We start from the raw sequence: 72,089 nt of genomic DNA, 5'->3' as shown, positions 1-72,089 counted from the left end.
AATGTGTTTTTCCCTCTCACTCATTTACATAAAATACCTCATAATGACAAAGTGAAAACTTTTGCAAATGTATTGAAAATTAAATACATAAATATCTCATTTACATGTGTGTTGATATATGTTAGAATGACATTTGGCAGCGATTACAGCTGTCTCTAAGAGCTTTGCACACTTGGAGTGTTCAATATTTGCACATTAATCTGTGAACTCCGGAGAATGAAGTTGAAGAAAGCCCAGTGCCCTGAGGAGAGGCAGAAGTGGAATAAAACAGACGAGTACATTAGGCTACATACAGTGATGCCTAAGTCCAGTTTTTTGTCAATTGAAACAATATTCCCCCTATGTGTAGGAGGGTGGGAGAAGGTGGGTGTGCGGAGGTGTGGGGTTTAAGTTGTGTGTGAATGGATGAGTGGGTGGGTGGATATATAGAGGGGTGTAAATGTATCTTTGAAGAGGGGAGGGAGGAAAAGACAGAGGTTGGGATAAACTGGCCTGGGTGGGTAAGGGAGGGCATGGAGGGGAGGTGGTGATAAGCTTGGCTTGGGGAGCAAAAGTGGGTAAGGATGGGAGGGTGGGACAAGCTTGGCATAGGTGGGAAAGGGGGAGTAAAGCTGGGAGGTGGGGTTAAGTTTGGCTTGGGTGGGGTAAAGAGGGGAGAACAGGGAAGGGGTGGTGGAGAGGGATGGATTAGGTTTTGAGCATTCGTGGTTTAGAGCATTAGTGAGGTCGGGCACTGATGTTTGGCGATTAGGTCTGGCTCGCAGTTGGCATTCAAATTCATCCCAAACGTGGTCAATGGGGTTGAAGTCAGGGCTCTGTACAGGCCAGTCAAGTTCTTCCGCACCGATATCGACGAGCCTTTTCTGTTTATATCTTGCTTTGTGCACAGGGCATTCTCATGCTGAAACAGGAAAGTGCCTACCCCAAACTTTTGCCACAAGTTGGAAGCACAGAATCGCCTAGAATGTCATTGTATACTGTAGCGTTTAGATTTTCCTTCACTGGAACTAAGGGGCCTAACCCGAACCATGAAAAACAGTGTTAGGTGGAGGGGAACAGGTGAAGCCAAGAGCAGACTCAGACAAGGATGAAGTAACCAAGGTATTTATTGGAACACAGGGGGAAGATGGAGTGCAGGCCAGGGGAAGCTCTGGCAGGTTGCTGGAGACCAGGTGCGGAGGCTGAGGCTGGAGCGAGAGGGGTTGGGACTGGGTAAGCAGGTCTGGAGGGGAATCCAAGGGAGTAGTAGAGTGGGGAATCCAGGACAGAGTAGCAGGATGACGAGACGTGGGACAGGAGACAGGGACCAGAGTCAGAGCGGGCAGAACTGTAGCGGAGAGACAAACAGCGTCAGGCAGGGTAACAGGCACAGCAGGGTAACACGCACAGTAGACTGACAGAGCAGAGATTACGATCTGGCAGTGTGGAAGTGGCAGGACTGAGTATTTGCAGAGGTCTTGATTATGGAACGGGTTGCAGCTGGTGGGGATCTGCTCTGACTCTAGCACACCTGTCTCCGCCCACACAATCACACACACACACAGAGAGAGAGGGAAGGGGACACAGGATTAGCAGTAGAGGGCGTTGCGGGAGCAGATATGACACCCAGATCACATTATTCCACCTCCACCAAACAGTGGCACTATGCTTTGGGGCAGGTAGTGTTCTCCTGGTATCTGCTTGTGTGCGGCTGCTCGGCCATGGAAACCCATTTCATTTCATGAAGCTCCTGCCGAAAAGTTATTGTGTTGACGTTGCTTCCAGAGGCAGTTTGGAAGTCGGTAGTGAGTGTGGCAACCCAGGAAAGATGATTTTTACGTTCTAAGCACTTCAGCACTCAGCGATCCCGTTCTGTGAGCTTGTGTGGCCTACCACTTTGCAGCTGAGCTGTTGTTGCTCCTAGACATTTACACTTCACAACAACAGCACTTAGAGTTGACCGGGGCAGCTCTAGCTGGGCAGAAATTTGACAAACGAACTTGTTGTAAAGATAGCATCCTATGACGGTGCCACGTTGAAAGTCACTGAGCTCTTGAGTAAGGCCATTCTACTGCCAATGTTTGTCAATGGAGATTGCATGGCTGTGTGATTGATTTTACACACCTATCAGCAGAGTGTGTGGCTGAAATTGCTACATCCACTAATTTGAAGGGGTGTACACATACATTTGGATATATCTTCTGATATAACTGACCAATATTGAAACCTTTTTGCCCTCTTTGCTAAAGATATTTTCAGAATACTCAGAAATCTCAGGATATAAAATGAATGTGGAAAAAAATGAGGTCTTGCCATAGAAGTCAAAACTGTAGTACCAGTGTAGATTTGGATTTGTTATTGTCCTGCTGAAGGTGAATTAATCTCCCAGTGTCTGGTGGAAAGCAGATTGAAACAGGTTTTCCTCTGGGACTTTGCCTGTGCTTGGCTCTATTCTGTTTATTTTTATCCTACAAACCTCCCTAGTCCTTGCCGATGATAAGCATATCCATAATATCATGCAGCCACCAGCATGCTTCAAATATATGAAGAGTGGCACTCAGTGATGTGTTGTGTTACATTTGTCCCAAACATAACGCTTTGTATTCAGGACAAAGTTTATTTATTTTTCTTTCTTTCTTTTTTGCAGTTTTACTTTAGTGCATTATTGCAAACAGGATGTATGTTTTATAAGATTTTTATTCTGTACAGGGTTCCTTTCTTTCACTCTGTCATTTAGGTTATTATTGTGGCTTAACTACAATGTTGTTGATCCAACCTCAGTTTTCTCTTATCACAGCCATTAAACTCTGTAACTGTTTTACAGTCACCATTGGCATCATGGTGAAATCCCTGAGTAGTTTTCTTCCTCTCTGGCAACTGAGTTAGGAAGGACGCCTGTATCTTTGTAGTGACTGGGTTTATTGATACACCATCCAAAGTGTAATTAATAACTTTACCTTGCTGAAAGGGAAATTCAATGTCTGCTTTTTTTACCCATCTACCAATAGGTGCCCTGCTTTGCGAGGCATTGGAAAGCCTTCCTGGTCTTTGTGGTTGAATCTGTGTTTGACATTCAGTGCTCGACTGAGGGACCTTGCAGATAATTGTATTTGTGGGGTACAGAGATGAGGTAGTCATTCAAAAATCATGTTAAACACTATTATTGCACACAGAGGCCATGCAACTTATTATGTGTCTTGTTAAGCACATTTTTACTCTTGAATTTAGGTAAGCTTGTGTCATGACGTTGGCCTGTTGGTGAGGTTTATGGGGTTTACCCCCATAAATACTTTTCCCTCTTGTTACGGTTTTCTTCCGTCGAAGGAGAGTCGGACCAAAATGCAGCATGGTAATTTTCATACATGTTTAATAATGATGAAAAAACGAACAATACAAAAACAACAAACGGAACGTGAAAACCTATACAGCCTATCTGGTGACAACTAACACAGAGACATGAACAATCACCCACGAAACACTCAAAGAATATGGCTGCCTAAATATGGTTCCCAATCAGAGACAACGAGAATCACCTGCCTCTGATTGAGAACCGCCTCAAGCAACCATAGACTATGCTAGAAAACCCCCATACACAAACACACCACAAAATAAACCCATGTCACACCCTGGCCTGACCAAATAAAGAAAGAAAACACAAAATACTAAGACCAGGGCGTGACAGAACCTCCCCCCCAAGGTGAGGACTCCCGGCTGCACACTAAAACCCATAGGGGAGGGTCTGGGTGGGCGTCTGTCCACGGTGGCGGCTCCGGCTCGGGACGTGGACCCCACTCCAACCAAGTCTTAGTCCCCCTGTAACGCATCCTTTGATTGGCGACCCTCGCCGCCGACCCTCGCCGCCGACCTAGGCCTAATAGCCCAGTGGGGTCCTTGGTGAGGGTTAAGGGGCAGGTAGATCTTCCAGATCCACCAGTCAGCCAGGATCCGCCAGTCAGCCATGATCTTCCAGATCCGCCAGTCAGCCAGGATCCGCCAGTCAGCCAGGATCTTCCAGATCTGCCAGTCAGCCAGGATCTGCCAGAGCCAACTACCTGCCTGAGCTTCCTCTCAGTACTGGGCTTCCTCTCAGTACTGGGCTTCCCCTCAGTGCTGAGCTTCCCCTCAGTGCTGAGCTTCCCCTCAGTGCTGAGCTTCCCCTCAGTGCTGAGCTTCCCCTCAGTGCTGAGCTTCCCCTCAGTCCCGAGCTTCCCCTCAGTCCCGAGCTTCTACCTCAGTCCCGAACTACGCCAAATCAACTGCTCTCTCTCTTCACTCTCCCCCAATTCTATTAACACTACTGAGGTAGAAGCTCGGGACTGAGGGGAAGCTCGGGACTGAGGGGAAGCTCAGCACTGAGGGGAAGCTCAGCACTGGGATATGCTTAACACCCCGCCAGTCCTACAATCTAAGCTAGATGCCCTCAATCTCACACAAATCATCAAGGAACCCACCAGGTACAACCCTAACTCTGTAAACAAGGGCACCCTCATAGACGTCATCCTGACCAACTGGCCCTCCAAATACACCTCCGCTGTCTTCAACCAGGATCTCAGCGATCACTGCCTCATTGCCTGTATCCGCTACGGAGCCGCAGTCAAACGACCACCCCTCATCACTGTCAAACGCTCCCTAAAACACTTCTGTGAGCAGGCCTTTCTAATCGACCTGGCCCGGGTATCCTGGAAGGACATTGACCTCATCCCGTCAGTTGAGGATGCCTGGTCATTCTTTAAAAGTAACTTCCTCACCATTTTAGATAAGCATGCTCCGTTCAAAAAATGCAGAACTAAGAACAGATACAGCCCTTGGTTCACCCCAGACCTGACTGCCCTCGACCAGCACAAAAACATCCTGTGGCGGACTGCAATAGCATCGAATAGTCCCCGTGATATGCAACTGTTCAGGGAAGTCCGGAACCAATACACGCAGTCAGTCAGGAAAGCTAAGGCCAGCTTCTTCAGGCAGAAGTTTGCATCCTGTAGCTCCAACTCCAAAAAGTTCTGGGACACTGTGAAGTCCATGGAGAACAAGAGCACCTCCTCCCAGCTGCCCACTGCACTGAGGCTAGGTAACACGGTCACCACTGATAAATCCATGATTATCGAAAACTTCAATAAGCATTTCTCAACGGCTGGCCATGCCTTCCGCCTGGCTACTTCAACCTCGGCCAACAGCTCCGCCCCCCCCGCAGCTCCTCGCCCAAGCCTCTCCAGGTTCTCCTTTACCCAAATCCAGATAGCAGATGTTCTGAAAGAGCTGCAAAACCTGGACCCGTACAAATCAGCTGGGCTTGACAACCTGGACCCTCTATTTCTGAAACTATCTGCCACCATTGTCGCAACCCCTATTACCAGCCTGTTCAACCTCTCTTTCATCTCGTCTGAGATCCCCAAGGATTGGAATGCTGCCGCAGTCATCCCCCTCTTCAAAGGGGGAGACACCCTGGACCCAAACTGTTACAGACCTATATCCATCCTGCCCTGCCTATCTAAGGTCTTCGAAAGCCAAGTCAACAAACAGGTCACTGACCTCGAATCCCACCGTACCTTCTCCGCTGTGCAATCTGGTTTCCGAGCCGGTCATGGGTGCACCTCAGCCACACTCAAGGTACTAAACGACATCATAACCGCCATCGATAAAAGACAGTACTGTGCAGCCGTCTTCATCGACCTTGCCAAGGCTTTCGACTCTGTCAATCACCATATTCTTATCGGCAGACTCAGTAGCCTCGGTTTTTCGGATGACTGCCTTGCCTGGTTCACCAATTACTTTGCAGACAGAGTTCAGTGTGTCAAATCGGAGGGCATGCTGTCCGGTCCTCTGGCAGTCTCTATGGGGGTGCCACAGGGTTCAATTCTCGGGCCGACTCTTTTCTCTGTGTATATCAATGATGTTGCTCTTGCTGCGGGCGATTCCCTGATCCACCTCTACGCAGACGACACCATTCTATATACTTTCGGCCCGTCTTTGGACACTGTGCTATCTAACCTCCAAACAAGCTTCAATGCCATACAACACTCCTTCCGTGGCCTCCAACTGCTCTTAAACGCTAGTAAAACCAAATGCATGCTTTTCAACCGGTCGCTGCCTGCACCTGCATGCCCGACTAGCATCACCACCCTGGATGGTTCCGACCTAGAATATGTGGACGTCTATAAGTACCTAGGTGTCTGGCTAGACTGCAAACTCTCCTTCCAGACTCATATCAAACATCTCCAATCGAAAATCAAATCAAGAGTCGGCTTTCTATTCCGCAACAAAGCCTCCTTCACTCAAGCCGCCAAGCTTACCCTAGTAAAACTGACTATCCTACCGATCCTCGACTTCGGCGATGTCATCTACAAAATGGCTTCCAACACTCTACTCAGCAAACTGGATGCAGTCTATCACAGTGCCATCCGTTTTGTCACTAAAGCACCTTATACAAACCCACCACTGCGACTTGTATGCTCTAGTCGGCTGGCCCTCGCTACATATTCGTCGCCAGACCCACTGGCTCCAGGTCATCTACAAGTCTATGCTAGGTAAAGCTCCGCCTTATCTCAGCTCATTGGTCACGATGGCAACACCCATCCGTAGCACGCGCTCCAGCAGGTGTATCTCACTGATCATCCCTAAAGCCAACACCTCATTTGGCCGCCTTTCGTTCCAGTACTCTGCTGCCTGTGACTGGAACGAATTGCAAAAATCGCTGAAGTTGGAGACTTTTATCTCCCTCACCAACTTCAAACATCAGCTATCTGAGCAGCTAACCGATCGCTGCAGCTGTACATAGTCTATTGGTAAATAGCCCACCCTTTTCACCTACCTCATCCCCATACTGTTTTTATTTATTTACTTTTCTGCTCTTCTGCACACCAATATCTCTACCTGTACATGACCATCTGATCTTTTATCACTCCAGTGTTAATCTGCAAAATTGTAATTATTTGCCTACCTCCTCATGCCTTTTGCACACATTGTATATAGACCCCCCCTTTGTTTTCTACTGTGTTATTGACTTGTTAATTGTTTACTCCATGTGTAACTCTTTGTTGTATGCTCACACTGCTATGCTTTATCTTGGCCAGGTCGCAGTTGCAAATGAGAACTTGTTCTCAACTAGCCTACCTGGTTAAATAAAGGTGAAATAAAAAATAAATAAAATAAAAAACTGAGGGGAAGCTCAGCACTGAGGGGAAGCTCAGGCAGGTAGTTGGCTCTGGCAGATCATGGCTGACTGGCGGATCCTGGCTGACTGGTGGATCTGGAAGATCATGGCTGACTGGAAAATCTCTGGCTGCTCCATGCAGACTGACAGCTCTGGCTGCTCCATGCAGACTGGCGGCTCTGGCTGCTCCATGCAGACTGGCAGCTCTGGATGCTCCATGCAGACTGGCAGCTCTGGCTGCTCCATGTAGACTGACAGCTCTGGCTGCTCCATGCAGACTGGCAGCTCTGGTTGCTCCATGCAGACTGGCAGCTCTGGTTGCTCCATGCAGACTGGCAGCTCTGGCTGCTCCATACAGACTGGCAGCTCTGGCTGCTCCATGCAGACTGGCAGCTCTGGCTGCTCCATGCAGACTGGCAGCTCTGGCTGCTCCATGTAGACTGGCAGCACTGGCTGCTCCATGCAGACTGGCAGCTCTGGCTGCTCCATGCAGACTGGCGGCACTGGCGGCGCTGGGCAGACTGGCGGCGCTGGGCAGACGGGTGGTTCAGGCGGCACTGGGCAGACTAGCGACTCTGATGGCGCTGGGCAGACTGGCGACTCTGATGGCGCTGGGCAGATGGGAAGCTCCGGCAATGCTGGAGAGGAAAGCTCTGGCAGCGCTGGACTGAGGAGCTCTGGCGCCTCTGGAATGAAGGGCTCTGGCGCCTCTGGAATGAAGGGCTCTGGCGCCTCTGGAATGAAGGGCTCTGGCGCCTCTGGACTGAGTGGCGCTGGCGCCTCTGGACTGAGTGGCGCTGGCGCCTCTGGACTGAGGAGCACTGGTGCCTCTGAACTGAGGGGCGGAAACTCTGGTAGCGCCGGACAGGCGGGAGCACCTGTGTTGATGGGACGGAGAGACAGCCTGGTGCGGGGTGCCGGCACTGGTGGTACCGGGCTGGGGACACGCACCTCAGGGCGAATGCCTTGCATACTACGCCAAATCAACTGCTCTCTCTCTTCACTCTCCCCCAATTCTATTAACACCTCCTCGAGTGTCTCCTCATCTCCCATCCGTTCACACTCCTCCATTCTGTCCAATAATTCCTCGACCCTCTCAGACTCAGCCCTCAGCTTCGCCGATAGCTCCGATAACATCCATGGCTCCTTACGGTAAACAGGGGGAGTTGGCTCAGGTCTGAACCCTGACTCTGCCACACTCTCCCTGAGCCCCCCCCCAATAACTTTTTGGGGCTGACTCTCGGACCTCCTTCCGCGCCGCCGTGCTTGTCTCTCCAACTCCATTCTCCTATAACCCTCTTCGCACTGCTCCAGCGAATCCCAGGCGGGCTCCGGCACTCTCTCTGAGTCGACCGCCCACCTGTCTATTTCCTCCCAAGTCGTATATTCCAAACTTTGTTTCTCCTGTTGCCGCTGCCTGTCACCACGCTGCTTGGTCCTGTTGTGGTGGGTGATTCTGTTACTGTTTTCTTCCGTCGAAAGAGAGTCGGACCATAATGCAGCATGGTAATTTTCATTATGTTTAATGATGAAAAAACGAACAATACAAAAACAACAAACGGAACGTGAAAACCTATACAGCCCATTTGGTGACAATTAACACAGAGACATGAACAATCACCCACGAAACACTCAAAGAATATGGCTGCCTAAATATGGTTCCCAATCAGAGACAACGAGAATCACCTGCCTCTGATTGAGAACCGCCTCAGGCAACCATAAACTATGCTAGAAAACTCCACTAAGCCACAATCCCAAAACCTACGAAAAAACCCCATACACAAACACACCACAAAATAAACCCATGTCACAACCTGGCCTGACCAAATAAATAAAGAAAACACAAAATACTAAGACCAGGGCGTGACACCTCTTTTCTCTCTATTCTACAGAGTGACTCTTTTAAAGCCCTTTGTTAACGTAGAGAGAGAGTCTGGTAACATCAAAAGGTGGGGAACAGAATCATATTTTGGTAATCCAACCAGTTGCAAATATCCATTGGTACTTAAAGAATATGATTGTCAGATCAGTTGTCGTCTGAGACATCATTACTGATGATAGGATGACATAAACTGTATCTTGGAAAGTCACATGGAATTGTTGTGCAATTTAAATGTTTAAATATGAAACTATTTGTGAAAAGATTCAATGAAATTTTAGCTTCTAAATGAGAGAATTGTTTTCATAGAGTTAAAACTCTGTGGCCCCGCCCATGTGAACAGACATTGGTTGTAAACTATGAAACATGCCCTTCTCTCCCCTACTACTTAAGCCCCTTTACGAAAATGTAACTTTGTGTTCCCGAGGACGTGAGGACGACGGTCCATACGTTAAAAGTGCTAATATCAAACTACAGAACTAAGCCAACTTTAGCGTGAGCTTAAAGTATGGCAACTTGGTATGAACTTTGAACTTGTGTTCACTAAAGAAGTGATACCTCCTAGCCGTTGAGTGAGCAGCAGCAGTTGTAAACGTGGGCTAGGAAAGGATGGACAAAGTATCTCTTCTACCAATCACATGACAGTACGACAACATATCCGTTCTACCACAAGACATATTCTTCAAAGGACAAGGGAGATCTCTGTTGGGCAACACGGCCTTCCATCCACACCCACCTATTGAAGCACCACTCAGAGTAAATTTTTCTTGCATTTTCCTTTTCCAAATGGGCAATTATTTAGAGTTCATAAAATTCTGTATTTACGATAGCATAGCTTTACAAGGTCCGATTAGAGACCCCTTTCTTTGTGTAACCAGCCGTCATATCTGTTCCGGCCGCTAGGGACGTTTTCTTTTATGACATAATTAGTATTCAATGTATGACCCATCCTGTGTATGTGTAATTCTGTGTGATTGTTTAGGTATTTAGTAAATAAATAATTCAACCAAATCTTGTATTGCTGATTCAAAGTGTTAGCCACGGTTCGTGAAGATAACCAATAATTCTACAACTTCAGATGAGACTGAATAAGGTGATGATTAAGAATTGACCGCTATTGATGTAAAAGATTAAACATTCTTTCGTGGTGCCCCGACTTTCTAGTTAATTACATTTACATGATTAGTTCAATCATGTAAAAAGTCCGGAACCAATACACGCAGTCAGTCAGGAAAGCTAAGGCCAGCTTCTTCAGGCAGAAGTTTGCATCCTGTAGCTCCAACTCCAAAAAGTTCTGGGACACTGTGAAGTCCATGGAGAACAAGAGCACCTCCTCCCAGCTGCCCACTGCACTGAGGCTAGGTAACACGGTCACCACTGATAAATCCATGATTATCGAAAACTTCAATAAGCATTTCTCAACGGCTGGCCATGCCTTCCGCCTGGCTACTTCAACCTCGGCCAACAGCTCCGCCCCCCCCGCAGCTCCTCGCCCAAGCCTCTCCAGGTTCTCCTTTACCCAAATCCAGATAGCAGATGTTCTGAAAGAGCTGCAAAACCTGGACCCGTACAAATCAGCTGGGCTTGACAATCTGGACCCTCTATTTCTGAAACTATCTGCCACCATTGTCGCAACCCCTATTACCAGCCTGTTCAACCTCTCTTTCATCTCGTCTGAGATCCCCAAGGATTGGAAAGCTGCCGCAGTCATCCCCCTCTTCAAAGGGGGAGACACCCTGGACCCAAACTGTTACAGACCTATATCCATCCTGCCCTGCCTATCTAAGGTCTTCGAAAGCCAAGTCAACAAACAGGTCACTGACCATCTCGAATCCCACCGTACCTTCTCCGCTGTGCAATCTGGTTTCCGAGCCGGTCATGGGTGCACCTCAGCCACACTCAAGGTACTAAACGACATCATAACCGCCATCGATAAAAGACAGTACTGTGCAGCCGTCTTCATCGACCTCGCCAAGGCTTTCGACTCTGTCAATCACCATATTCTTATCGGCAGACTCAGTAGCCTCGGTTTTTCGGATGACTGCCTTGCCTGGTTCACCAATTACTTTGCAGACAGAGTTCAGTGTGTCAAATCGGAGGGCATGCTGTCCGGTCCTCTGGCAGTCTCTATGGGGGTGCCACAGGGTTCAATTCTCGGGCCGACTCTTTTCTCTGTGTATATCAATGATGTTGCTCTTGCTGCGGGCGATTCCCTGATCCACCTCTACGCAGACGACACCATTCTATATACTTTCGGCCCGTCTTTGGACACTGTGCTATCTAACCTCCAAACAAGCTTCAATGCCATACAACACTCCTTCCGTGGCCTCCAACTGCTCTTAAACGCTAGTAAAACCAAATGCATGCTTTTCAACCGGTCGCTGCCTGCACCTGCATGCCCGACTAGCATCACCACCCTGGATGGTTCCGACCTAGAATATGTGGACGTCTATAAGTACCTAGGTGTCTGGCTAGACTGCAAACTCTCCTTCCAGACTCATATCAAACATCTCCAATCGAAAATCAAATCAAGAGTCGGCTTTCTATTCCGCAACAAAGCCTCCTTCACTCAAGCCGCCAAGCTTACCCTAGTAAAACTGACTATCCTACCGATCCTCGACTTCGGCGATGTCATCTACAAAATGGCTTCCAACACTCTACTCAGCAAACTGGATGCAGTCTATCACAGTGCCATCCGTTTTGTCACTAAAGCACCTTATACTACCCACCACTGCGACTTGTATGCTATAGTCGGCTGGCCCTCGCTACATATTCGTCGCCAGACCCACTGGCTCCAGGTTATCTACAAGTCTATGCTAGGTAAAGCTCCGCCTTATCTCAGCTCACTGGTCACGATGGCAACACCCATCCGTAGCACGCGCTCCAGCAGGTGTATCTCACTGATCATCCCTAAAGCCAACACCTCATTTGGCCGCCTTTCGTTCCAGTACTCTGCTGCCTGTGACTGGAACGAATTGCAAAAATCGCTGAAGTTGGAGACTTTTATCTCCCTCACCAACTTCAAACATCAGCTATCTGAGCAGCTAACCGATCGCTGCAGCTGTACATAGTCTATTGGTAAATAGCCCACCCTTTTCACCTACCTCATCCCCGTACTGTTTCTATTTATTTACTTTTCTGCTCTTCTGCACACCAATATCTCTACCTGTACATGACCATCTGATCTTTTATCACTCCAGTGTTAATCTGCAAAATTGTAATTATTTGCCTACCTCATGCCTTTTGCACACATTGTATATAGACCCCCCCTTCGTTTTCTACTGTGTTATTGACTTGTTAATTGTTTACTCCATGTGTAACTCTTTGTTGTATGCTCACACTGCTATGCTTTATCTTGGCCAGGTCGCAGTTGCAAATGAGAACTTGTTCTCAACTAGCCTACCTGGTTAAATAAAGGTGAAATTAAAAAAAAAAATAAATAAATCAGGTAATATTAATTACAGAGAACTTATTTTATATAATGGCATGTCATATCACTTAATGCGGCATAGCAAAGACACGACACTTGCCATAAAAAGTCGTTGAATACCTATTGACACAAGACATTTTATTTGTTAATATAAAAAATGTATCTACAACATAATTCCACTTTGATATTATGCGGTATTTTGTGTAGGCCAGTGACACAAAATCTCAATTTAATCCATTTTAAATTCAGGCTGTAACACAACAAAATGTGGGGAAAGTCAAGGGGTGTTGTAAGGGTTGTGGAACTGGTGGCAGTGAAGTCAGACGCAGGAGAGCAGAGATCGGTAATAGCCGGAGCAGTTTAATTACAAAACCCACGGCATTACAAAAAGGAACCGACCTGGGTACAAAACCCAATGCGCACCAGTAACATAGAGTACACGCACTTACAAACAAACACCGTGGGAACAAGGAGAGGAAACCACTTCGGTGGAAGTCGTGACAGGTGTGAATACTTTCTGAAGGCACTGTTCATGGTAGAGTCCTATTTGCCTATGATAGATTGGCAGATAAAATAAGGGATACTCCTCCTGGTCCGAGTTGCAGCACACTGAACTAAATGTGACAACTGTATGTCATAGCAAAATTGATGGATGTATTTGGTTATTCAAAGCTCGTTGACAGAACAGGGTCTTCATGAAAGTTTCCTGGTTTAGAAGCAGAAGTATCACTTCAACTTTGACACGATGGACTTGTAATTCCTTCTGGTTCCTATGATGTGACTTTTTTTGAGTATAGTGAAGGTATGACAGTTGTTCTGACAGGCCTTATTTTTGTATTGAGCAAATGAGAATTATCTTTTCAATTTCCCCACTCCTCATGTTCCTCCCCAATTGAGTAACTGTCAAACCCTCCCCATTCAGTCTATGTGAACTGAGAGAGATCAAAGTCCTGTCTCTGTGCATGCCTGTCTACATACATACACACACACACACACACACATTCTAGGGATGCTGGGACACATAATCACAGTGCAATTGCCTTGGTAAACATGCAGAGCAGCTCCATACAGGGCTCTCTCTACACACACACACACACACACACACACACACACACACACACACACACACACACACACACACAGGGAGAGAGAGCGAGATACTTTACAGACGGATGGTGCCTATTTGAGTAAAAAAACAATTAACTGTGGAGACGGAGAGAGCGGGGCCAAAATCTGCTCTGGAATTGTTTCTTTATTTGAAAATTGTGTTAATGCTGGTTTAATGTGTGTGTTTTGGGGGGGTGGGGGGGGGGGTGAAATAGAACATGGAGAGCTAAATGGAAAAACATAGAGTAAAAAAAAAGAAAGAGAGAGAGAGAGAGAGAGAACAGGGTAGAATAGTTCAAAGAAGAGTCCTCGTCCCTTCTGTTTCCCTCGTCGTCTCACCCCCTTTAACCTTGACCTACCTACCTGTCCTGTCTGCTCCTGTGGCAGCTGCTCACACAGTCATGAAACACACACACACATACACACGTACACACACACATGTACATGAACACACACTGGGATGATGAAATCTGTTTGAAGAGGCCATTTGTAATTACACACACTGCAGGACAGTGGAAATGGATTGTGACTCCACACACACACACGCACACACACATACACACATACAGTGTATACAGGACGTGTCTGGGATCCATCTCCCAGGAGAGAGCAGCTGTGTGGTACACGGTTATCAGTCCGGATGCATTCAACCTATACATATCCATCGTTTACTATGGCATATATATCTGTATAGGGATAGAAGACACAGTAGTCTTATATAGGACACACACTGATTTCTACAGTAATACTGTACTTTGTACATTATTTTTGCTCTAGCTCTAGTGTGCAAGTTTGTGTAAGGCTAAATGTGACATCTTTGCTAACTCAGGTTTTGCACAGTGAGAAAGCCACCCTGCGATAGCCTGGAGAGAGCTTGGGGCTAACCCTGAACACCAGATTACAGAACATTTTTTCTTTCCTCTCTCTGCATCTGTTTTCTTCTATTCCATGTTTTGCTAATACAGGAAAACTAAAACTCCTTTTTAGTACATATTGAATAATCAGTCCTTGTTCAAGGTACAGCAATCATTCACTACATTGATCCTTTGTTCTAATTTCAAGAGGAATTGGATTGTACTTTCTCTATTGAAACGTGACATTTGGTAGCTACACAGTACAACTACACTCCTTCCAATATCCAAAGTCCTCTTACCTTTTCTCTTCATAACAACTTCATCCCCTGCATGATCCTAGAGTATTTAGCATCCTTGCAGCTGTGATTTGATCACTGTACCAGGTCAGTCAGAAATGGGAAATCATCCTTTAGTTCCAGTGGATACATCCAAGGATGGCACCCAGTGGCAACAAAGACCACTACACAAACACAACATTTAATTATCTTTCTCACATTCTACCCAAATACATGCCTGCCTTTGCTCTATACAATTCAATTCAACAGTTGATTCAACAGCATACCACCCTGCATCCCACTGCTAGTTTGCTTCTGAAGCTAAGCAGGGTTGGCCCTGGTCAGTCCCTGGATGGGAGACCAGATGCTGCTGGAAGTGGTGTTGGAGGGCCAGTAGGGGGCACCCTTTGCTCTGGTTAAATAAATATCCCAGGGCAGTGATTGGGGACATTGCCCTGTGTAGGGGGATGTTAATGGGTGTCCTGACTCTCAGTGGTCACTAAAGATCCCATGGCACTTATTGTAAGAGTAGGGGTGGTAACCCTGGTGTCCTGGCTACATTCCCAATCTGGCCTTAATGCCACCTAATCATCCCCAGTTTACAATCAGCTTATTCATCCCTGTACCTATTCCCCAAGTTGTTGCTGTAAATGAGAATGTGTTCTCAGTTAACTTACCTATTAAAATAAGGGTTAAATAAAAAACAAGCCTTTCTGGAGGGGTGAATATTAGACATTTAGAGAAACAAGATGAACATATCAACCATGCTCCCCCCCCCCCCCGCCCCAAGGAACATCAGACTGCTGTAGCACTGTTTGTTTACTTAACATAATTAATGTTCATCTGAATCCTTCATGTATCAAAGCTATATAGTTGAGGGATCGTCCTCCCTCTCTCCCCCTTCTTCCTCTGTGTTCTGTTTTTACTAAGATTATACTTGTGTGGTTGTTTCATGCCATTCTGTTAAAGTTTCCAAATAACGAGCAGTTGAAATGGAGTTCAGTGTTTTATCCCAAATCTCCACACTTCCATAAGGACCTGGGTTAGCTTCCCGCTGTCATGAATCAGGATCAGTCAGAACGTTCAACAACAGACAGCTACATGTGGTTGGTTCTCCTGTAGGGGTTAAAGGAACAGGTTTATAGAGGCTGCAGCTCCTCTTCAGTACACATTTGCTGCTGGGTTTGTATCTGTGTCAGAGAGCCACCATGTCCTCTCGTTCACCCCAAAAACAGACACACTCACTCTCTTTCCCCTGTCTCTCTCTTTCATTATTTCTCTCTCCCTCCACCCCCGCCCCTCTTTGATCCATGCCTGCAGACACACAGGGAAGATGACAGCTCCTCAACAAGCGTGGAATGAGGGAGAAGAGAGGAGAGGGGGAGAGGTGGAGAAAAGTGGAGAGGGGGAAAGAGAGATGCTGAGGTGCTCATCATGAGGTGAGACATGGACTCAAACAGCCCTGGAGCTGGGTTAAATGCAACACATCCTGCAAGGTACACATACGCACCCACGTACACAGACAGACAGACAGGACAAACCATGTCTCTACAAGCTCAGGAATAGATGGAGAGAACTTTTCTCCTAGGCTCCTCGTTCAGATGGTCAGATGTTCCTAACAAACTGTCCAGCAGCCTACAATCCCCCATGTAATCAGGAGAAGGATTAGACCAGCCGTGAGTGTGTCTCTGGGACCATGTTGACTAGCACGCGGCATATGGGTTAGAGATTGGAGAGGTGTACAAACCAGACACACACACTCGAACACATATACCCAAACAAATGCTACAAACACACACTTACTCTAACCATCAGCAACAGAACCATGATAATTTTTTGCTAAATCTCGCCCATCCATGGATTGGGCATAGGAGGTGACTATTGCAGGCACAGTGGCAGAAATACAGTGTGACTGGCTGGTGAATGCACTGTACGTGTGTGTGTGTGTGTGTGTGTGTGTGTGTGTGTGTGTGTGTGTGTGTGTGTGTGTGTGTGTGTGTGTGTGTGTGTGTGTGTGTGTGTGTGTGTGTGTGTGTGTTTGAGTAAACAGGATAAATGCCTGGGTTTAGCAAGAAGTTGGCAGCGACAGGGATTTCTGTGTCAGTCAGGTTTTCAACAACAAGGGTTCGGAGTCCGGAGACACACACACACACACACACGCAAGTGGACATACAAGTAAAAGATGCCCGAGCCTTATGCGTTATGAGTCCAATATGCCGTGTCTCAGGCACTGCACCTAACCTAGCAAAACAACAGCTCACACTTCCTCATACACCCAGTGAAATACTGAAAAAAGCAAGACAAATATGAATTGAAACAATGGCAGTGCACTCAGTTTTATCGACTGTCCCGCATCTGAACCCCTGATTCTGCAATTCACACTGTACCATGGGGAGTCTGATCAAATACACTCCAATTCCCTACTGCTCCCTCTCTCTGTACACAAACACATACACAGGCTTGAATATTAATAGTGGACTTATTTGCAATTCAAGCCAAAGGACTGTAAGCAAATCTGTTCTCTGAGAGAGTGGGGATTTGTGGGGGAAACACGTGCAGTCCCTAGAGTCAATTCAACCTCTTCACTGAAGGCATTGTGTTAGAATATTCTTATATCAATGAAAACAATAGTACTTAAATGAACAGAATTCATCTAGGCTTAGGTTGCATCCTTGTTTGTAGAAATGCTGTGTTCAGATGTTTGTGTTAGAGTTTAACATAGTAAAAACAGTCAGAATTCACTTTAAACACAGTTTTGCTTGTCAAAATGGACTTCCTTTTCAGAGACGGTGCATGGCAGGTCCCGTCACTTCCGCTGGCTTTTACAAACTCACTCTCTTTAAGCCTATAGTTGTTGTTCCTCTGAAACTTTGCAAATGAAGCAAAGTGAAGATGGAACATCTATCAAAGTGCAAAACAAAGCAAATAATGGGAACTGAATTTGAATCAACCAATGAGCAAATGAACTCAAAGCAGCAGCGAGTAAACATTCACCCGGAGGTATCCATCTAGCTTCTAGATAGGCATCCATCAGCCATCAGAGGCAGCTTCTTATTGGACAGAAATAAACTCAGCATCATTACCAAATCTCCCAAAACAGCCAATCAATTACAGGGAGCTCTTATCCAATCAGCTAATGGGATGACAAATGACTCATCAAATCATGGGCAGAGTATTGATCAGTCAGGAGGGAGGATGTGGTCATCAAATGAAGCCCTAAAAGGTGACCTGTAGAGCTACAAGGGGAGCTGGGTTGTGTGTGTGTGTGTGTGTGTGTGTGTGTGTGTGTGTGTGTGTGTGTGTGTGTGTGTGTGTGTGTGTGTGTGTGTGTGTGTGTGTGTGTGTGTGTGTGTGTGTGTGTGTGTGTGTGTGTGTGTGTGTGTGTGTGCGTGCGTGCGTGCGTGCGTGCGTGCGTGCTTGCAGGTGTCAGGCTGGTGTTTCCCATGTCTTAATGAGACATCTGAAGTCATCAATGGTCTGATTAGGCCACTCCAGCTCACTCACTTATCAAAACCTAGAGAGCCACGACACCTGCCAGATCTGTGTCCACTCGAGACTGTTACATTTGTGTGTGTGCATAATGGACTGTTATGATTAGTTCCATCTCAAACGTACCTCAAATTGATTTTGACTAATCAATGACATTTAGTTAGATTCCTTTTAGGATTGCAGTTATGGCACTAACTCATACATCAAGTATTAATGAAGATCATATAGAGATCAAACTACTGCAGTTAAAAAGGGATTTGGCTGAGCAAGGTCAGTAGTTGATTAAATATGCACAGAGCAACAGAGTACTTAAACCACCAAAATGAAAACTTTCATAGGTATATTATCATTTTGTTGTCAAGATGATGAGGTGGATGAATCTCTGAATAAGTGCTTCAATAGAATGAACTCTTTACTTCATTATATACAGAATTGGAATAGGCCTCATTCTCGTATGGGTTCTAACTCACACAGTCATTCATTAGAATATAATTTATTTAAATGTTCAACAAAGAAAATCACATGCTATTATTGGTACAAGAATTAGAATGGAAGGGTTAAATGGAGAGCTGGTGACATGACGAGAATAGCAATCCCTGTCATAACACTAGCTAGCGGAACGCAGCAAACTGCAGAGTTCTCTGTGGGACAAATACAAACACACAGAACTCGATCACTCTCTTTCTCTCTCTGGCTCTCCCTCGCTACCCCTCTCACTCCTAAACTAGGGTCCACTCCTCCACTGAACCGCCCAGAGCAACTCATGTAGAGGGAGTACAGAGAAAGCAAGGGATAAAAAAAACTTCTCTGCCAGAAGGTATGTGGTAAGTCTTTAAATAGGAAATTCATTCATGGAAATGAATTTAGCCCTGAGTATTTTCTTTCTTTATCTCTCTCTCTTTCTCTCAGTCTTAAGAGCACCAAAAGGACAAACACATAAGTTGTTGAAGGACAAGTTGAAGCTCATCAACAGGGAACCCAGAATTCTCTCAGGTCGGCAAACAATTGAATCAGACTTCCCGAATCAAAGTTTGAATTTGGCCTGCTCAAATTTGCTAATTTGAGGATAGATCATAGTAGGCTACGGGATGGGAGAACTTGATTATGCTGTTTTGCCAATGGCAGTCTTGCACTGCCACTGAGTGGTTTAATAGTGAAGTGAATTCAACTTGAAAAAAATTATATTAACAAACAAGATCAGACAGTTATATGGATGGAGTGTAGTATATTTTTTCAACCACTAAGTGACAGTACAACACAGGGAAAGATGTATTACTGATCCAGCAGCTCTACTGTGACTTTGGCCTGGTTCTATTCCAGTCCTTAGCCACTTTACTTAGCTCTTAGCTCAGGCATAGGAAATTCCTTAGAAACTGGCTTTCATCCATTCACGTCAGAGATTGCTCTGATTTCCCAGACCTAAATCTGTTACTGATTTTAGGATCAAGGGAATTGAGAGTGTTCTTGAAATGGAGTACCTGTTCATGGCAGCTCAAGAACCCATAGAGGCTGATAAGATATGTAAAATATCTAGGGGCCTCCTGAGTGGCGCAACGGTCTAAGGCACTACAGTGCTTGAGGCGTCACTACAGGACCGGGTTTGATCCCAGGCTGTGTCACAACCGGCTGTGATCAAGAGACCCGTAGGGTGACACACATTTCTCCCAGCGTCATCCGGGTTAGGGGAGGGTTTGGCCATGGGGGCTTTACTTGGCTCATCGTGAGCTAGCAACTCCTTGTGGCAGGCCAGGCACCTGCGGGCTGACTTTGGTCGTCAGTTGAAAGGTGTTTCCTCTGACACATTGGTGCGGCTGGCTTCCGGTTTAAGCGGGCGGTTGTTAAGAAGTGCTGTTTGGAGGGTCATGTTTCAGAGGACTCATGACTCGACTTTCGCCTCCCGAGCCTGTTGGGGAGTTGCAGCGATGAGAGAAGGTCAAAAAAGGGGGTAATGTCACGACTCCTACCGAAGGTGGCTCCTCTTCCTGTTCGGGCAGCGCTCGGCGGTCGTCGTCACCGGTCTCCTAGCTGCCACCGATCCCTTTTCTGTTGGTTTTGTCTTATTGGTTTACCTGTTTCTTGTTTAGATTTTACAACATACAGAAGTGAGCTGGGGCCGGATTCACAAAGGTTACTTGTGAAAAAATTTAAGAAGTTTCTTAAGGAAAAAAATAGGAAGTTCATAAGATAGTTGTAAATGCAATTCCTCAAAATGTTTTTAGGAATTCGTAGTTTTCTTAGGACTTTGTAAACTTTGTAAATATCTTTCTTAAAAACTTCTTATTTAGCATTGACATTAGTGACGTGCTTGAAACCAATAAATAAACCCCTATGTGATCGGATTTGGTTATTTAGCTATTTTCCATACATTATAGCCATCAGACTAGCTATATCAAAATCAAAAATGGATAACCAAGAAAAGAGATTGAAGTGATGGTAGAGTAAATAGCAGCCAGGAAAAGCTTGCTGTTGGGGAGACTTGATAACTGCGGGGTAACTGCAGAGACCAAAAAGAAAGGATGGGCAAGTGGCCAAGTCTGTCTCTGCCATCGGGGGTATGGCAAGGGACAGTGATGCAGTAAAAAATAAGTGGTCCAACATCAAGTCTGCTACTAAGAAGGGAGCAGAGAGACCATGTGGACCAGCTGGAGGCGAAGGTGTCGTCCATCATAGAGAAGGTGGTAGAGGGACTGTGCGACTGGAAATTTAGTTCGCTACGTTAGCTAGCCCCCTATTACAGGGGCTGAGTCACTGGCTTGCTGGGGCTCTCTCATGCCGTCCCTGGAGGGGGTGCGTCACCTGAGTGGGTTGATTCACTGTTGTGGTCATCCTGTCTGGGTTGGCGCCCCCCCCCCTTGGGTTGTGCCGTGGCGGAGAACTTTGTGGGCTATACTCAGCCTTGTCTCAGGATGGTAAGTTGGTGGTTGAAGATATCCCTCTAGTGGTGTGGGGGCTGTGCTTTGGCAAAGTGGGTGGGGTTATATCCTTCCTGTTTGGCCCTGTCCGGGGGTGTCCTCGGATGGGGCCACAGTGTCTCCTGACCCCTCCTGTCTCAGCCTCCAGTATTTATGCTGCAGTAGTTTATGTGTCGGGGGGCTGGGGTCAGTTTGTTATATCTGGAGTACTTCTCCTGTCCTATTCGGTGTCCTGTGTGAATCTAAGTGTGCGTTCTCTAATTCTCTCCTTCTCTCTTTCTTTCTCTCTCTCGGAGGACCTGAGCCCTAGGACCATGCCCCAGGACTACCTGACATGATGACTCCTTGCTGTCCCCAGTCCACCTGGCCATGCTGCTGTTCCAGTTTCAACTGACCTGAGCCCTAGGACCATGCCCCAGGACTACCTGACATGATAACTCCTTGCTGTCCCCAGTCCACCTGGCCATGCTGCTGCTCCAGTTTCAACTTCCACCTGACTGTGCTGCTGCTCCAGTTTCAACTGTTCTGCCTTATTATTATTCGACCATGCTGGTCATTTATGAACATTTGAACATGTTGGCCATGTTCTGTTATAATCTCCACCCGGCACAGCCAGAAGAGGACTGGCCACCCCACATAGCCTGGTTCCTCTCTAGGTTTCTTCCTAGGTATTGGCCTTTCTAGGGAGTTTTTCCTAGCCACCGTGCTTCTACACCTGCATTGCTTGCTGTTTGGGGTTTTAGGCTGGGTTTCTGTACAGCACTTTGAGATATCAGCTGATGTACGAAGGGCTATATAAATAAATTTGATTTTGATTTTTTTTTTAGTTAACGTGTAAAGACATTATAGCCAAAATAGCTAACGTTAGCTAAGTTAGCCAAGTTCTTCTTTGCAAATTGACAAGATATTGCTAGCTATTTAACACTTCCAGAATATTTTAATATATTGTTAATTACTAGCTAGCTAGATAATGCGTGTTTAATTTCTATTCTTACTTTATTTAAATATCCGGTAGCCAACTGTGTCTGTGGCGCAAGAAAACGTTCATGGTTACAGAAGTATCCATTCGTCTCAAGACAAAGGTTTACCTAAAGTTAAGTACATTTCCAAGAAATCCTAAAGCATTATTTTCAATCCCATTTCTTCTTAACTTTTTTTCTCAGGAAACTTAGGAAAAACCTTAAGAACTTTTCCAATAACTTTATTGAGGAATAGCAACTTTGCTTAACTTCCTTCTTAAATCTATAGTTTAGGAAAAAAATTAATTTCTTCTTAAGAATGTTTTCTGAATCTGGCCCCTGGGCAAAGTATTGACATATTTTTTTTAATTGAGAGAAGAGCTTAAAGTTTTCTTTAATGACCATGATTTTCACTTGTCTGACCGCTTGCATGATGTCGAGATTCTCACATGGCTGGCCTATCTGGGTGATGTTTTTTCTTGCCTGAATGATCTGAATCTAGGTTTACAGGGACTCACCGCAAAAAAATACTCAGTGTGCAGGATGAAATTAATGCTATGATTAAGAAGTTGGAGCTCTTCTCTGTCTGCATTAAGAAGCACAACACACAGGTCTTTCCATCATTGTATGATATTTAGTGTGCAAATGAACTCAAGCTTACGGACAATGTCAAATGTGGGTGCGCAATTAGGCATGTACTTTCCCGAAATGAATGACACAAACAACTGGATTTGTTATCCCTTTCATGTCCTGGCTCCATGTCACTTCGATATCTGAACAAGAGAGCCTCACTTCGAAATTGCAATAAGCGTTTCTGTGAAAATGTCATTTAATCAGAAACCACTGCCAGATTCTTGGATTGGGATGTGCTCAGAGTATCCTACCTTGGAATATCTCGCTGTTAAGACACTGACGCCCTTTGCAACCACGTACCTACAGTTGAAGTCTACATAAAAGTTCCACTCCACAAATTTCTTGTTAACAAACTATAGTTTTGGCAAGTTGGTTAGGCCATCTACTTTGTGCATGACAAAAGTAATTTTCCAACAATTGTTTACAGAGAGATTATTTCACTTCATTGTATCACAATTCCAGTGGGTCAGAAGTTAACATACACTAAGTTGACTGTGCCTTTAAACAGCTTGGAAAATTCCAGAAAATTATGTCACGGCTTTAGAAGCTTCTGATGGGCTAATTGACATCATTTGAGTCAATTGGAGGTGTAGCTGTGGATGTATTTCAAGGCCTATCTTCAAACTCTGTGCCTCTTTGCTTGACATCATGGGAAAAACAAACAAAATCAGCCTAGACCTCACCCAAAAAATGTAGACCTCCACAAGTCTGGTTCATCCCTGGGAGCAATTTCCAAATCCCTGAAGGTACCATGTTCATCTGTACAAACAATAGTACGCAAGTATAAACACCATGGGACCACACAGCTGTCATAATGCTCAGGAAGGAGATGAGTTCTTTCTCCTAGAGATTATTGTACTTTGGTGCAAAAAGTGCAAATCAATCCCAGAACAACAGCAAAGGACCTTGTGAAGATGCTGGAGGAAACTGGTACAAAAGTATCTATATCCACAGTAAAGCGAGTCCTATATCGACATAACCTGAAAGGCCGCTCAGCAAGGAAGAAGCCACTGCTCCAAAACCGCCATAAAAAAAGCCAGACTATGGTTTGAACTGCACATGGGGACAAAGATCATACTTTTTGGAGAAATGTCCTCTGGTCTGATGATACAAAAATAGAACTGTTTGGCCACAATGACCATCATTATGTTTGGAGGAAAAAGGGGGAGGCTTGCAAGCCGAAGAACACCATCCCAACCGTGAAGCACAGGGGTGGCAGCATCATGTTGTGGGGGTGCTTTGCTGCAAGAGGGACTGGTGCACTTCACAAAATAGATGGCATCATGAGGGAGGAAAATTATGTGATGTCTTGAGATGTTGCTTCAATATATCCAGTCAGGAAGTTAAAGCTTAGTCGCAAATGGGTCTTCCAAATGGACAATGACCCCAATCATACTTCCAAATATGTGGAAAAATGGCTTAAGGACAACAAAGTCAAGGTATTGAAGTGGCCATCACAAAGCCCTAAAATTTGTGGGCAGAACTGAAAAAGCATGTGCGAGCAAGGAGGCCTCAAACCTGATTCAGTTGCACCAGCTCTGTCATGAGGAATGGCCCAAAATGTCCCCAACTTATTGTGAGAGGCTTGTGGAAGGCTACCCGAAACATTTGACCCAAGTTAAACAATTTAAAGGCATTGCTACCAAATACTAATTGAGTGTATGTAAACTTTTGACCCACTGGGAATGTGATAAAAGAAATTAAAGCTGAAATAAATAATTATCTCTTCTATTATTCTGACATTTCACATTCTTAAAATAAAGTGGTGATCCTAACTGACTAAGTGGCTAACTAAGGTGGCTAAATAATATTATTGATTAATATTATTTGTGCCCTGGTCCTATAACAGCTCTTTGTCACTTCCCACAAGCCGGGTTGTGACGACAACTCACACTCATTCTCATGTTTAATAAATATATCGTATAGCAGGCTTACAATGATGGCAAAAAACAACATTTGAGAGTGTGCTGACCCTGGTGCTAGAGAGGGTACGCAGCTAGAGGTTGAATGTTTGAAGGGGTACAGGACTATAAAAAGATTGGAAACCCCTGCTCTAAACAACCTTGGCTACATTGAACATCGAAACCAATATTGAGAAAGAAAGCAGAAGAAGGGGATGTAGAGGGGAGAAACTCTCTCACCTGGTTACCATAGAAACGTCTCTTCTCCTTACTCCAGTATCAGCCCTGAGCAGACAGCCAGAGCACAGTCTGATCTCACACAGAACACTCGAGAAGACAGACAGCATGCATTTTTAAAACTGCCTCACCTCATACATTTACAATCCACAGGTCTCATGTACACACCTTCCGTACACACCACACAATGCCTCTGACTGTAACACACCTCACAATGTTTGTCATGTATCAGTGAATTCATTTTTTATTCAATACTACACTTAAAATGTCAATGTTGCATTGCTCACCTGTATTGCTCACAATGTTATTTTATACATGTACACAGTATCATAATCATGGATCTCTATGCAGTTATGCTCACTACATAGTTATAATAACATCTATCAACACTGCAGCAATTTAGTCCAATTCTCAGCTCTGCATGACTTCAAACCATAACTGAAAACATTTCACATGCACACACGTGCGCACGCCCACACACACACAGCTCTTTGACAACACTTCCCTCTCCAAGCCAGCACTGAACACAGCCTACAATTTGAGCAAAGCCTACTCTTAGTTACCGCACGTGTGGGGGCAGACTTTAAATTACACCAGCCTAAAAAACTAAGGTTTTTGTTAAGATCCTGTGTTACTTCTAGTTTTTGTCAAGCTCCAGTGTTACATCTAGCTGTGTGTAATTCATCTCTATTTGACATAATTAACTGTCTATCTCAGATTCGTCCATGACTGGTGCACATAAATGATTGACACTAGAGGTTAGAGGAATGAAAGGAGAAAGAGCAGGGGTCCTCTCAGATGGTCTGATATGAATGTCTTATAATGGTATGACTTTACAACAGCCTTCTATATTTCCACTGGATCCAGGGGATGTTACTCTACTGGCATGTTTTGTGCTCAACAATTGGGCTTATTCATTTAAGCACACAAACCAAAATTAACTAAATCTGGCAAGGGACAAATCTAACAGAAAAACTGGGTCTGTAGTCAGTGATGTGAAACGTGAATGGTGCAGATAGAAACAGAATGAATAAATCTGACATGATTCCATATTCTATGACAAATACCCCTATCTGTTCTACATGAAACATTTGCAGTACCAGTCAAAAGTTTGGACACGTCTACTCATTCAAGGGTTTTTCTTTATTTTCAATATTTTCTACATTGTAGAATGCTATTGAAGACATCAAAACTATGAAATAACACATATGGAATCATGTAGTAACCAATAAAGTGTTAAACAAATCAAAACATATGTTATATTTTATATTCTTCAAAGTAGCCACCCTTTGCCTTGTTGACAGCTTTGCACACGCTTGGCATTCTCTCAACCAGCTTCACCTGGAATGCTTTTCCAACAGTCTTGAAGGAGTTCCAACATATGCTGATCCGTTTTAGGCTGCTTTTCCTTCCCTCTGCGGTCCAACTCATCCCAAACCATCTCGATTGGGTTGAGGTCGGGTAATTGTGAAGGCCAGGTCATCTGATGCACCACTACATCACTCTCCTTATTGGTCAAATAGCCCTTACACAGCCTGGAGGTGTGTTGGGTCATTGTCCTGTTGAAAAACAAATGATAGTCCCACAAGCGCAAATCAGATGGGATGGCGTATCGCTGCAGAATGCTGTGGCAGCCATGATGGTTAAGTGTGCCTTGATTTCCAAATAAATCACAGACAGTGTCACCAGAAAAGCACCCCCACACCATCACACCTCCTCCTTCATGCTTCACGCTGGGAACCACACATGTGGAGATAATCCGTTCACCAACTCTGCATCTCACAAAGACACGGCGGTTGGAACCAAAAATCTCAAATTCGTGCTCATCAGACTAAAGGACAGATTTCCACCGGTCTAATGTTCATTGCTTGTGTTTCTTGGCCCAAGCAAGTCTCTTCTTCTCATTGGTGTCCTTTAGTAGTGGTTTCTTTGAAGCAATTCGACCATGAAGGCCTGATTCACGCAGTCTCCTCTGAACAGTTGATGTTGAGATGTGTCTGTTACTAAGCATTTACTTGGGCTGCAATTTCTGAGGCTGGTAACTACAATTAACTTATCCTCTGCAGCAGAGGTAACTCTAGTTCTTCCTTTCCTTTGGCGTTCCTCATGAGAACCAGTTTAATCATAGCCCTTGATGGTTTTTGCGACTCCACTTGAAGAAACTTTCAAAGTTCTTGAAATGTTCCAGATTGACTGACCTTCATGTCTTAAAGTAATGATGGACTGTCGTTTATTTTTGCTTATTTGATGTGTTCTTGACATAATATGGACTTGGTCTTTTACCAAATTGGGCTATCTTCTGTATACCACCCCTACCTTGTCACAACACAACTGATTGACTCATTAACGCATTAAGAAGGAAAGAAATTCCACAAATATAATTTTAACAAGGCACACCTGTTAATTGAAATGCACTCCAGGTGACTACCTCATGAAGCTCGTTGAGAGAAGGCTACTTTGAAGAATCTAAAATCTAAAATATACTTTGATTTGTTTTTGGTTACTACATGATTCCATATATGTTATGTCATAGTTTTGATGTCTTCACTATCAATATACAATGTAGGAAATAGTAAAAATAAAGAAAAACCCTGGAATTAGTAGGTGTGTCCAAACTTTTGACTGGTACTGTATATCTAAACATAGTGTTATGTTGCATCCTGAACAGGCCACTTGACCCTGAGTTATGGAAACCTCTACTACACAACCCTTTGGATCGTTAGTGATGGACATCAGTTATTTATAATCCCTTTTCCCCTGAAAAAAACTCTGTCCATTCTACTCATGCAGCCTCTGTGGAGTAGGCCTACTCTTTATTCATATTCTAATCAAATCAAATCAAAGTTTATTTGTCACGTGTGCCCGAATACAACAGGTGTAAACCTTACAGTGAAATGCTAACTTACAGGCTTTAACCAACAGTGCAATTTTTAAGTTAAAAAAAGGTATTAGGTGAACAATAGATAAGTAAAGACATAAAAACAACAGTAAAAAAAGACAGTGAAAAAATACAGTTACGGGGCTATAACAGTAGTGAGGCTATAACAGTAGTGAGGCTATAACAGTAGTGAGGCTATAACAGTAGTGAGGCTATAACAGTAGTGAGGCTATATACAGACACCGGTTAGTCGGGCTGATTGAGGTAGTATGTACATGTAGGTATGGTTAAAGTGACTAGTCATATATGACAAACAGAGAGTAGCAGTAGCGTAAAAGAGGGGTTGGCGGGTGGTGGGTGGCGGGACACAATGCAGATAGTCCGGATAGCAAATCTGCGGGGGCACAGGTTAGTCGGGCTAATTGAGGTAGTACGTAAATTAATGTATAGTTAAAGTGACTATGCATATATGACAAACAGAGAGTAGCAGATAGTCCGGGAATCCATTTGATTACCTGTTCAGGAGTCTTCTGGCTTGGGGGTAAAAACTGTTGATAAGCCTTTTGGTCCTGGAATTGGCGCTCCGGTACAGCTTGCCATGCTGTAGTAAAGAGAACAGTCTATGACTGGGGTGGCTGGGGTCTTTGACAATTTTTAGGGCCTTCCTCTGACACCACCTGGTATAGAGGTCCTGGATGGCAGGCAGCTTAGCGCCAGTGATGTACTGGCCGCACGCACTACCATCTGTAGTGCCTTGCAGTCGGAGGTTGAGCAGTTTCGGAGGTTGAGCAGTTTCCGTACCAGGCAGTGATGCAACCATGCTCTCAATGTTGCAGCTGTAGAACTTTTTGAGGATCTGAGGACCCATGCCAAATCTCTTTAGTTTCCTGAGGGGGAATAGACTTTGTCGTGCCCTCTTCACGGCTGTCTTGGTGTGTTTGGACCATGTTAGTTTGTTGGTGATGTGGACACCAAGGAACTTGAAGCTCTTAACCTGCTCCACTACAGCCCCATCAATGAGAATAGGGGCATGCTCGGTTCTCCTTTTCCTGTAGTCTATAATCATCTTCTTAGTCTTGATTACGTTGAGGAATAGGTTGTTATTCTGGCACCACTCAGCGAATTCTCTAACCTCCTCCCTGTAGGCTGTCTCGTTGTTGTCGGTGATCAGGCCTACCACTGTTGTGTTGTTTGCAAAGTTAATGATGGTGTCGGAGTCGTGCCTGGCCACGCAGTCGTGGGTGAACAGGGAGTGCAGGAGCGGACTGAGGATGCACCCGAGGGGCTCCAGTGTTGAGGATCAGTGTGGCTGATGTGTTGCTACCTACCCTCACCACCTGGGGTGGCCCGTCAGGAAGTCCAGGATCCAGTTGCAGAGGGAGGTGTTTAGTCCCAGGATCCTTAGCTGAATGATGAGCTTTGAGGGTACTATGGTGTTGAACACTGAGCTGTAGTCAATGAATAGCATTCTCACATAAGTGTTCCTTTTGTCCAGGTGGGAAAGGGCAGTGTGGAGTGCAATAGAGATTGCATCATCTGTGGATCTGTTAGGGCGGTATGCAAATTGGAATGGGTCTAGGGTTTCTGGGATAATGGTGTTGATGTTTATAAGCCTTTATAAGCCTTTAAAAGCACTTCATGGCTACCGACGTGAATACTACGGGTCTGTAGTCATTTAAGCAGGTTGCCTTAGTGTTCTTATTTTCCACCATTTTCCACCATAATTTGCAAATCAATTCATTAAAAATCCTACAATGTGATTTTCTGGAGAATTTCTTTTCTCATTTTGTCTGTCATAGTTGAAGTGTACCTATGATGAAAATTACAGGCCTCTCTCATCTTTTTAAGTGGGAGAACTTGCACAATTGGTGGCTGACTAAATACTTTTTTGCCCCACTGTACATATTCGAATAGGTTAATCAAACAGTCTCAGCACAATCCTCTCATTCATCATAAGACCATCTCTTCAAATTTTGAGGATTTTTGTCAACAAAGAAAAGCATATGACTAAACAGCAGGAATTTGTTTTAAATAAAGATTGTTTTTGAATAGCACACCCTTCATAGTACTATTGTCTTGTCATCAATACAGCATGAAGGTATTTAGTGTAAGAATAGCCCATGTTCATCAGCTCAGTATATAGGCCAAGAATGTACTGAGGACCTTATGTGTTATGTTCAGAGGTAAATTGGCTCTGGCAGAGAAAACAGCCAAATACTTCATCTAAACGTAAATCGATTCTCAATTATGATACAGTTCTAGAAACTTAAAGCCCTGTAATTTCATATCACATATAAATAATTTCATACATAGAAAATATAAATTTACTGCACAATGTTTTAACCGTTTTAATTGTTTCAGTGTTTTAATTTTAACACAGGTGCAGCCGACAATATTTTAAAGTTACAACACGTTTCTGGCATCCTTCTGTTACACACAGGTATTCGGAGAAGCTATAGATACAGTGCCTTCAGAAAGTAATATTACCCATTGACTTATTTGACATTTTGTTGTGTTACAGCCTGAATTAAAAATGGATTAAATGGATACATTTTTCTCACCCATCTACACGCAATACCCCATAACGACAAAGTGAAAACATGTTTTTTTGCAAATAAATATTGAATTTACATAAGTATTCACACTCCTCAGTCAATGCTTTGTAGAAGCACCTTTGGCAGCGATTACAGCTGTGAGTCTTATGTCGTAAGTCTCTAACAGCTTTGAACACCTGGATTTTACAATAATTGCACATCATTCTTTTTAGAATTCTTCAAGCTCTGCCAAGTTGGTTGTTGATCATTGCTAGACATTCCTTTTCAAGTCTTGCCATAGATTTTCAAGACAATTTAAGTCAAAACTGTAACTAGGCCACTCAGGAACATTCAATGTGGTCTTGGTAAGCATCTCCAGTCTATATTTGGTCTTGTGTTTTAGGTTATTGTCCTGCTGAAGGTGAATTTGTATCCCAGTGTCTGTTGGAAAGCAGACTGAACCAGGTTAGCCTCTAGGATTTAGCCTGTGCTTAGCTCTATTTCGTTTATTTTTATCCTACAAAATTCCATAGTCCTTGCTGATGGTGGCTGCATCCATAACAGGATGCAGCCAACACCATATTTGAAAATATTTAGAGTGGCACTCAGTGATGTGTTGTGTTGGATTTGTCCCAAACATAATGCTTTGTATTCAGGACATAAAGTTCATTTCGTTGCCACATTTTTCACAGTTTTACTTTAGTGCCTTATTGCAAACAGGATACATGTTTTGGAATATTTTTATTCTGTGCAGTCTTCCTTCTTTTCACCACATGAGTGTTGTAAAGTAATACAATGTTGTTAATCCATCCTCTGTTTTCTCTTATCACAGCCATTAAACTCTGTAACTGTTTTAAAGTCACCATTAGTCTCATGATGAAATCCCTGAGCGGTTTCCTTCATCTCTGGCAACTGAGTTAGGAAGGATGCCTGTATCTTTGTAGTGACTGGGTATATTGATACACCATCCAAAGTGTAATTAATAACTTCATCATGCTTAAAGGGATATTCAATGTCTGCATTTTTTTTTTTTACCAATCCACAACTAGGTGCCCAATGCGAGGCATTGGAAACCTCCCCTGTCTTTGTAGTTGAATCTGAGTTTGAAATTATCTGCTCGACTGAGGGACCTTACAGATAATTGTACGTGTGGGGTACAGAGATGAAGTCATGAAGTCATTCAAAAATCATGTTAAACATTATTATTGCACACAGTGTCCATTCAATGTATTATGTGACTTTTTAAGCACATTTTTACTCCTGAACTTATTCAGGCTTGCCATAACAAAGGTGTAGTGTAGGCCAGTGACACAAAATGTCAATTTAATCCATTTCAAATTTACACTGTAAAACAACTACATTTTGAAAAAGTCAAGGGGTGTGAATACGTTCTGAAGGCACTGTAAGCTAATTAAATTAGGTGGTCGCATTCGTCTTCCATACACAAACATATAAAAAAAAAAAAAAATGGATTTCCCCTTTATTTAACCAGGTAGGCCAGCTGAGAACAAGTTCTCATTTACAACTGCGACCTGGCCAAGATAAAGCTAAGCAGTGCGACAACAACAACAACACAGAGTTACACATAAACAAACGTACAGTCAATAACACAAAAGAAAAGAAACATAGAAAAAATCTAGGTACGGTACATGGCCTTGTGGGAACCCTAGCCCTTTAACGATGTGTAGTAGTTCAACATTATTTTGTATTATTATTTCTCGTCGATATGAAAGTTAAGTTCCAAATGTTTCCAAAACTGTTCTGCCTAAAAGTATTTACGTTTAGACAGGGCTTATTGGCAGTGTCTATGCATTTGCAGTATATGGTATGTTTAGCATTAGCGTCTATGAAAAGGCTACTCGGTATATTGACAGGGAGAAACTATAATGTAAAACCTGACAAATTTTTCTGTTTAAATATTCTTTGATTTTCACATTGTTTGGACATCATGATATTGGTGGAGGTTATGAATGTTCACTTTTTCAGACTGTAGAACCACATTTATACCTGACTCTGTCTTCTGTGCAATTCAGGTTGAAACTTAGATCTACCAGATAGGCCTATTCTGGTGCCTGGGAATGGCTGCATGGTGGTGCCTGAGGATACATACAGTGTCAGGACCACAAGCCCCCGTCAGTGGAAAATATATTACAAATTCATATCCATTGCCCACTACAGCCATTCATGTAGCTACTATGCTGGCCTGCCGCGCATCTTTCCCAATAAAAAAAAAGTTACATTGCGGTCATTTCGGACACAAACTCCGGCAACTTACATCCACACTGAGGGCCTCTTTTTGTTTTCTTAGTAGTGCTGTCTCAACCTATCGTTGAAAGGGGGAGGGTAAAAGGGTTGAACAACTGAGTTTGATGAGCAACTAGAAGATCCAACCAAAAAGGAAATCATCATTCAAACTACCCAATAGAAGCTTTTGAGTGTTGATGCTATCCTTTCAGCAGCAACGATGGGCGGTCCTCTGTGCCAAGAGCCCGCCCTAGGGCCAATCAGTTAGGTTGCGCACATGCTGCAGTTTCAGTTTGTTTTATTCACCATTTTGAGTAGCTCAAGGTAAAATTTTAACTAAAATCGCGTTTGGAAAAGAAATTCGTTCCCGTATATTTCGTTTTACGCAGTAGCTCGGGCGTTGGAACGTTTCGTTGCGCCCATTGGAGTTGCAGAGCGGGACGATTTCATTTTTATTTTCCTGGATTTAATTTCCCTTTTCTTACATTCTTAACCTCTACAGTATTTCTGCAAAATGTCAAGACCAGTGAGGTACGTTTTTCTAATGTCCTTCGCTGAGACAGTGTGGCGTGCACGCTGCCTTTACAGGAGACACGTACGTCTCTACCATGTTGTGTTTTTGGCTACAGTTCCGTTTATTTGATGAAACATTTATGTAAATGTATTTTTTTTCCTTGTGCACGCACTTACTAGCATGGATCATTGCAATGTGGACTGTTCGTTCGCCATGGCGGGGTGAAAATGCCTGTATTGCGCGCCCCTTGGCGAGAGTGCGTGCATCTGGTGTGAATCATGTCTACAAAAACCGATCCTATTCGAATATCATTTGGTGCGATACCCTTATGTTTCAGTTCTATTTACCTTGGTTTTATGTGTTCCTAGAATGTGATATGTCATGATATTTTGTGTGAGATGGGAGGTAGATCAGACTGGGGAATATGGCTACCCATTCATCCACGAGAGCCTCTGAAACGTTAATAAAAAACAGGACTGGAGGTGGACATCGGTTCATGGGGTGTGATCTTATTAACACGCAGCCTAGCGACGTCTGTACTAGTTCCAAGTAGGCTATCCACCATTGAAACGCAATTGTTTTATTCTATGGTCTTATTAGGGAACAATGAAATGTGAATGGGGCGACGGCAGCCTGTTGGTTTTGAGTGAAAACGCGGTACGAGAAAGGGAGAGCTGAGGAGCTACATTTTCACTGATAGCAGGGGGGCGGAGTGGCTTTAGAAGTCCCCCCCCACGCCTAGCTCTTCGCTGCCTGAAAAGACCGAGAGGGTCGCATTTGAGCGAAGAAAATAACCTATTTCGCAAGAAAAACACACATGGACGTTGCTAATTAATTAAATATAGCGGAAGCGAATCAAGCAACAATGTAACCGATATTGCACACGAATATGCAACAAAGTAGCAATGTGGCGTCGATGGTTGCCCCTCCCCTTGCTCCCGTTTTTTCCCCCAGGTAATGCGTGGGTCCCTCTTTTAAAAAAAAAAACACTTTTTGGTGGGGGGGGGGGGTTCGTTTGAGCTCATGGCGATTGCTTTTCTAGTGGTGGTCAGGGCTTTGTCTTTCGGCCTGTGTGTCTGAGGTCTTCACGGTGGCGACAGGGCCTGCGCTTGTAAAAGCGTTTGCCTTGACCTCCCTTGCCCCCGCTAGCACATTTAACCATATGAGGTACCTTGGAAGCCTATAGTTACTATTACAGACAATGTTTCCAATCACTTTGGTGTGTGTTAGGACGTCAGGGGGGTGGGAAAATAGAAGGGTGTGTGTTCGAGATCAAGACCACTGTATGTAGGTTATGTATGCCTCATGCCTGTGTGTGTATATTATGGCACGGCTCTGAAGGTGTGTATTACATTGAGCACCTGCCTGTGGTCAGCTGTGTCACCTACAGCACTGGTCTTCTGTAGTGTGTGTTAACCCATTCCACTCATCCACTTTCCCAAATGAGCCCTTGAAACTGGAGAAGTGAGACAAGCATCCAGTTTACCAGAGAAACTATCCCCTTCTGTGTGAGGGAACCTTTTTAACATCAAAACGCATACTGCTGATGCATGATTGATGGCTGAGTGTATTTGGGGGTGTGGTGGAATAGACGGAACTGAGGTGGATGAAATCCTGTTTGTGCCTTGATTTGGAATAATTGGAAATACATTGTCCCGGGCTGCATTTTGATGCATACGTTTTCTACTTACTGGAGATGAGAAGAACTATACTGAGTTGTGCATCTTATATGAACCAGGTGTGGTTCCTAGAGTTATGTTCAACTAAGCTGCGTCCATCTTTGCCCTTCTGACTCTACATTACATTGAAGTCATTGAATCTTCCTTTTGATTCCGTGAGGGGAATTTGTTCATTTCACACTGATAATCTAAAAATCTCAATTTGTGATAAATTGTGCCCAGTATCCAAAAACGTATAATCTAAAAACAACTTTACTAATACAAAAGTTCTAAATCAAATTGTATTTGTTGCATGCACTGAATACAACAGGTGTACCGGTACCGACGGTACCGAGTTAATATGCAGGGGGTAGGGTTAGGGTGACTATGCATAGATAGTAAACAGTGAGTAGCAGCAGTGTCAAAACAAAGGTTGGGGGGGGTCAATGCAAATAGTCAGGGTGGCCATTTGATTAATTGTTCAGCAGTCTTATGGCTTGGGGGTAGAAGCTGTTAAGGAGCCTTTTTGACCGAGACTTGGCGCTCCGGTACCGCTTGCTGTGCGGTAGCAGGGAGAACAGTATGACTTGGGTGACAGGAGACGCTGACAATTTTGAGCCTTTCCCTGACACCGCCTGGTATAGAGGTCCTGGGTGGGAGGTAGCTTGGACCCAGTGAAGTATTGGACCGTACACACTACCCTCTGCTGGCGCCTTATAGTCTGATGCCGCGCAGTTGCTATACCAGGCGGTGATGCAACCGGTCAGGATGCTGTTGATGGTACAGCTGTAGAACTTGTAGAAACTGAGGACATGTGACAAATCTTTTCAGTCTCCTGATAGGGAATAGGCATTGTCGTGCCCTCTTCACGACTGTCTTGGAGTGTTTGGACTAGAGGTCGACCGATTATGATTTTCCAATACCGATTATTGGAGGACCAAAAAAAAGCAGATACCGATTAATTGGCCGATTTCTTTTACACATATATATATATTTTGTTTGTTTGTTTTAAAAAATGTACCAAAAAGTTATATTTTGGTTAAATCTGACCATATGACATTCTCCCAATCTTCTTCTGGATCATCCAAATGCTCTCTAGCAAACTTCAGACGGGCCTGGACATACTGGCTTAAGAAGGGGGACACGTCTGGCAATGCAGGATTTGAGTCACTGGCGGCGTAGTGTGTTACTGATGGTAGGCGTTGTTACTTTTGTCCCAGGTCTCTGCAGGTCATTCACTAGGTCCCCCCCGTGTGGTTCTGGGATTTTTGCTCACTGTTCTTGTGATAATGTTGACCCCACGGGGTGAGCTCTTGTGTGGAGCCCCAGATCGAGGGAGATTATCAGTGGTCTTGTATGTCTTCCATTTCCTAATAATTGCTCCCACAGTTGATTTCTTCAAACCAAGATGCTTACCTATTGCAGATTCAGTCTTCCCAGCCTGGTGCAGGTCTACATTTGTGTTTCTGGTGTCCTTTGACAGCTCTTTGGTCTTGGCCATAGTGGAGTTTGGAGTGTGACTGTTTGAGGTTGTGGACAGGTGTCTTTCATACTGATAACAAGTTCAAACAGGTGCCATTAATACAGGTAACGAGTGGAGGACAGAGGAGCCTCTTAAAGAAGTTGTTACAGGTCTGTGAGAGCCAGAAATCTTGCTTGTTTGTAGGTGACCAAATACTTATTTTCCACCATAAGTTGCAAATAAATGCATTAAAAATCCTACAATGTGATTTTTGATTTTTTTTTCCCCCTCATCTTGTCTGTCATAGTTGAAGTGTACCTATGATGAAAATTATAGGCCTCTCATATTTTTAAGTGGGAGAACTTGCACAATTGGTGGCTGACTAAATACTTTTTTGCCCCACTGTATGAGATGAGTAATGCAAAATATGTAAACATAATTAAAGTGGCCAGTGGTTTCAAGTCTATGTACATTCTTGGCCAAATGTTTTGAGAATGACACAAATATTAATTTTCACAAAGTCTGCTGCCTCAGTTTGTATGATGGTAATTTGCATATACTCCAGAATGTTATGAAGAGTGATCAAATTAATTTAAATTAATTACAAAGTCCCTCTTTGCCATGCAAATGAACTGAATCACCAAAAAAACATTTCCACTGCATTCAACCCTGCCACAAAAGGACCAGCTGACATCATGTCAGTGATTCTCTCCTTAACACAGGTGTGTGTTGACAAGGACAAGGCTGGAGATCACTCTGTCATGCTGATTGAGTTCCAGACTGGAAGCTTCAAAGGGAGGGTGGTGCTTGGAATCATTGTTTTTCCTCTGTCAACCAGGGTTACCTGCAAGGAAACAAGTGCAGTCATCATTGCTTTGCACAAAAATGGCTTCACAGGCAAGGATATTGCTGCCAGTAAGATTGCACCTAAATCAACCATTTGTCGGATCATCAAGAACTTCAAGGCGAGCGGTTCAATTGTTGTGAAGAAGGCTTCCAGCAGGCGCCAGGGCCGTCTCCTGAAGTTGATTCAGCTGTGGGATCGGGGCACCGCCAGTACAGAGCTTGCTCAGGAATGGCAGCAGGCAGGTGTGAGTGCATCTGCACTGACAGTGAGGCAAAGACTTTTGGAGGATGGCCTGGTGTCAAGAAGGGCAGCAAAGAAGCCACCTCTCCAGGAAAAACATCAGAGACAGACTGATATTCTGCAAAAGGTACAGGGATTGGACTGCTGAGGACTGGGGGTAAAGTCATTTTCTCTGAATCCCCTTTCCGATTGTTTGGGGCATCTGGAAAAAAGCTTGTCCGGAGAAGACAAGGTGAGCGCTACCATCAAGTCCTATGTCATGCCAACAGTAAAGCATCCTGAGACCATTCATGTGTGGGGTTGCAGCCAAGGGAGTGGACTCACTCACAATTTTGCCTAAGAACACAGCCATGAATTAATAATGGTACCAACACATCCTCCGAGAGCAACTTCTCCCAACCATCTAGGAACAGTTTGGTGATGAACGATGCCATTTCCAGCATGATGGAGCACCTTGCCATAAGGCAAAAGTGATAACTAAGTGGCTCAGGGAACAAAACATCGATATTTTGGGTCTATGGCCAGGAAACTCCCCAGACCTTAATCCCATTGAGAACTTGTGGTCAATCCTCAAGAGGCAGGTGGACAAACAAAAACCTACAAATTCTGACAAACTCCAAGCATTGATTATGCAAGAATAGGCTGCCATCAGTCAGGATGTGGCCCAGAAGTCAATTGACAGCATGCCAGGGCGGATTAGAGGTCTTGAAAAAGAAGGGTCAACACTGCAAATATTGACTCTTTGCATCAACTTCATGTAATTGTCAATAAAAGCCTTTGATACTTATGAAATGCTTGTAATTATACTTCAGTATTCCATAGTAACATCTGACAAAAATATCTATAGACACTGAAGCAGCAAACTTTGTGGAAATTAATATTTGTCATTCTCAACTTTTGGCCACGACTGTATGTAGGGCAACAGCCTCTGTGGTAGTGAGGCTATTCGATATTCTGATGGACTTGAGATGGAAGCTGTTTTTCCGTCTCACGGTACCAGCTTGATGCACCTGTAATAACCTTGCCTTCTAAATGATAGCGGGGTGAACAGGCAATGGCTCGGGTAGTTGTTCTTTGGGCCACTGCAAATAACTTTTGGGCCTTCCTGTGACATCAGGTGTTGTAGGTGTCCCAGAGTGCAGGTAGTCTGTCCCTGGTTATGCATTGGGCAGACCATAACTACCTTTGGAGAGCCCTGTGTTTGTGGGCAATGCAGTTGCCATACCAGGTGGTGATGCAGCCTGACAGGATGCTCTCAATTGTGCCTATTTAAGTTTGAGGGTTTTAGGTGCCAAGCCAAATTTCTTCAGCCTCCTGAGATTGAGGAGGCACTCAGTGTTACGGGGTGGTAGTCATTTAGGCAGGTTACCCTTTCTCGTTCTTGGGCACAGGCACTATGGTGGTCTGCTTGAAACGTAGGTGTTACAGACTCGGTCAGGGAGAGGTTTAAAATTACTTTGAAGACACTTGCTAGTTGGTCCACGCAGGCTCTGAGTAAATGTCCTGGTAATCCGTCTGGCCCCGTGTCCTTGTGAATGTTGACCGGTTTAAAGGTGTTGCTCACATCAGCTATGGAGAGTGTGATCACAGTCGTCCGGGAACAGCTGGTGCTCTCATGCATCAGTGTTGCTTTCCTCGAAGAGAACATAAAAGGCATTTAGCCTATCTGGTAGACTCACTGGGCAGCACCTGGCTGAGTTTCCCTTTGTAGTCCGTAATAGTTTGCAATAGTTTGATAGCCCTGCCACATCCATTGAGTGCCAGAGCCGGTGTAATCCATGGCTTATGGTTAGGATATGTACGTGCTGGCACTGTTGGGATGACATCGTCGATGCAGTTATTGATGAAGCCGGTGACTTGAGGTGGTATACTCCTTAATGTAAATCAAGCAAATTTATTTATAAAGCCCTTTTTACATCAGCCGATGTCTCACAGTGCTGTACAGAAACCCAGCCTAAAACCCCAAACGGCAAGCAATGCAGATGCACGGTGTGAATAGGTAAAATCCCTGAGCATATTCCAGTCTGTGCTAGAAAAACAGTACTGGAGTGTAGCATTCGCATCATCTGACAACTTTTGTATTGAGCGAGTCACTGGTACTACCTGCATTGGTTTTTGCTTGTAAGCAGAAATCAGGAGGATAGGAAACGGTGCAGAATTCTATCGAAATACATTGAAAATTGTACACTCTTTAAGAATGTCACGTGTTATAACATGAAAATCATTCATTCATTGCTATGGTCATTGATCTCCTGAAGTAGCTGTCCTTTTAACATTCTTTCTGTGCGCCCAAATGTTTGGATATACTGGTGAAGTTACCAGGTTGTTAACTAACTAATAAGGTAATGTCATGACTGAACAAGGTGTTCACAGCCCGTTACCTGGGTGGAAGGTAGCCTAGCGGTTAAGAGGGTTGGCCAAGTAACCGAAAGGTCGCTGGTTCGAATCCCCGAGACGACTAGGTGAAGAAAAAAAGGTCTGCCCTTGAGCAAGGTACTTAACCGTAATTGGTCATGTAAGTCTCTCTGGATAAGAGTGTCTGGTAAATGACAAAAGTAAGAGAAATGGTTTCTGAGTGTAAAATGCGCCCCCCAGCGACAATGCATCCATCAAAATGTAGCGCCGATAATATGGTCACAACTTTTGATTGGTTTAGGCTAGAGACCAGCAGTTTTCTCTGTAGGCATTTTTCATGAATAGGAAAAAGCGGTACAGCGACGCCTAATCAATTATAACAATTATAATCTGGCTGATAACTGGTGCCTCCAACTTAAAATGACAGTTTGCACAGCAAAATATTTAGGAGCATATGTGACCCAAATGGTTTCACTTAGAGCCCTGTCCTCCAAATTGCTTTCATCCACCCTGTGTGTGTTGAAATCGGTGCAGACGAAGGAGAGGAAGCCACATTAGACTTTTGACTTGTACCTGGGATGGGCAACTCTAGTCCTCGAGGGCCTGATTGGTGTCAGTTTTTTGCCCCAGCTAACACACCTGCCTCCAATGATCACCTAATCATGAACTTCAGTTTAAAATGCAATTAGTTTAATCAGCAATGTTTGCTAGGGATGGAGGGGTAAAAGTGTTAACTGGGTCCCACTGACAGCATGTAACTGCTAGTGAAGGCTGTCATGATGATTATTTCTGCATGTTTTGTCTTATGGCAACAGTCCTCATCCTACCGACTAGAAACAGGATAGGAAATCTTTGTTTGTGTTTACTTCACAGGAACAAGAAGGTGGTGAATTACTCACAATTCCAGGAATCTGATGACGCAGGTGAGAGAGCAAGAGTTTGTGTACGTGTGTGCAACTCCAACCCCTTTCCCCTGTAGATAAGCTGTGTGTGTAACCCCTTTTTAATTCCCTTGTAGATGAGGAGTATGGGAAGAACTCAGACAAGCCTAAGAAGCCTCGTGCGGCTCCTCGCGAGGTGAAGCGCAAGCGGTCAAAGAACTCGCAGGAGGACAGGTGAGCCCGGAGAACCGCAGCAAACGGCTGAATTCTGACTCAAACTTCAGTGAACATCTTTCATGCATGATTTAGAAATACGAGTTGGTTCTATAAAAAACAGACTTGGTGTGTAGAGTTGCGGTGTCTTGTTGCTCAATTGTTGTTTTTTGTTTCAGTGAGGATTCTGATGAAAAACTCTCCAAATCCAAAAATGATTCAGCAGGTAAGCCATTCTGACATTTTCCATTCATCAACTGGTTGATTAACAATTATGTTTGTGTTAAGTCTTAATTTGTGATAGAGCTATGAATTATGCTAAATCTATGATCCCTTTCAGTAGTGGAGATGTTGTTCAAGCTTGGGGTTAGGGAAAATGTCCTGAAGAGGAGGCTATGGTTCAAGCTTGGGGTTAGGGAAAATGTCCTGAAGAGGAGGCTATGGTTCAAGCTTGGGGTTAGGGAAAATGTCCTGAAGAGGAGGCTATGGTTCAAGCTTGGGGTCAGGGAAAATGTCCTGAAGAGGAGGCTATGGTTCAAGCTTGGGGTTAGGGAAAATGTCCTGAAAAGGAGGCTATGGTTCAAGCTTGGGGTCAGGGAAAATGTCCTGAAAAGGAGGCTATGGTTCAAGCTTGGGGTCAGGGAAAATGTCCTGAAGAGGAGGCTATGGTTCAAGCTTGGGGTCAGGGAAAATGTCCTGAAGAGGAGGCTATGGTTCAAGCTTGGGGTCAGGGAAAATGTCCTGAAGAGGAGGCTATGGTTCAAGCTTGGTGGGGTCAGGATTCAACTAGTGATATGGGGGGGGGAGAGAAATCGATAGTTAAATATATTATTTTTGACTATCGTTTTGACAATATCGCTAAATAAATGTTGTGCTACTTTATTAACCTTTATTTAAACAGGTAGTCACATTGAGATACAACTATTTACAAGCGAGCCCTGTATACATTTACAAATGAAGCCCAATACATTTAAAAAAAAACTAATACCGAAAAAAAAATATAAACGCAACATGTGAAGTGTTGGTCCATTGTTTCATGAGCTGAAATACTTATTTCTCTCATATTTTGCACAAATTTGTTTACATCCATCCCATTTAGTGAGCATTTCTCCTTTGCCAAAATAGTCCGTCCACCTGATCAGCTTCCGTGACAAAACTGCACATTTTAGAGTGGTCTTTTATTGTCAAGAAGCTGATTAAACAGCATGATCGTTACACAGGTTCACCTTGTGCTGGGGACAATAAAAGACCACTCTAAAATGTGCAGTTTTGTCACGGAACATAGTGCCACAGAGGTTGAGGGAGCATGCAATTGGCATGCTGACTGCAGGAATATCCACACCAGCCCAGGACCTCAACATCCAAATTCTTCCCCTGCGGGATCATCTGAGACCAGCCACCCAGACAGCTGATGAAACTGGGGTTCCGCAACCAAATCATTTCTGCACAAACTGTCAGAAACCATCTCAGAGAAGCTCATCTGCGTGCTCGTCATCCTCACTTGGGTCTTAACCTGATTGCAGTTCGGCACCATAACCGACTTCAGTAGACAAATGCTCACTTTCGATGGCCACTGGCTCGCTGGATAAGTGTGCTATTCAGGGATGTCACTTTTTCAACTGTACCGGGCAGGTGGCAGACAGCATGTATGGCGTTGTGTGGGCTAGGGGTTTGCTTATGTCAATGTTGGGGAATAGACGGCCCCATGGTGGCGGCGTGGTTATGGTATGGGCAGGCATACGCTATGGACAACAAACATAATTGCATTTTATTGGTGGCAATTTGAATGCACGGAGATACTATGACAAAATCCTGAGGCCCATTGTGGTGCAATTCATTTAACCATCACCTAATGTTTCCGCGTGATAATGCATGACCCCATGTCCGGAGGATCTATCCACAATTCCTGGAAGCTGAAAATGGCCTAGTTCTTCCATGGCCTGCATACTCACTAAACATGTCACCCATTCGGCATGTTTGGAAAGCCCTGGATCGACGTGTACGACAGCGGGTTTGAGTACCCCCCCCCCAATATCTAGCAACTTCGCACAGCCATTGAAGAGTGGGACAACATTCCACAATCAACAGCCTGATCAACTCTATGAAGGAGATGTGTTATGTATTCTGCATGAGGAAAATACACACCAGATACTGACTGGTTTTCTGATCCACACCCATAGCTTTAAAACGTTATCTGTGACAAACCGATGCATCCCTGTATTCCCAGTCATGTGAAATCTATAGATTAGTGCATAATGAATTAATTTCAATTGACTGATTTCTGTATATGAACTGCATATCTTTGAAATTGTTGTTTTTATAGTATTTTAAATGTATATAAATTTAAACGCATGATATAAAATACAACAGCCCTACAAAGACATTACAAATAAAATACACATTAAACATATTTAAGAAAAGCAATTACATTCTGTAACATAAGTCTCCAATCAATAATTTTAAATGCCTGAAAGGCACCAGAATATCTAACTGCAAGGATTTCTGCATATTCCACACATCAGGGGCCAAAATAATTAAATCATGTGGAGACAAAAGGAGTTATTGATCCCTGAGAACGGGTTTGGTCATTTGTACGTCTGAATTTAATCAATGAAGTTAAGTACAGAGGAAGTTTCCGTACGACTGCTTTGTGAATAAATAATGCACCTCTCTTCTTACAGAGGTCCATCCCACATTTTTGTACAGAACACAATGGGTCCTATAACCGTCCCCAGTGGTAAAACGTATTGGTGAATGGAATACGGACTCCAATGGTTTAAAAGCAGAGGCTGCCGCATGCATGTAAATGTCACCATAGTCTATTACAGGGAGAAGCGTTGTTTGAACAATCTTCCTTCTGTTTTCAGAACTGAGGCAGGATTTATTTCTATAAGAAAAAATATATACAGTGGGGCAAAAAAGTATTTAGTCAGCCACCAATTGTGCAAGTTCTCTCACTTAAAAAGATGAGAGAGGCCTGTAATTATAGGTACACTTCAACTATGACAGACAAAATGAGGGAAAAAAATCCAGAAAATCACATTGTAGGATTTTTAATGAATTTATTTGCAAATTATGGTGGAAAATAAGTATTTGGTCACCTACAAACAAGCAAGATTTCTGGCTCTCACAGACCTGTAACTTCTTCATTAAGAGGCTCCTCTGTCCTCCACTCGTTACCTGTATTAATGGCACCTGTTTGAACTTGTTATCAGTATAAAAGACACCTGTCCACAACCTCAAACAGTCACATTCCAAACTCCACTATGGCCAAGACCAAAGAGCTGTCAAAGGACACCAGAAACAAAATTGTAGACCTGCACCAGGCTGGGAAGACTGAATCTGCAATAGGTAAGCATCTTGGTTTGAAGAAATCAACTGTGGGAGCAATTATTAGGAAATGGAAGACATACAAGACCACTGATAATCTCCCTCGATCTGGGTCTCCACGCAAGATCTCACACCGTGGAGTCAAAATGATCACAAGAACAGTGAGAAAAAATCCCAGAACCACAGGGGGGACCTAGTGAATGAACCGCAGAGAGCTGGGAGCAAAGTAATAAAGCCTACCATCAGTAACACACTACGCCACCAGGGACTCAAATCCTGCAGTGCCAGACGTTTCCCCCTGCTTAAGCCAGTACATGTCCAGGCCCGTCTGAAGTTTGCTAGAGAGCATTTGGATGATCCAGAAGAAGATTGGGAGAATGTCGTACGGTCAGATGAAACCAAAATATCATTTTTTTGGTATAAACTCAACTCGTCGTGTGGAGAACAAAGAATGCTGAGTTGCATCCAAAAAACACCATGCCTACTGTGAAGCATGGGGGTGGAAACATCATGCTTTGGGGCTGTTTTTATGCAAAGGGACCAGACTACTGATCCGTGTAAAGGAAAGAATGAATGGGGCCATGTATCGTGAGATTTTGAGTGAAAACCTCCTTCCATCAGCAAGGGCATTGAAGATGAAACGTGGCTGGGTCTTTCAGCATGACAATGATCCCAAACACACCGCCCGGGCAACGAAAGAGTGGCTTCGTAAGAAGCATTTCAAGGTCCTGGAGTGGCCTAGCCAGTCTCCATATCTCAACCCCATAGAAAATCTTTGGAGGGAGTTGAAAGTCCGTGTTGCCCAGCAACAGCCCCAAAACATCACTGCTCTAGAGGAGATCTGCATGGAGGAACGGGCCAAAATACCAGCAACAGTGTGTGAAAACCTTGTGAAGACTTACAGAAAACGTTTGACATCTGTCATTGCCAACAAAGGGTATATAACAAAGTATTGAGAAGTATTTGGTCAATAACAAAAGTTTATTTTCCACCATAATTTGCAAATAAATTCATTAAATCCTACAATGTGATTTTCTGGATTTTTTTTCTCATTTTGTCTGTCATAGTTGAAGTTTACCTATGATGAACATTACAGGCCTCATCTTTTTAAGTGGGAGAATTGGTGGCTGACTAAACACTTTTTTGCCCCACTGTATATGTATCATAGAGCTCAGCTTTGTCACATTTTCAATGTGTTTTTCCAAAGACAACTTGTTATCAATCCAGATACACAAGTTCTCAGTGAGAAACTTGCTCCATTTGGAAGGCAAATACTCAGGTCCCCAGTCAACATTATGGGACCTAGAGAACAGCATAAAGTTGGTTTTATTAGCAAGTTAAGATCCGGAAGTTATGAGTCAATCATGCTGAAGGTCACGAATGGCCTGCTACACTGAAGAGGCACAGGATTAAATAACTTATCTACATAGAGATGCATTTTGTTATTTTTTTTATGCCTTTATTTAACTAGGCAAGTCCGTTAAGAACAAATTCTTATTTTCAATGATGGCAGATTTGTACCTTGTCAGCTCAGGGATTTGATCTTGCAACCTTTCGGTTACTAGTCCAACGCTCTAACCACTAGGCTACCTGCCGCCCCGATGGAAATACTATTAACACCTGTAACATTCAATGCCATTTATATACAACGTGAACAACAATGGCCCCAAAATTGAACCCTGGGGTACACCATTAAGCACTTCAAGAAATGTGGATTTAAGCCCGTCTATCATAATAGCCTGGGTTTGGTCACTAAGACAATTCTGAAACCACAAACGGGCATCAGTGCTAAGGACTAACACAGACAACTTACTCAGTAAGATGGAATGATCAACTGTATCAAAAACCTTTGACAAATCTATAAATAGGGCAGCACAATTCATCTTACCATCCAAAGAATTGACAATATAATATACAACAGATGTGGTTACAGTAATATTTATGTGGCTTGGTCTAAACCCTGATTTGATGTACATTCAAAATACAGATCACAGATCTTATTTTCTAAGGCTAAAAGAAAAGAAAAAAAGAACAAAGTTGCACATTCACCAAGGATTCAATAATCTTAGCTAGACAAGGAAGCCTTGATATGGGACGATAGTTGTCAAGATCACAACAATCACCTCCCTTATGTAGTGGCAGCACATTTCCACACTTAGGAACCTGATAAGTGTTTTAATGTAAAGATGTGGGTTATTGAACCAACAATGACCTGGATCCAAATGGTCGGCCATGTAGATATCTTAATGTCAACAACCCATTGTTTGTGAATTGCCGAAAGGAAAAACCCTGACTGACATTTTCTAAATGATTCAGTAAAGCTCCCCCATCAACATCCAGTACATTCTCGCATTGAGTAGGCTTTTGAATTCTCACATTGAGTAGGCTTTTGAATTCTCACATTGAGTAGACTTTTGAATTATATCGGCAGAAATCGAATGTTGATTTAATTAATTACTTGTATCAAAGTTATCAGTTATATGGCCAAACGCTACATTCATTTGTAAGGGAAGAGTAGAGGAAGTACAACCCTTTAATGATTTCAGTTTTCCAGATTTTATAGGGATTTCCAGTACAGTCAGGAGTGTTAATATAATAATCAGATTTCGCTTTTAAACACACAATTCTCAATTCTCTGAAGGATTGCCAGTCCTGGCGGAGTCAGTACTTCTAGCCATAGCCCAGGAAGCGTCTCTCTTGCGTATGAACTCAGATAATTCAGGTTGTGAAACAATGGGTCTACCTATTTTGAACAGTTAAACAATATATATATAATAATAAATAAACGGGGCATGCTTATCTGCAGTGATGTTAAAAACAGTCAAAGTGATTAAGAGCCAATTCAGAATCCGGTATAGCGAAGATGCCATCAAGATCACAATGGTAGAGGTGTTAATGTCTCTTTGTAATAATGCATGGTTTTGTCCTATGAGTCCTAACATCTCTAATACAAACAATAGGACAGTGGTCACTAATGTCCAGGGAGAAAACAACACCACTAGCCACACATTTCTCTGCAGTATTTGTAAACATCAGGACAGATTTGGTCATGTGGACTTGGTAACCAACTGGGTGAGGTTTAGGTTATTATAAAAAATCCTTTAAACGGTCTTGGGTTCCTCAGGACACGTTAAAGTCACCAGTGACAAAGTCAGCGGGACTAGTTAACAAACGTTTCTTAGGGCGGTAGACTCCCAGAACTGTTACGTTAGAATTAGAACCTAGTTGAAGACTTGGCTAGATATGTGAATTGTTTAGGATTGGAAGTAGCCTTTAAGAGACACAGGAAGGTGACTTTTTGTATAGATGGCAACACCGCCACCTTTGCCCGTTCTATTAGCACGAGTACTCTAAGACCATCAATAGTGACCTCAGAATCCACATTTATTTCAGTTAACCATGTTTCTGATAAAATACAAATATCTGGATCTGCCTGGGAATCCCAGATCTTGATGTAGTCCATTTTTGGCAAAATGCTGCAAATATTTGATTAATAATTGGGCTAAGTAAATTTTGACTCATCATTACCACTTACATTACATGGGATGTGCAAATTTACAAGTATCATGCTCTCCCTCCGTGTAAAAACATTTGACTGCAACCAACCACAGCGCAATCAAATTGTACCGGAGGCGGGACAGGCGGCAGACTGAGTTTCCATGATATCGCTCGCTTTGTGACTGACAAATAGATCACTAGAAGATGCATATCGTTCATTCTAGCGGGAGAGTGCTCGACAGACAAGTGAATTGAAACTTTTTAAATGGAAAGTAGCCTAGTTAATATGAAGTCAAAGTAGAAAATCGTCTGTGACTGGCTGGTTTAGCCGACCCGGCGCTAATGGAAAACACTATCAAGGACGGAAGGGGACTAGGGCTATGGGAAGGGGACTAGGGCTATGGGAAGGGGCCCAGGCTAGTGGCCAGGAGTTATGTGACTGGGCTACTGCTAATGTTTTTCTGTTTGGTTGCAGATGACTTTGGCAGTGATGAAGACAACGACTTTGGAGAGGAAGATGAGGAGGATGGAGGGAGCGACTACGAAGCTAAACGAGGCAAAAAGGGAAAGACAGCCAAGGTGGCAAAGCCCACTAAGAGGACACCCAAGAGAAAACGACCCACAGGTAAGACTCATACACTGAGGTGTCACTGTGTACACCAGTTATAATATGACTGTGTGTTATAACCTGGCTACACATTTCTGTATGTTAGATGACAGTGATGAGGAGGTGAGTCGTAAGGTGCGTACAGTGCGCCAGGCCGCCACCAAGGCTGTGTCTAAACAGAGAGAGATCTTGCTGGGAGACGGAGGCAGTGAGGACGAGGAACGTGAAGACAAGGAGGAGGCCTTCGCAGACCGTAAGTCAACCACTCAAAACAAAACGGGCCTACCCGGACCTAACCCTTGATCATGACTGTTCCATTACATTACAAATAAGTATTTGAATTGAAGGCATAGGCCTGGGCAATATGGCCAAAATATAATATCACGGTATTATTATTATTTTTTAAATAATTTGCTGTATAAAATTTGCTTAGTGCGTGACCCTGGGGTGGCAACACATATATGCTATGTGATTTAAATGGGTCTTTCTTATTTCTGATTGTTTTATACTTTTCAATTCAACTTCAAGAAAAGACAGGCTAGCTGTTTGCAGATGTAAGAAACACAAACGAAAAGGTAATTGTAGTAAGCTAGTGGATTTATATTAAGAAGCAAAGTGAAAATGTCATTGTCATCAACATTGTATGTGCTGAAATGACCATGCAGACTGAACGCAAGTGTCTTGGGATCGATGAATAAGAAATGCGTTCCTTGAGTGACGGGGCTAATTCTGTGTGGAAAGCTGCATTTGGAGAGAGTACTCAATTAGTGAAGTAAACTATAAAAGTTGAGGTACACACAGCGTATTCCATTTAACAAACCAAACATTCAAATCCCGTTAAAAACCCAAACAGGTTCGTGCATCATTACCGCTATAATGTAAAATACAGTATACCGCCCAGCCTTGCGAAGACGTCTTCTGTATAGGGGGAGTTTTTTTAAGAACCCCGATGTTCGGTTTGAACATTAACACGCATCGCTTGATGCACGGTTTTAGAAGCATAAGGGCCTTTATCTTTCATATAGCGTAAATCATAAAAAAGGTTAATGGAGACACCTTTGATAGGGTTAGTGTTCCCACAGGCCATATCTCCATGTTACAGCGCCTGTTTATGGAAGACCGAGGGACCGCCTGTGCTAATTAGCTATCTAGCATGATCCAAATTATGGAATGCCGTTTGGGTCTTTGCATGTCAAAAAGGATACACGTCAAATAACATTTTTGACCAATCAGGACCTGAATATGACTGCACGTCACATAATAATTTAACGCGTTCACAATTGTTTTACGTAGTTATTACACATTGATTACACTATCACTCGTATTTCATATGTCACAACGATTCATCGATACATGCTATGATGCTGGTAATGTTGTCTCGCGCACCTACAGTGCTGCTCATAAAAAGCTAGCTAGCTGATGGCTGCAAACAATGTTCTTCCCCAAAAACATAGCAAAACGACAACCTGTTTCAGTAGCTGTAGTTAGCTAGCTAACTATATAACTAGGTGTCGTCGTCTAAAATGACCTTCATTTATAAGATGGTTTTTATTTGATTAATGGTGGTTGGGACCCATTTATATGAAGCTAGCCACAATAAGGATTAGCCACAATAGTGGACTTTGCTGTTAGCCTTCAAAATTATGCCATTGACAGTGATGCAAATAAATAGTACAATTATGCCATGAGGTTGGAATGTTATAGAAAATCAACAAAAGTTTCGGCGCTGACAGAGATGGCTGCCTCGCTTCGTGTTCCTAGGAAACTATGCAGTATTTTTTTAAATATGTCATTTCTTACATTGTTACCCCAGGGAAATCTTAGGTTTTATTACATACAGTCAGGAGGAACTATTGGATATAAGAGCGACGTCAACTCACCAACATTACGACCAGGAATACAACTTTCCCGAAGCGGATCCTCTGTTTGGTCCATCACCCAGGACAATGGATTGGATCCCAGCCAGCGATCCAAAACAACGGCGCCGCAGACGGAGCGGTCTTCTGGTCAGGCTCCGTAGACGGGCACACCGCCCACCGCTCCCGAGCCTACTACTTGCCAATGTCCAGTCTCTTGACAACCAGGTTGATGAAATCCGAGCAAGGGTTGCCTTCCAGAGAGACATTAGAGACTGTAATGTTCTTCGTTTCATGGAAACATGGCTCACTCGAGACACGCTATCGGAGTCGGTACAGCCACCTGGTTTCTTCACGCATTGTGCCGACAGAAACAAGCATCTCTCTGGTAAAAAGAAGGGCGGGGGTGTATGCCTTATGATTAACAAGATGTGGTGTGATAACATACAGAAACTCAAGTCCTTCTGTTCACCTGACTTATAATTCCTTACAATCAATTGCCGACCGCATTTTCTACCAAGAGAATTCTCTTCGATCATAATCACAGTCGTGTATATTTTCCCCCAAGCAGACACATCGACGGCCCTGAAAGAACTTCATTTGACTCTATGTAAACTGGAAACCACATATCCTGAGGCTGCATTTATTGTAGCTGGGGATTTTAACAAGGCTAATGTGAAAACAAGGCTCCCTATATTTTACTAGCATATCGATTGCACGACTCGGGCTGGCAAAACCCTGGATCATTGTTATTCTAAATTCCGCAACGCATATAAAGCCCTCCCCCGCCCTCCTTTCGGAAAAGCTGACCAAGACTCCATTTTGATTTGTCCCAGCCTATAGACAGAAACTAAAACAGGGAGCACCCGTGCTCAGGTCTGTTCATCGCTGGTCGGATCAATCGGATTCCACGCTTCAAGATTGCTTCGATCACGTGGACTGGGATATATTCCGCATAGCATCGAACAACAACATTGATGAACACGCTGATTCGGCGAGCGAGTTTATTTACAAGTGTATCGGTGATGTTGTACCCATAGTGTCTATTAAAACATTCCCCAACGAGAAACCGTGGATTGATGGCAGCATTCGCGCAAAACTGAAAGCGCGAAGCACTGCTTTTAATCAGGGCAAGGTGACTGGAAACATGACCAAATACAAACAGTGTAGCAATTCCCTCCGCAAGGCAATCTAACAAGCTAAGCATCAGTATAGAGACAAAGTGGAGACACAATTCAACAGCTCAGACACGAGAGGTATGTGGCAGGGTCTACAGTCAATCACGGACTACAAAACAAAAACCAGCCCTGTCGCGGACCACGATGTCTTGCTCCCAGACAGACTAAACAACTTCTTTGCTCGCTTTGAGGACAATACAGTGCCACTGACACGGCCCGCTACCAAAGACTGTGGGCTCTCCTTCACTGCAGCCAACGTGAGTAAAACATTTAAACGTGTTAACCCTCGCGAGGCTGCAGGCCCAGACGGCATCCCCGGCCATGTCCTCAGAGCATGCGCAGACCAGCTTGCTGCTGTGTTTACGGACATATTCAATCAATCCTTATCCCAGTCTGCTGTTCTCACATGCTTCAAGAGGGCAACCACTGTTCCTGTTCCCAAGAACGCTAAGGTAACTGAGCTAAATGACTACTGCCCCGTAGCACTCACCTCTGTCATCATGAAGTGCTTTGAGAGACTAGTCAAGGACCATATCACCTCCACCCTACCTGACACCCTAGACCCACTCCAATTTGCTTACCGCCCCCAATAGGTCCACAGACGACGCAACCATACTGCACACTGCCCTAACCCATCTGGACAAGAGGAATACCTATGTAAGAATGCTGTAAATCGACTACAGCTCAGCATTTAACACCATAGTGCCCTCCAAACTCATCATTAAGCTCGAGACCCTGCCAGCCCTGTGCAACTGGGTTCTGGACTTCCTGACGGGTGGTGGTGAGGGTAGGTAACATCTCCACCCCGCTGATCCTCAACACTAGGGCCCCACAAGGGCACATTCTCAGCCCTCTCCTGTACGCCCTGTTCACCCATGACTGCGTGGCCATGCACGCCTCCAACTCAATCATCAAGTTTGGAGAAGACACTACAGTGGTAGGCTTGATTACCAACAAGATGGCCTACAGGGAGGAGGTGAGGGCCCTCGGAGTGTGGTGTCAGAAAAATAACCTCACACCCAATGTCAACAAAACAAAGAAGATGATTGTGGACTTCAGGAAACAGCAGAGGGAGCACCCCCCTATCCACATCGACGGGACAGTAGTGGAGAGGGTAGTAAGTCTTAAGTTCCTCGGCATACACATCACGGACAAACTGAAAAGGTTCACCCACACAGACAGAGTGGTGAAGAAGGTGCAGCAGCGCCTCTTCAACCTTAGGAGGCTGAAGAAATTTGTCTTGTCACCAAAAAGAACTCTCAAACTTTTACAGATGCACAATCGAGAGCATCCTGTCGGGCTGTATCACCGCCTGGTACGGCAATTGCTCCGCCCACAACCATAAAGCTCTCCAGACAGTAGTGAGGTCTGCACAACGCTTCACCGAGGGCAAACTACCTGCCATCCAGGACACCTACACCACCCGATGTCACAGGAAGGCCAAAAAGATCAATGACAACAACCACCCGAGCTACTGCCGGTTCACCCCGCTATCATCCAGAAGGCGAGATCAGTACAGGTGCATGAAAGCAGGGGCCGAGAGACCGCTTCTATCTCAAGGCCATCAGACTGTTAAACTGCCATCACTAACATTGAGTGGCTGCTGCCAACATACTGACTCAACTCTAGCCAAAATTAATGTAATAAATGTATCACTAGCCACTTTAAACTATGCCACTTTATATAATGTTTACATACCTTACATTACTCATCTCATATGTATATACTGTACTCTATACCATCTACTGCATCTTGCTTATGCCGTTCGGCCATCACTCATTTATATATTTTTATGTATGTATTCATATTCATTCCTTTATACTTGTGTATGTGTATAAGATAGTTGTTGTGAAATTGTTAGGTTAGATTACTTGTTAGATATTACTGCATGGTCGGAACTTGAAGCACAAGCATTTCGCTACACTCGCATTAACATCTGCTAACCATGTGTATGTGACAAATAACATTTGATTTGTTTAAATCTCAGTGGATGTATTAGACTTTAGAATTGCATTAGGGGCATACTTATTTCACCGTACAGCCTTACCTATGGATAGTGGATCAATGGGGCGGCAGCGTAGCCTAGTGGTTAGAGCATTGGACTAGTAACCGGAAGGTTGCGAGTTCAAACCCCCGAGCTGACAAGGTACAAATCTGTCGTTCTGCCCCTGAACAGGCAGTTAACCCACTGTTCCCAGGCCGTCATTGAAAATAATAATGTGTTCTTAACTGACTTGCCTGGTTAAATAAAGGTACAATAAAAAAAATTAAAAAATGACATGGGGTATTAGTCTACTCAGTAACAACATTACTGTCGTAGCTCTTACACGGAACCCAAACCAGCTGCGCGCGTGCGCTATCATGCATAAATGTATTTTGTCCCCCTATAGCAAACGTGATCATGACACGCAGGTTAAAATATCAAAACAAACTCTGAACAAATTACATTAACTTGGGGACAGGTCTAAAAGCATTCAACATGTATGGCAATTTAGCTAGTTAGCTTGCACTTGCTAGCTAATTTGTCCCGGGATATAAACATTGAGCTATTTTACCTGCGATGCATCAAGGTCCTCTACTCCGATAATTAATCCACACATAAAACGGCCAACTGAATCGTTTCTAGTCATCTCTCCTCCTTCCAGGCTTTTTCTTTGAATTTATATGGTGATTGGCATCTACACTTACATAGTATTACCATGATGACCAACAAAACATTTCGTTTTTCAATCACCCACGTGGGTATAACCAATGAGATGGCACGTGGGTACCTGCTTCTATAAACCAATGAGGAGATTGTAGAGGCAGGACTTGCAGCACGATCTGCGTCAGAAATAGGAATGACTTCTATTTTAGCCCTTGGCATCGCAGATGCTCATTGGCGGGCGCGAGCAGTGTGGGTGCAATAATTGAATAACATGGATTTCTACATTTATTTTGCGACGCACGCGACATGTCTGGTCAGCATGTGATTGCGGAACTCAAACAACTGTGAATTGAGCCACAGTTATTGTCAACCAATGTGTATTGAACACTATTCCCGAGGAGAAACAATAGTGCATGGATGTTTTGGAGTCTGATAACTCTGAGGAGGACGTTGGAGAAAAATCTCTTTGGTATTGAGTAGACTGATTTCCCAATTCATTGATCCCCAATCCTTAGGTAAAGCTGTACAGTGCAATATGAATGTCAATGCACACAATAGGCTGACTGGGTAGGTCATTTCACACATTCACTCCCGCGATAAGGGCTACAACGCTAACATTTGCGTAAACTCTTAAGTTGTGTTCTGTGGGTGTCACCGAGTAGACTGATACCCCCATTCCATTGCTTCACTTCCAACCTCGTTTAACATGATCTAGTATAAATATGGCATGATTCCACCAATTGTAACCATCACTTTCAAAGAGGTACTTTTATTTTGAAGGCAATCTGCAAATTCCACTATTGTGCCTAATCTTTATTGTGGCTAGCTTCACAACACATCCTGGTCCGGTTGAGCCTCACTAGCCAGATGAAGCTAGCTGGCTGCATATAACATTAGCTTTGGTCAACCGGGTTAAGTAGCTGGCTAGCTATTTATTTTCATGAACTGAAGTACAATTTCAATAGGCGAACAACAAGTGTCTACCTAGCTAATACTTACTCACAAGGATTCTGATATCATTGTTAAGAATAATAAAAATTACTGCAGTTTCTACTGGTCATTGCTAGCTAGCTACCCCAGAAGTTGCGGGCGAATAAATACGTCCTTATTACCAGCGCGGTATTGTAAACACATCGTTTGTGGCCGGTGTGCGCTTGTGTACAGCTCTGACAGTGCTACTGATAGTGTTGGCGCTTGCCTTGCATGTGAAAATTCAGCACACACAACATTCTATAATATAGTGTTATTTGACGTGTAACTTTTGACAGGCAAAGACCCAAAAGGCGTTCCATACCGGATACCTGTGTGTAACAGAAAAATACTGTTGGCTTCAAACGTGATAAGGCTGGCCTTAAGTGTGTATTTTGCATTTGTGAAATTATTTTCATGTAATATGAAATTAAAGTGATTTATGGTTCTAGAACCGTATCACAATTGAGAATCGATTTCGCGTTTAGATGTATTTATCTGTTTTGCCTGCCAGAGCCAGTCTACCGCTGAAAATAACAAGGTCCTTGAACCTTTATGAGTAACGGTAACATTAGGCTCCTTAAGAGTACATCTTGGGCTTGGAATTACCTCACGATATTATCACAAAATGTCTTGTGGTTCTCACGATTTTTTAAAATGTATATACACACACTACCATTCAAAAGTTTAGAAATGTCCTTGTTTTTAAAAGAAAAGCACTTATTTTTTCATAACATCAAATCGATCAGAAATACAGTGTAGACATTGTTAATGTTGTAAATGACTATTGTAGCTGGAAACGACATTTCTTTCAAAAAATGTTTTGTGGAATATCTACATAGGCATACAGAGGCCCATTTATCAGCAACCATCACTCCTGTGTTCCAATGGCACGTTGTGTTAGCTAATCCAAGTTTATAATTTTAAAAGGCTAATTGATAATTAGAAAACCCTTTTACAATTATTAGCATAGCTGAAAACTGGCCTTCTTTAGACTAGTTCAGTATCTGGAGAATCAGCATTTGTGGGTTCGATTACAGGAACAAAATGGCCAGAAACAAAGGACTTTCTTCTGAAACTTGTCAGTCTATTCTTGTTCTGAGTAATGAACGCTATTCCTTGCGAGAAATTGCCAAGAAACTGAAGATCTCGTACCACGCTGTGTTCAACTCCCTTCACAGAACAGAGCGAACTGTCACTAACCAGAATAGGAGTGGGAGGCCCCGGTGCACAACTGAGCAAGAGGACAAGTACATTAGATTGTCTAGTTCGAGAAACAGATGCCTCACAAGTCCTCAACTGGCAGCTTCATTAAATAGTACCCGCAAAACACCAGTCAAGAGGTGACTCCGGGATGCTGGCCTACTAGGCAGAGTTCCTCTGTCCAGTGTCTGTTTTTTGCCCGTATTAATCTTTTCTTTTTCAAATCAAATTTTATTGGTCACATGCACATGGTTAGCAGATGTTAATGTGAGTGTAGTGAAATGCTTGTGCTTCTAATTCAAACCGTGCAGTAATATCTAACAAGAAATCGGAACAATTTCCCAACAACTACCGTATACACAAGTATAAATGAATGAATAAGAATATCTACATATAAATATATGGATGAGCGATGGCCGAATGGCATAGGCAAGATGCAGTAGATGGTATAGAGTACAGTATATACATATGAGATGAGTAATGTAGGGTATGTAAACATTATATAATGTGGCATTGTTTAAAGTGACTAGTGATACATTTATTACATCCCGTTTTTAATTATTAACTTCTTGCGTCGAGCCATCCCGGATCCGGGATCGTGAATACAGCCTCAAGCTCATTACCATAACGCAACGTTAACTATTCATGAAAATCGCAAATGAAATGAAATTAATATGCTAGCTCTCAAGCTTAGCCTTTTGTTAACAACACTGTCATCTCAGATTTTCAAAATATGCTTCTCAACCATTGCAAAATAAGCATTTGTGTAACAGCTAGCGCGGCTAGCGTAGCATTTAGCGTTAGCATCAGCAGACAACACTTTCACAAAAACCAGAAAATCATTCAAATAAAATCATTACCTCTGAAGAACTTCAGATGTTTTCAATGAGGAGACTCAGATAGCAAATGCTCAGTTTTTCCTGAAAGATGATTTGTTTAGGAGAAATTGCTCCGTTTGGTGCGTCACGTTTGGCTACCAAAAAAAAACAAATTCAGTCTTCAAAACGCCAAACTTTTTTCCAAATTAACTCCATAATATCGACTGAAACATGGCAAACGTTGTTTAGAACCAATCCTCTAGGTGTTTTTCACATATCTCTTCGATGATATATCGTTTGTGGAAGTGTGCTTTCCCCTCTGAATCCCAGGAGAAAATGCCTGCGGCTGAAGATTACGCACCAATTTACACAAAGGACACCGGGCGGACCCGTGGTAAATGTTGTCTCTTATGGCCAATCTTCCAATGATATGCCTACAAATACGTCACAATGCTGGAGACACCTTGGAGAAACGATAGGAAGGGCGGCAGGCTCATTCCCGGCGCATTCACAGCCATATAAGGAGACATTAGAAAACAGAGCTTCGAAAATTCTGCCCATTTCCTGGATGAAGTATCATCTTGGTTTCGCCAGTAGCATGAGTTCTGTGGCACTCACAGATAATATCTTTGCAGTTTTGGAAACCATAGTGTTTTCTTTCCAAAGCTGCCAATTATATGCATAGTCGAGCATCTTTTCGTGCCAAAATATTGCGCTTAAAACGGGCATGTTTTTTTATCCATAAATTAAGAGCGCCCCCTATATCCAAGAAGTTAAAGTGGCTAGAGATTTGAGTCAGTATGTTGGCAGCAGCCACTCAATGTTAGTGATGGCTGTTTGACAGTCTGATGGCCTTGAGATAGAAGCTGTTTTTCAGTCTCTCAGCCCCTGCTTTGATGCATCTGTACTGGCCTCGCCTTCTGGATGATAGGGGGGTGAACAGGCAGTGGCTCAGGTGGTTGTTGTCCTTGATGATCTTTATGGCCTTCCTGTAACATCGGGTGGTGTAAGTGTCCTGGAGAGTAGGTAGTTTGCCCCCGGTGATGCGTTGTGCAGAGCTCACTACCGTCTGGAGAGCCTTACAGTTGTGGGCGGCGTAGTTGCCGTACCAGGCGGTGATACAGCCCGACAGAATGCTCTCGGTTGTGCATCTGTAAAAGTTTGAGTGTTTTTTAGGTGACAAGCCAAATTTCTTCAACCTCCTGAGGTGTTATTGCGCCTTCACCCCTCTGTGTGGGTGGACCTTTTCAGTTTGTCCGTGATGTGTATGCCGAGGAACTTAAAGCTTTCCACCTTCTCCACTCTGCTGTTTCCTGAAGTCCACAATCATCTCCTTTGTTTTGTTGACATTGAGTGTGAGGTTATTATTCTGACACCACACTCTGAGGGCCCTCACCTCCTCCCTGTAGGCCGTCTCGTTGTTGTTGGTAATCAAGCCTGCCACTGTAAACTTGATGATTGAGTTGGAGACGTGCCTGGCCACGCAGTCATGGGTGAACAGGGAGTACAGGAGAGGGCTGAGAATGCACCCTTGTGAGTCCCCAGTGTTTAGGATCAGCGGGGTGAAGATGGTGTTTCCTACCCTCACCGCCTGGGCGTGGCCCGTCAGAATGTCCAGGACCCAGTTGCACAGGGTGGGGTCGAAACCCAGGGTCTCGAGCTTAATGACGAGTTTGGAATGTACTATGGTGTTAAATGCTGAGCTGTAGTCGATGACATAGGTATTCATCTTGTCCAGATGGGTTATGGCAGTGTTATTGCGATTGCGTCATCTGTGGACCTATTGGAGTGGGTCTAGGGTGTCAGAGGGTGGTGATATGGTCCTTGACTAGTCTCTCAAAGCACTTCATGATGATAGTAGTTTAGTTACCATAGCGTTCTTGGGAACAGGAACAATGGTTGCCCTCTTGAAGCATGTGGGAACAGCAGACTGGGATAAGGATTGATTGAATATGTCTGTAAACACACCAGCCAGCTGGTCTGCGCATGCTCTGAGGACGTGGCTAGGGATGCCTTCTGGGCCGGCAGCCTTGCGAGGGTTAACACGTATAAATGTTTTACATTGTTGGCCAGTCTGTGATATGGCTTTTTCTTTGCAACTCTGCCTAGAAGGCCAGCATCCTGGAGTTGCCACTTCGCTGTTGACGTTGAGACTGGTGTTTTGCGGGTACTATTTATTGAAGCTGCCAGTTGAGGATTTGAGGTGTCTATCTCAAACTAGACACTCGAATGTACTTTCCTCTTGCTCAGTTGTGCACCGGGGCCTCCCACTACTTTTATTCTGGTTAGAGACAGTTTGCGCTGTTCTATGAAGATCTTCAGTTTCTTGGCAGTTTTCTCGCCTTCATTTCTCGGAATAGACTGACGAGTTTCAGAAGAAAGTCCTTTGTTTCTGGCCAAATGCTGATGCTACAGATACTCAACTAATCTAAAGAAGGTAAGTTTTCTTGCTTCTTTAATCAGGACAACAGTTTTCAGCTATGCTAACATAATTGCAAAAGGGTTTTCTAATGATATACTTAGATTAGCTAACACAATGTGCCATTGGAACACAGGAGTGATGGTTGCTGGTAATGGGCCTCTGTACACCTATGTAAAAATCAGCCATTTCCAGCTACAATGGCCATTTAAAACATTAACAATATCTACACTATATTTCTGATAAATTTTATATTTTAATGGACAAAAAATGTGCTCTTCAAAAACAAGGAAATTTCCAAGTGACCCCAAACTTTTGAACGGTAGTGTGTGTGTGCATATAAACTGCAAACTAGAGCAAAATAATGTTGCAATATTGTCAAAACCATGCAATCTCCATAGACAAACATTTGCAATAGAATGGCCCATTCTGAAGAGCTCAGTGACTTTCAACGTTGCACCACCATAGGATGCCACCTTTCCAACAAGTCAGTTTGTAAAATTTCTGCTCTGCTAGATCTACCCCGGTCAACTGTAAGTGCAGTTATTGGGAAGTGGACAAGTCTGGGAGCATCAACTGCTCAGCCGTAAATTGATAGACCACACAAGCTCACAGAACGGGATTGCCGAGTGCTGTGGCATGTAAAAATGGCCTGTCCTCTGTTTCAACATTCACTACCGAGTTCCAAAGAACGGTTCGTCGGGAGCTTCAAGAAATTGGTTTCCATGGCCGAGCAACCGCACACAAGTCTAAGCTAACCATGCGCAATGCCAAGCGCCGGCTGGAGTGGTGTAAAGCTCGCCACCATTGGACTGGAGCAATGGAAACGCGTTCTCTGGAGTGATGAATCACGCTTCACTATCTGGCAGTCCAACGGACAAATCTGGATTTGGTGGATGAACAGGCAAATGCTACCTGGCTGAATGCATAGTGCCAACGGTAAAGTTTGGTGGAGGAGGAATAATGGTCTGCGGCTGTTTTTCATGGTTCAGGCCCCTTAGTACCAGTGAAGGGAAATCTTAACGCTGTAGCGTTCAATGACATTCTAGATTGAGTGCTTCCCAACTTTGTGGCAACAGTTTGGGGAAGGCCCTTTCCTGTTTCAGCATGACAATGCCCCCTGTGCACAAAGGAAGGTCCATACAGAAATGGTTTGTCAAGATCGGTGTGGAAGAACTTGACTGGCCTGCACAGAGCCCTGACTTCAACCCCAGTGAACACCTTTGGGATGAATTGTAATGTCAACAGTGAGCCAGGCCTAATCGCCCAACGTCAGTGCCCGACCTCACTAATGCTCGTTTGACTGAATGGAAGCAAGTCGCCGCAGCAATGTTCAAACATCTAGTGCAAAGCCTCCCAGAAGACTGGTGGCTGTTACAGCAGCAAAGGGGGGACCAACTACATATTAATGCCCATGATTCTGGAATGAGATGTTTGACGAGCAGGTGACCACATACTTTTGGCCATGTAGTGTATTTGTCAGGTGAAATGACCAATAATCACCACCTCGTCCTCCTCTCTCTAGCTGATGAGTCGGGCAGTGATGAAGACTTCATGGTTGAGGATGATGATGATAGTGACTATGGCCGCTCCAAGAGCAAGAGGAGCAGCAAGAAGGTGATCAAACGGAGCCGGCCAGAAAGGAAGGAAAAGAAATCCCCCAAACCACGACTAAAGGCCACTGGTAGGACCGCTCACCATGAATCAATCACCCATATTCTTCAGAACTGCAAGCATCGGTTGTTATATGCTTTTTTCAGATAATGTGTAAGTATCTTCCCAGCCTCATAACTTCATTGAATGAATGTGTATTCATAACTTTGTGTGTCTCTCCTCCCCCAGTGACCCCCAGCCCAATGAAAGGAAAGGGTAAAGGTCGCCCCAGTGCTGCCAAGGCCCTGGAGAAGAGCTCGCCCAAAGAGGAGGAAGAGGAGGAGCCAGAGAGCCCCCTGGAGGAAGAGGAGGAGGAGGAGGTGGTGGTGAAGAAGGACTCCTCCCCCACTCCCAAGAAAACAAAGGAGGCACCCGGGAAGGAGAAGAAGGAAAAGGAAGATGAGGAGGAGGAGGAGGAAGAAGAGGAGGACGGATCGGAAGAGGACGTGCCCTCCGGGGAAGACTAGACCCACAGAAGTCCCACCTCTCTTCCCCATTCCCTCTCTTTACCGTCTCAAGTTTTTGTTTCTCTTGGTTTAGAGTTTATTTTGGTTTCATTGGTGGCCTGGCTCAATGGTTTGAACCTCATGTGGATTTGTTGTTTAGTGTTTGTTGTTGAATGACTGACTGAGCACATCGTATCTGTGTGCATAAGAACATGCATACCATATGGCTGTGAGGGATGGAAGGAAAGAACAAGTGAGATTTTACTCCATCTCTCTGAACATGTCCCATTCCTCCATCCCTGTCCCCTCTGCTCAGCTACACCTCTACTGGCACATCTCTCTTCTCTTTTTCATCTCCCTCTCCACAGTGGCTGCATTAGTCTTTCTTACACAAGTCTGTGTGAAGCTCAGAAAACAGTTATTTGGGCTTTGTTAGTTTGCCTTTCTGAGAGCTCTGTGCTAGTGGACATCTGTCCTCAACAGTCGCTTGAAGTGTAGAGTCATTCCTTTTCTTTCTGCAGGCTGATGTGTGTGCAAGTGAGCCTTCTATTAAAAATATATATATATTCTAGCCATTTTCTTTATCTGCTGAGTTCTCCATTCCCCTCTCCATGTAATCTCTGGTCTGACATGACTGGATAGGTGAAAGCTATGTAGTATAACCCTTGCTTGACCTACCCAGTAGTGAAAGATCAGTGATTACTGAGCCCTGGGCCTGTCTGGGTTAGGGTTTCCATCTCTATCCTGGTTTCTCAGTGGACTGCTGTTGTCCAATCAAAGCACTTTTTAATTTTTATTCACTGTGCCACAATACCCATTGGTTTAGTTACAGCCCAACGCTGACTAATCAGAGAAGGCCACACTGGAGACTCGGAGGGAGGATATGTAAGCGTGTTAGATTGTTCTCCCTTAGGTCCTGTGCCCACTCACCCCATAGCGCTGTGCCGACACTGACAAAGTGTTTTTTAAACTCTCAAACACTATGTTTTAAGGAAGGTTTTACGGTTATTTTAAATGTTAACTTGGTTGAATTAATGCTGTTGTATTTCCACCTACTCCGAAGTTAAGCTCTGGCCCTGTGTCTTCACTAACACATACACAAAGCTTGTTTTGTTATTGAATATAGAACTGTCCAGTCGTGCTTTGAGATCAATTGTTTTGATTTTATTAAAGCAAATAGGCAGAATAATTGGCACGGGACAAATAACAATCAGCGCACACCCAACACATTTTTACATGATATTCAATATAACAGTACATTCATAGTACAAGGAACAGAGTTGAAGATCACTTTGGAGTAGCAGTGTGTTATTGTGCTTTAGACAGAGAGATTGCTCTGAGCTGTAAACGGTTAATTATGTCGTGAGAGGGGGTCATGGAAGCAGGTCTTAGATCAGCCCTAAGAGAGCCTGTTTGTTTGCTGTGTGCTGGTACTACCAGTGTGTGGTTGTGATGGAGCACACGCTCAGGGGGGTTGGCGTTTCCTCACCCTAGACCCTCTACCATTGGTTTGTGGTTCTGAGATTTTGGCTGCATCTGTGCTGGGCATGACAAGCCTAAACCATACACCCATGCCAACACACACACTACCCTGGCATGGCCAGAGCATCCTTTCAATGTTCAACCCTTTGTGCCAGGCATCCACAAGCCTTTTTAATTGAGTCGAGAGTTGTTTTTTTGAGAGCCCCTAAAATGGTTTTTTTGTTGGTTTGTTTCAATTCTCTATTCAGATTTTTTGTAATGTTTGTTTTTTAAGAAAATAAATAAAATGTATCTTGATTTTAAAAAGAAAAGTCGACCCTATCCATCTGTTTTTCTGCTGGGTTTAGGCAGACTTGGGGAGCAGACCCAGCAACTCCTTTCTGTTCCACTCTTCTCCTTTTCTCTCATTCTATCGCTCATCTCACGCGCTCTCCCTCTCCTGCACTCAGCTCATACTTACTCCTTCCCTCTCTCACACACACACACACACACACACACAACACGGCTCATTCACCTCAGACAGAAGAAGTCAGGATGTTGATGTAGTCAACAGTGATGCTGGCATATGTTTTTCTCTATACCTCTCCTCTGCTCTCCTCTACAACCAATAAAAACTAGCTGCATTTCCCCTATTCTGCCCTTCACAGATCTGATAGGACTGGATAAGTGACAGCAATAGAGCCCCACCGGATGCCATAATACCCAGCGGTCAAACGGAAATGGTTCTAATTGTTTCTCCACCATACATTTTTAGAAACACTTAAAATAAGGGCTGTTTTGTTTAGGCTTACACTGGGGATGTTTTGATAACTGTGTAAATATCTCTCAGACAAGGTGACTTATTATATTTGGTTCTATTTACTGTGATTCGAAAATGCTAATTAGCATCAAAGTAGACATTAGCAAGACTACAAATCCCTGCAAGCTCCTGCATGTCATCTCAAGCTGACATCTTTGCTAACCAGTAAATTGTCAATGTAAAACTTGCACAAGACAGTTCACAGAATTGTCCATTTAAAGAAATGTAGCCAATTTATTAGTTAACCCAGAGATTCTTACCGTTTGCCTCGATTCAGGGGTCTTATCCAGATCATCATGGCGTTTGTAGTTCTTTATGATATCCACATTAGCAGCTAATTAGCATTTAATTTTAGGTGGGTAAATCCAGGCCAATATATTAAGTCACATTGTCCTAGAGAGATTCACACCGTTATCAAAACGTCACGCCAGGGGTAAGTCTACACGAAACAGTCCTTATTTTATTTATTTTATTTTAAGTGTTTCTAAAGTCCACTATGAGAAATGAATGGTGGAAAACGATTGGAACCATTTCCTTTTTTGACCGCTAGGTATTATGACTCATACTGTGGTACTCTATATGAAGGAATCTAGGTCAAACCACTGCTTATGCCTTTCCGGTTGTTTCAGATCTGCAAATAGGAGTGTACACGGGCAAGTGAAAGAGAAGGCATGAAATGAGTGCAAGAGAACATTTGTTACTCCTCCCTGGGTTGAAAACATTTGAGCCAAACCTATGGTATTGTAAAGCATTCTTGGTCTGTGGGTTCATTATTGTTTTCGCTGAGAATAAAAGCTACTAGTAATTAAAACAAGTTTGGGTGCTTAAAGATTGACTCGGTTTCTTATTGCCTTATATTCCCTTGGTACTACTAAACTAGAGGGGCTCTCGGTATGGCGTGATACATGGGGATTAGAGGGATGTTAGTGTGAATTCTAAACCTGTAGATCTAAAATGATTCCACCCGGCCTACAGGAGTGCCTAGGGCGTTGGGGCTAGTGGTCGCTTTGGAATTCCGCAAATGAGTGCTCTGCCTCGGATGTTGACCAACTGAAGCCATAGATCTAACATAGTATTAGAGGATGTCTGTCATCAAAGAAAATAATGAAATAGAAGACCTAGCTGACTGAGATCAAAGCTGTTATTATACCAAGGGACCACTGTATGTATATATTTTTTGGCCTATCTGTCAGACCCAATGATGTTCTGACCAGTACCAGTACCAAATCGCTCAAGACAAATATGTGCCCTAGAAGATGTTTCAGCAGACCCAAACCAAACTTTGGTTCTGGTGCACTTTCCCTGGTACCCTCCTGACAGCAGTGGACAAGTGTTTATATGCCTAACTCCAAACTGGCCCCTATAGGTCCAAGCACTTCTGTAGATCAAAGATGGGTATTAGCAAATTTTGATGACAAAAATCAAACGTTATTGATTACCAAATTGCCTATTCAAGCCTTGGCTCCACATGGGCCTTAGGGTTAGGAGTTCATTTGGATTGGTCATCTTAGTATAGAGCTTGTATCATGTTCCTGAATGACACAATGCTTGTACTGTGTGGGGTTTCTGTGTCCAGGCAGTAGGGGATCCCACACAGGGCTATAAGGTCCATACTTTTAGGCTTCTTTTCTGCTAGTTAATCAAATGATTCATGTCACTGGTTGGCCAGAGAACTCTCTTACATGGTAAGAGGTTTGAATCAGGGGAAGGCTTGAAACCAGTAGTGCTGTGTACCTCCAGGCCCAGATTTGAATCCCCCTGTTTAACATGAACACATGACCATGATAAACAATGGATTTACTATTTCTTTCCCATCCTTTCTTCAATATCCCTGCATTTATATTGCTTTTCATTTGTTTTTTTCTATGTATCTTAAATTGTACTGGCAATGTAAATGTAAGCAAAATTGTGATTCTTACAGGTGATTGCGCCGAGAAGCTTTTGTCAGTGTTGTGGAATGGGAACGCTGAACTGTTGAATATTTTGCATGTTGTGGAAAAGTGAGTAGCGACGATGATGGTAATGATGATGAAGGCAATATTGTGGTCTTAAAGTATTAACGACAACAATGATGTTGATGACATTTTGGTTTTCCGGCTTCTAATAAAGGCAACCTACTTTTTATACGGGTTTAACTAGTTTTGTGATGTCGAGCTCTGTGTTTCATGTGCGAGTAGGGTTGTACAGCTACCAGTATTTTAACAAAGTTACCAGAACATTTAGTAAATTTGGTAATTAACATGTCATCTATGGCAATCTTGGGTAACTTTGGTAATTTATACTTCAATAACTTTTAAATGTATTCATATATAGTATAAATGTTCTATATCTGTGTCCATATTGTTCATGAGTTTCTAGTGGATAGACCATATGGTTAAAGAGAAAATAGCCTAATTAATGAAAAAAGCATTAACCAACAATGGCATTTTCAATTAACTCTGTTTTGGTGCCAACACATTAACAAAGACATATTGACAGTAAAATAAAAGTTTGTAAAAAAAAAAAAAGCTGTCATACATTTTATTTTATTTGACAATCATTTGATATACAGTTGAAGTCTGAAGTTTACATACACTTAGGTTGGAGTCATTAAAACTCCTTTTTTAACCACTCCACAAATTTCTTGTTAACAAACTATAGTTTTGAAGTCGGTTAGGGCATCTACTTTGTGCATGACACAAATATTGTTTACAGACAGATTATTTCACTTATTATTCACTGTATCACAATTCCAGTGGGTCAGAAGTTTACATACACTAAGTTGACCGTGCCTTTAAACAGCTTGGAAAAATCCCGAAAATGATGCCATGCCTTTCGACGCATCTGATAGGCTAATTGACATCATTTGAGTCAATTGGAGGTGTACCTGTGGATGTATTTCAAGGCCTACCTTCAAACTCAGTGCCTCTGCTTGACATCATGGGAAAATCAAAAGAAACCTGCCAACCTGCCAAATTGTAGACCTCCACAAGTCTGGCTCATCCTTGAGAGCAATTTCCAAACGCCTGAAGGTACCACGTTCATCTGTACAAACAATAGAACACAAGTATAAACACCATGGGACCACGCAGCCATCATACTGCTCAGGAAGGAGACGCGTTCTGTCTCCTAGAGATTAACGTACTTTGGTGCGAAAAGTGCAAATTAATCCCAGAACAACAGCAAAGGACCTTGTGAAGATGCTGGAGGAAACAGGTACAAAAGTATCTATATCCACAGTAAAACGAGTCATATATTGACATAACCTGAAAGGCTGCTCAGCAAGGAAGAAGCCACTGCTCCAAAACTGCCATAAAAAAAAGCCAGACTACGGTTTGCAACTGCACATGGGGACAAAGAATGTACTTTTTGGAGAAATTTCCTCAGGTCTGATGAAACAAAAATAGAACTGTTCGACCATAATGACCATCGTTATGTTTGGAGGAAAAAGGGAGAGGCTTGCAAGTCGAAGAACACCATCCGAACTGTGAAGCACGGGGGTGGCAACATCATGTTGTGGGTGTGCTTTGCTGCAGGAGGGATTAGTGCACTTCACAAAATAGATGGCATCATGAGAAAGGAAAAGCATGTGGATATACTGAAGCAACATCTCAAAACATCAGTCAAGCAGTTAAAGCTTGGACGCAAATGGGTCTTCAAATGGACAATGACCCCAAGCATACTTCCAAAGTTATGGCAAAATGAGAAGACTAGCCACACTAAGGGCCAGAGATAATTACAGATAACTGAGATAATCTGAAGTAACCAAAAGGGTCACTTGTGAATAATTACATAAAATCCTTGAAAGTTACAAAATTCTGGTAGTGTACTGGTAAACTTCGAAAGTGACCCTCCCTTTACAACCCTATGTGAGGCTCATTCCAAGAGCCTTTTTCTCCAAGGGCTCAATATGTGCACTACTCACTGTTAGCCACACAGTGGCACTGTTAGCCACACAGTGGCACTGTTTTCATGTAGTCCAGGGCTGTATATCACAATAGTTTAGTCTAGCGACCTAATCTCCTTTGTTTACCTTAGTCACAGGTAAGAATAGGTGAAAACATGATCTTAATCATTACACATAATACAAAAATCATTAAATAGTTAACACATTAACATCGGATCATCAATAGCCTAGGCCTAGTCATAAAAAGGTATAGGTACTAAAGTCTCAGTCAGTCCACTATAGGTCTACATAGCTCTGCAGTGAGTCTGCTTAAAAAAAAACGAAGTTTAGTAGTCTAGATAGGTGGACACTTTGTTGAATTATTTTTATCATCAATAATTATCCTATCATGGCCCATAATTAACATCGAACGTTTTCCTCATATTGATATAGAACGGGTTATAGCTACCTAATTTTCTTTGTCCAATCCCACTGCAGTAGAGTCAGGCAGTTACATTTTAATCTGGCTCCGCTACTAAACAGGGAAGCATCTCCAAGTGCGCGCACAGGCTCCGCAGAATGAAGCCACTGGTTCCACAACTAGGGTTCAACAGGTACAGTAACTTTAAACGAACCTCTCATTTTGTACAGAAGTGATCGAGAAGAGTTTGATGTGGTAAATTATATTTTTTTCTCCAGGGTATACACTGTGCTTTAGTCAGCCTAGAACAGTCTATTGTCATTTTACTTGGTTCTTTAATTAGTTTTGATGTATTGTTTGCGAGCTTGGTTTAATTAGGCTATGTGCGTTTAATGCATTAGACTTTTTAAAGTCTTGACATCACGATTTGGCCTACCATTTCCGGAATGGGCTCTTAACCTGTCTGTGAACGAGGAACTACAAACACGTCTTTTAAAACAACTTCGTAAGCACAAAAAGTAGCCTACTTTTCAAACATCAATGTGAGAATTGTGCTTATTTTACATGTAATCTACAGAAAGTAGGCTTTGACTACACTAATATCAAAGATATTAAAGACAGTACAGTATGAATATAGGCTAACACTGCTTCTCCAATAGAAATAGCCGAGCATATATAGGCGATGTTATGGCGACGTTGGCTACCCAAACTCATGCGTAGAAACACGTAATTGGGTCTAAAAGCCAATTTATGCTGGATCCTAAAATGCTTGATATGAAGGGTGTGACGCAATTTCAGGGGATCAGAGGCATGCAGAGGCCGCATTGAACTGGGTGCCACATTAAAAGTCACCCTGTAAAATACAACTTGAGCAAGTCTAAAAGTATTTGATTTTAAATATATAAATATATGTATCAAAAGTAAAAATAATGTCAAATTCCTTATTAGTCTAACCAGAAGTGTTTTAAATTTACAGATGATATTCAAGGGGCACACTCAAACATAATTTACACATGAAGCATTTGTATTTAGGTATGATCAGGGTTGTTCTCTTCATAAGTGCATGAATTTAACCATTTTCCTGTCCTGTTAAGCATTCTAAATATAAAGAGTACTTTTGGGTGTCAGGGAAAATGTATGGAGTAAAAAGTACATTATTTTCTTCAGGGATGTAGTGAAGTAAAAGTAGTCAAATATAAATAGTAAAGTACAGATATCCCAAAAAACTACTTAAGTAGTACTTTAAAGTGCTTTTACTTAAGTACTTTACACCACTGGTCTTCAAATCAGAGGCACTCGTTTCATATAAAGTTGTTTTTGACAAAAATGAAAATGTGTCACTTTAACAAGGTTATGGTAATAACATGTTCAACTACTTAAGACATTGGTTCGAATCTAGGTTGTGCCTTTAGATTTTAGAAGAATATTTCACTTCTCTCATTTGGCGTGTTTGAGTGACAATTCGACTGTGGACAGAAGTAGACAAGTAAAGTCAGGGTGGAAGTACATGCACCAACAGCCAATCGGACAACTTCTGCTGTTTCTAGGAAACCCAACTCTAACCAGGTTTCCGTCCAACATTTTTATGCTAGTAAAGTACATGTTGGATAAAAAATGTAATGACAGGCCTGATGGAAAGAGAATATTTTTTGGTTAACTTTCCAAATGTCAACAAAACTAAATATGCTAGACAAGGTGGGATCTTTTGTGTAGAGGTATGCTAGAAATATCGGTAGAAACGCTTTTATGTGCAAATACTGATATAGTAACCATTATATGGAAGGAAACTTGGAGTCACGTGATGACATGTATGGTCCTCCCATTAAGTCAGGGAGGGAAAGCATGCGGTTTATTAGCCTACAGATTAAATTATGATGAACTTCACAGGGTGGTGATGATGCAAGGTGAGCTTGATGCTGCTTTCCAATAAATATCAAGGGTCTTATTCTGTTGACGTGATAATCTATGCTTTGCTGCCATTTGACAAATAAAAATAATCTCGCTCTTTTGTCCATAATAATCTCATCATGTAGGCTACACATATATATATATATATATATATATAAAAAATTTGCAGCATATGGGATATGTTCTGTTTGCCATTACTTCATGCCCTTGTACCTTCCCCATTATTGTTTGTTATTGTGCAACATTGAATTGTAACGAATGTGATTGAGTCCACAAAGATTCTTACTGTATGGTAAATGTTTGCATGTTAGCATCACTGCAGCCTGCAGTGTATTTCTTAAATTCTCAACCTTTATGTTGCTTTTGTCAGTCAGCATGTAAAAAAAGAATTTGATTCAGTCACATGAAGTACAAAACACTCACTGTACAGAAAAGGATTAGGCTATATCAGTTTTTGATTTGTTAAAAAAGTTTGAAATATCCAATAAATGTCGTTCCACTTCATGATTGTGTCCCACTTGTTGTTGATTCTTCACAAAAAAATACAGTTTTATATCTTTATGTTTGAAGCCTGAAATGTGGCAAAAGGTCGCAAAGTTCAAGGGGGCCGAATACTTTCGCAAGGCACTGTAAATTACTGGGTAAACACTATGAAAAGGATTAGATTACATGTACATCAGTTCACATACTGGGTAAACACTATGAGAAGGATTAGATTACATGTACATTAGTTCACATAAATGACTGGGTAAACACTATGAAAAGGATTAGACTACATGTACATTAGTAGTACATCACTGACTCCAAAAAAGGGTTCTGCTGCACTCACAATAATTCTAACTTTCTCATATTTCTTCTTTGTTTGTGCTGTACTGTTTATGACCATTGCAATAAATGCTACAAAGTCCACCTTTTTCACATGTAATATATCACGATCCCTTGATTGCCAAGAAACATTCACTTGTGCAGTCTCAATTACCATTGCGTCTTCAACGCCACTTGCTCCTTCCACTCTTCACGCCGACTCCAGATAGGAGACATGCTGGAAATCCCTTAGTCTCCTTCACCCTAACAGGGCAATCTGGGGATTCGGGCGCATGTTCGCCATCACAGTTGCAACATATAACCTCAGCTGGCATACAATTTTCTTTCCGTCAGCATACACTTGGTACATGCCCAAATCTTTTGCCTTCATAACACCTGAGGGTCTTGTGCACAAAAGCTCTTACAGGGTATCTCATTAAGCCTAGCTTTACATGAGAAGGGATAGACTCGTCCTAAAAACAATAATATGGACAAAGTGGGTTTACTTACTCCATCCACCATACAGGTCAGTCGACATGCACTAAATCACTTCACCTACTTCCTCAGGTATGTCATCTGTATTCACTTAATTTGCAACCCCAGAGATAATCCCCTTGACAGTCGTCCTGCTTTGGAAATCCATATACAACATTATATAAACAAATATTTTTGAGGCGCAAAGCACGCTTCTTCTGTTCCGCGGACAGAATCGGAATACCAGCTGTCGTGACTCTCACCTCACTCAACGCAGCCATGATACTCCTCGTGACTTCAAACAGATCCCCCAAGTAACATTGGTCCAAAACCTTCACTCTGACTATAAACAAATCTAGGGATTTCTTAGTTTCCATCACGACTGTAACCCACTCGTTCTCACTCTCATCTTCACCCAACCCGTCATCAGTTTCAAACAGAACATCCGTTTCCCGCCATCTTCCCTGAGTAAAACTCATCTCTGCTTTATCAATCTGTCTTAATTGAATCCTCCTGGACTCGGATAGACGTAACATAGTAAATGTAAATCCGGTACATGCCAATATGATGTTACATTTCGTATGGTATGTATTCATTTGTGGATGTCCATCATCAATTTTGTATCATATGCTACGAATTATAATCCGTATGATATGTTAAATTGCAATTCGTACAATGTGTTAATATTTGAAAAATGTATGATATGTTAAAAATTCCAATTTAGATAGGTGGCTAATGTTAGCTAGGCTAGGGGTTAGGTTAAAGGGTTATGGTTAGGGTCAGGGGAAGGGTTAGCTAACATGCTAAGTAGTTGAAAAGTAGCTCAAAAGTAGTAAATAAATGCTAATTAGCTAAAAATGAAAAAGTTGTCCATGATGAGATTCGTTGCTAGAAGTTTGCATAATACTGCCACAAATCCACACCAACCATTCACCCTGCTTTCGTTTTTGCCTTGTGTAACCTTGTTTCTTATGTCACCATACCAAACATAATGTCATACTAATTTGAGTGTCCCAGATTTAAATTTACTATGTTACGTCTAGCCTATGAGAACAGACTCATTTAATGGCATTTGTAGATA

At 43.2% G+C, this 72,089-nt stretch overlaps 1 protein-coding gene across 2 annotated transcripts; it reads left to right on the top strand.

Moving 5' to 3' along the window:
* Window positions 1-32,677: 32,677 nt before the first annotated feature.
* nucks1a (nuclear casein kinase and cyclin-dependent kinase substrate 1a) lies at window positions 32,678-65,660 on the top strand. 2 transcript variants are annotated; one of them, XM_020490447.2, is made up of 8 exons: window positions 32,678-32,992; window positions 40,411-40,460; window positions 40,556-40,652; window positions 40,811-40,857; window positions 47,935-48,084; window positions 48,173-48,319; window positions 60,682-60,840; window positions 60,999-65,660. In XM_020490447.2, the coding sequence occupies exons 1-8, from the start codon at window positions 32,976-32,978 to the stop codon at window positions 61,274-61,276; spliced, it is 945 nt and encodes a 314-aa protein (XP_020346036.1). In that variant the 5' UTR covers window positions 32,678-32,975; the 3' UTR covers window positions 61,277-65,660. The 2 variants fall into 2 exon arrangements, with proteins under 2 accessions (XP_020346036.1, XP_020346045.1); XM_020490456.2 differs by lacking the exon at window positions 60,682-60,840 and having other exon boundaries at window positions 32,700-32,992.
* Window positions 65,661-72,089: the final 6,429 nt, after the last annotated feature.

This window comes from Oncorhynchus kisutch, linkage group LG1, assembly GCF_002021735.2.
Source record: "Oncorhynchus kisutch isolate 150728-3 linkage group LG1, Okis_V2, whole genome shotgun sequence".
Taxonomy (NCBI): domain Eukaryota; kingdom Metazoa; phylum Chordata; class Actinopteri; order Salmoniformes; family Salmonidae; genus Oncorhynchus; species Oncorhynchus kisutch.
Note: the sequence above shows the minus strand (reverse complement) of the source record. Positions and strands in the feature narration are given on the sequence as shown.

Bases quoted from the DNA above. Each gene is read 5' to 3' on its own strand.
- nucks1a (XM_020490447.2), top strand. The intron at 40,858-47,934 runs GTAAGCCATTCT...GTTTGGTTGCAG, and splicing joins ATCCAAAAATGATTCAGCAG to ATGACTTTGGCAGTGATGAA. The intron at 60,841-60,998 runs GTAGGACCGCTC...CTCCTCCCCCAG, and splicing joins ACCACGACTAAAGGCCACTG to TGACCCCCAGCCCAATGAAA.